The sequence below is a fragment of the Phragmites australis genome, chromosome 1 (genome assembly GCF_958298935.1).
Source record: "Phragmites australis chromosome 1, lpPhrAust1.1, whole genome shotgun sequence".
Taxonomy (NCBI): Eukaryota; Viridiplantae; Streptophyta; class Magnoliopsida; order Poales; family Poaceae; genus Phragmites; species Phragmites australis.
Genome location: NC_084921.1, coordinates 8382775 through 8452174, shown reverse-complemented (window position 1 = coordinate 8452174; position 69400 = coordinate 8382775). Strand labels below are relative to the sequence as shown.

General features: G+C 45.0%; 7 protein-coding genes, 1 long non-coding RNA gene and 1 pseudogene across 10 annotated transcripts in view; 6 read left to right on the top strand and 3 right to left on the bottom strand.

Moving 5' to 3' along the window:
* LOC133906189 (rust resistance kinase Lr10-like) overlaps positions 1–3436 on the bottom strand; it is a 3702-nt pseudogene extending 266 nt beyond the window's left edge.
* Positions 3437–8485: 5049 nt separating this feature from the next.
* LOC133906014 (rust resistance kinase Lr10-like) lies at positions 8486–11138 on the top strand. Its single transcript, XM_062347837.1, has 3 exons — positions 8486–9384; positions 9475–9677; positions 9776–11138. The coding sequence occupies exons 1-3, from the start codon at positions 8669–8671 to the stop codon at positions 10870–10872; spliced, it is 2016 nt and encodes a 671-aa protein (XP_062203821.1). The 5' UTR covers positions 8486–8668; the 3' UTR covers positions 10873–11138.
* Positions 11139–33085: 21947 nt separating this feature from the next.
* Positions 33086–35354, top strand: LOC133906105 (PR5-like receptor kinase). The gene has a single exon (XM_062347927.1). The coding sequence runs from the start codon at positions 33202–33204 to the stop codon at positions 35137–35139; it is 1938 nt and encodes a 645-aa protein (XP_062203911.1). The 5' UTR covers positions 33086–33201; the 3' UTR covers positions 35140–35354.
* A 2468-nt stretch (positions 35355–37822) lies between these two features.
* LOC133905797 (rust resistance kinase Lr10-like) lies at positions 37823–40530 on the bottom strand. The gene is made up of 3 exons (XM_062347596.1): positions 39569–40530; positions 39171–39349; positions 37823–39073 (listed from the first exon to the last, which is right to left on the bottom strand). The coding sequence occupies exons 1-3, from the start codon at positions 40276–40278 to the stop codon at positions 37980–37982; spliced, it is 1983 nt and encodes a 660-aa protein (XP_062203580.1). The 5' UTR covers positions 40279–40530; the 3' UTR covers positions 37823–37979.
* A 582-nt stretch (positions 40531–41112) lies between these two features.
* On the top strand, positions 41113–44861 carry LOC133905881 (rust resistance kinase Lr10-like). Of its 2 annotated transcripts, XM_062347707.1 has the most exons (3): positions 41129–42040; positions 43355–43378; positions 43544–44861. In XM_062347707.1, exons 1-3 carry the CDS (start codon positions 41251–41253, stop codon positions 44614–44616), a joined length of 1887 nt encoding a protein of 628 aa, XP_062203691.1. In that variant the 5' UTR covers positions 41129–41250; the 3' UTR covers positions 44617–44861. The 2 variants fall into 2 exon arrangements, with proteins under 2 accessions (XP_062203762.1, XP_062203691.1); XM_062347778.1 differs by lacking the exon at positions 43355–43378 and having other exon boundaries at positions 41113–42040.
* Positions 44862–46897: 2036 nt separating this feature from the next.
* On the bottom strand, positions 46898–50340 carry LOC133905736 (uncharacterized). Its single transcript, XR_009907689.1, has 2 exons — positions 50212–50340; positions 46898–47328 (listed from the first exon to the last, which is right to left on the bottom strand). It is a non-coding gene; the product is annotated as an uncharacterized LOC133905736 (long non-coding RNA).
* LOC133905633 (auxin-induced protein 5NG4-like) lies at positions 49028–50897 on the top strand. Its single transcript, XM_062347436.1, has 7 exons — positions 49028–49306; positions 49433–49495; positions 49588–49704; positions 49811–50048; positions 50162–50320; positions 50452–50603; positions 50720–50897. The coding sequence occupies exons 1-7, from the start codon at positions 49101–49103 to the stop codon at positions 50895–50897; spliced, it is 1113 nt and encodes a 370-aa protein (XP_062203420.1). The 5' UTR covers positions 49028–49100.
* Positions 50898–56188: 5291 nt separating this feature from the next.
* LOC133905530 (fructose-bisphosphate aldolase 3, chloroplastic-like) lies at positions 56189–59906 on the top strand. The gene is made up of 6 exons (XM_062347377.1): positions 56189–56438; positions 57802–58071; positions 58171–58280; positions 58369–58459; positions 59061–59330; positions 59433–59906. Exons 1-6 carry the CDS (start codon positions 56301–56303, stop codon positions 59709–59711), a joined length of 1158 nt encoding a protein of 385 aa, XP_062203361.1. The 5' UTR covers positions 56189–56300; the 3' UTR covers positions 59712–59906.
* A 597-nt stretch (positions 59907–60503) lies between these two features.
* The window catches only part of LOC133905406 (DExH-box ATP-dependent RNA helicase DExH3-like), a 13677-nt gene continuing 4780 nt past the window's right edge, over positions 60504–69400 (top strand). Inside the window, exons 1-9 of one of the 2 annotated variants that reach the window (XM_062347198.1) lie at positions 60504–61266; positions 65598–65752; positions 65841–65928; positions 66010–66255; positions 66972–67067; positions 67668–67856; positions 68170–68329; positions 68432–68562; positions 69389–69400. The exon at positions 69389–69400 is cut by the window's right edge and continues 156 nt beyond it. In XM_062347198.1, the coding sequence (XP_062203182.1) occupies positions 60790–61266; positions 65598–65752; positions 65841–65928; positions 66010–66255; positions 66972–67067; positions 67668–67856; positions 68170–68329; positions 68432–68562; positions 69389–69400 (1554 nt within the window). In that variant the 5' untranslated portion in view covers positions 60504–60789. Of the gene's footprint in view, positions 61267–62995; positions 65040–65597; positions 65753–65840; positions 65929–66009; positions 66256–66971; positions 67068–67667; positions 67857–68169; positions 68330–68431; positions 68563–69388 lie in introns of those variants that run through there. The other variant, XM_062347279.1, reaches the window with a different exon arrangement.

Genomic DNA, 69400 nt, shown 5'->3' with positions numbered 1-69400 from the left:
CAGATGAGACAAACGGCTTAGGTGGAATCTGTAGATTCTGCAACCTTCCTGTTAACATGTTGACCACCTTTGTCATCGATGGCCTGTTTTGGGGGTTCCACTGAATGCACCAGAGTGCCACAATGGCCAGCTGCCTCACTGTTTCTTTCTCCTCTTCTCTTATTTCCCTATTAAGTACCAGGTCCTGCCCAGTGATTACTCTCTCATAGATCCACTCTGGGAGGTAGACCTCGTTTTGGCTCTCAATACTTGGGTCTGAGTTCCTCCTTCCACTAACCATCTCTAAGACTAGCATGCCGAAACTGTAAACATCTGACTTGTAAGATATCCCCCCGAAATTCCGAGAATATAGCTCTGGTGCGATATAGCCCATCGTACCTCGTGCTGCAGTCAAGGTAACAATGCTTTGGTCCCTTGCACACAGCTTAGCAAGGCCAAAGTCTGAAATTTTCGGACTGAAGCTGTAGTCAAGCAAGATGTTGTGAGGCTTGATGTCAAAGTGGAGGATGCGCTGGTTGCATCCTTGATGTAGGTACTCCATTCCTCTAGCTATGCCTATTGCAATATCTATCATTTTGGCAGGTACTAGAAGGTCTTGAGAAATATTGAAATCATGCAAGAATATGTATCTCTCCAATGATTCATTAGGCATGAATTCATAAATAAGAGCTCGCCTTGTTCCTTCAGAGCAAAAGCCCAGGAGGCGGACAATATTTGCATGGTGGATTTGCCCAATGGTTGCCACTTCATTGATGAATTCTTGTCCCTCTCCTGTAGAGTTCTCTAGCATCTTGACCGCCACTGGCACTCCATTTGGTAGTTGTCCTTTGTAAACACTTCCAAACCCACCCTGGCCTACTTTTTCCTTAAACCGTCTTGTTATCTTCTTAACTTCGGAGAAAGTGTACCTTGTGGGTTTCGATGTGTCATATGCCTTGAGAAACATTTCAACCTTCAAATGTATTGCTTCATCATATTTTTTTCTTCAGTGAAAGATAGAGTCCAGTGGCCACGATCAATAAAAGAGCAACTAAGGTGGCTACCGATGTTGTAGCTGAATAAAAAGAAAACAAATGAGCTAGCTGCATTTGGATAAAAAAAAATCCATGGACCACGATCAAATATCTTGTTTGGAAAAAATATAGTGGTTCTTATTGGTATAAAAGTTAGGTTGGTAACTTCAATCAGAATGGGGAAAAAAATTCAATCACAGCATTACCTGCAATGAGGATGACATGTGAACCTGCAAGTATGAAGGGGTGAATTAGTTTTCTCATAGTTTCATTTTGACAAAAGACCAAAGAACTTTTATTAAGTTTCGAGGAACCACTGATTCCTAATTATTTTTACATCAGTTATGAATTTAGACATTGGGTGTTATATTGATTGATACTTTCCATTATTAGTTAAGTTGCAATATATATGTCACTAAATCTAAGTCGTCGTGAACCTTTTACAGCATCCAATGCAACATTTTGATCAAATTTTTTTATAATTATACTAGTAAAATATATAAAATATACATTATGGAAGTATTTTACAAGTTAAATGTAATGACATTAATTATGTTCATCAATATGGCTTTCACACTTGTACATTTGAGTATACATGCTACAGACCCATGAAATGAGCCTAGAAATTGGTGCAAGCTTTCAAAATTAAATTACCATCCAATTTTCTAATCATTGCATTGTCCAGATACAACCGATTTTTCATGTTCATATTTCTGTGTGTTAATCAGCATATATAGTGTACGTATATCGATGGTTGAAATCTCAAAGTTTGACCAAGGATCCCATGCCAATCTATATGTTTTTTAGAGGGAAATTAGAATCTTTTTCTAAAATCACACTACATATATAGATTTAACAACCAATATATCATGCGGCACATATTTTTCTCTTGTGATAGATGTATCTCTATATGTCATAACGATTAGCCCCAACTTGATGGTGGTTAATTTTGTCCAAGTAGCTCTGTACTCCATAGTAACCCAAACTATTGTCATGGTAAATTTTAACCAATATGACCCTGACTCTAATGATCTGCATCTAACATGGCTAGGTAAAAAAAAAAAAAAAACTAGAGAATTTAGGAGAAAAACTAGATATTGTCATATATTGACTAAGTCCAACCTGGTCTTTTTTACTGGTTTAAATAATTTTCCCTTTTTGAAACAGACCACCTGTTCAATTCACTTTATCTTACAAGTTTTTGGAACTTTGTCTTACAGGGATCTACAATAGAACAACGGGCAGCGAGCCAGCGACCCTGCAGCATGAAGTACTGTAGCAAAACCATTCGTCATAATTTTGTGGCACAGTTTAACTGTAGGTGAAAAGGTTGTGGGGACTTTGGAAACACTGGATTTTAGAAAGCAGAAGATACTAAATCTAAGAACTATTGTTTCCATTATCTAAAATAAATAAAGCTAATAAACGTTAAAAAATGCAGTTTTGGTACAACTTAGAACGGGACACCATAAAAGTATGGGATTTGAGCTAGGAAAACAGTACCATGACGCTGGCAGAATGCTTGTCCCCTGTTTGAACTGAACCCACAGCGTCGCCCTTCCTGTTCACACCGTTGACAAATGCCGGTAATGTTGTTAAGGTGCCAATTGAATACTGTTTCACCAAAGTTGATAGCGCTCTTTGCCTTTTCCTTGAAGTTTGACCTGCCGAATAGTGAATCGTAGTTTGGGCCATTTTTATCATAGGTGTAAGGTATTGGGATGCCTTTTGCAACAACCACGCAGCCCAAAGGAAGAGTAGACATATCTGTATCAGGTTGCACCACATACCAAAACTGGCTTGCGTTGTTACTGAGGCTTTGGCAAGAGCTTGGACCAACAATATCATCTTGATTTGTTGCTACAGAATCTCTTGAGCAACCTATCAGCACTGGAGCTGCAAAATCCATCAGTACAAGAGGTTTGTACACATCAGTAGATTGATTTGTGGAGATGAGCTTCTGAAGTGGGCAGTGTGATGAGGACTCCACAAGCGGGATGGCGTTCATCACCCGATGCCTGTAATATATTGCGGTCACTTTGCAGGATCCAAGGACCGGGTGATCCAGGATTGTGTCATGCCCAGAGCATGCTAACTTCATGCCAGGTGCGCCACATGATGGAGGGTGGGTTGAAAGCCGAAACGGGAACCGGATCTCTGGTCCATGTTTGCTGCATCGGTGCGACGAACAAGTCTTGAAGAAGTCTTCATCATCCCATGATGTGGTTGCATAGGATGCATAGCTGAGAAGAGAGAGCAGAAAGACTGTGAGAAGAAATCCAGCCAAGTCCATGGAATGTAATGGAGATGAAGCTGGACGAAGAGAAGTCTGCAAGTACTAAAAATGAGCCCTGTTTGCTTTAACATCTCCGGAGTATTGACGGTATGCCTGTCATGATAGCTGCATGAGCAGGAATTCCAGCTGCCAATGGAACTTCTGCCGTGTTCTATTTCTTAGAAAGCTATGTGGTTTTATGGAAAGGAGTGCCGTCACTGCTGGTACTATTCTTGTAATTTTGACCCCACAGGTGCCCTCTTTTTTCTTCAGTCTTATTCCTACTACTATTCAAACAAACTTGAATCACATGAAACTTGTATTTTTTTATAGTAAAATAAACTCGTGCAGTTGACACGGTAAAGCATCATAAATTCTGATAGGGCCTGTCGTGATAGCTGACTGATTGACGAGGAGTATTTGCAGCTGTCGTGGGAACTTCTTCCATGCTCCAGTCATTGCATTGTGAGTATATGATTATAGTCCGATCAGTAAACAGCCATACACTATGGAAATGCTTTCAGTTACTGTCTGTAATACCATTCCGTTCGCGCCCTTTCTTTTTTCATTCTTTTTCGGGCCATTCGTAATGTTTTAATGGAAATTCAAGTACTTTTTAGTAGTGGGTACGACATATGACTAATCGGCGCTGGGCCAAAATTTCCCCTCCAGCATAGCCACACCAAAATTTCTATCGCCTGGACGACGTCTAAACGCACGCGTCGCTGCCTAGACATGTCCAGAAATTGTCTAATCCTGTTGTCTCGACCGGCTTGACGCGAGGGGGATGAATCTGGATGAGAATTCCCTCTGAAAAGATGATCTAAAATGGGGTATATCATACAAAAGCAGCAACTTGTGTTATTAGATGGCCTAAAATCGGTTCACCACAAATCTCGACAATAAAGCATATGCTTTTATCTTGTGTTATTAGATAGATCTAATCTAGTCAAATGTTTTGTAATTTTCTAGCTTGTAATTTTTCTTTCTTCTGTAGGGTTCTCGAGCTCCGTATATATAAGGGGTGTATATTCTCTGGAGTCTTCTTTATTATTTTTAGAGATAAATTTATCTATTTATGATATACTCTAGATACTTACGAGTAGTTTTTTTAATCTAGAAATCCCTTTTTTAGACAGAGATATACTCAAGAATTATAAAATATTCTAAAATTCTTAAATATAATAATTATTCGGTAGTCATCATCGTTGTCCTGAGTATTGATGGCGTGCCTATAATGATAGCTACTTAAACCAGCTCCAAGGTTTCTCTTCGAGGTACAGATTCTCGTCACGAAAATATTCTCAAGGTTATTCTCTCTAGGACGAGATTCTCTCTTATTTTCCTTCACGATTCCCCTCAAAAGGAAGCTGTTGAAAATAAGATAAAATAAAGAGAATGAAAACGAAGAAGAAAATCGAGAAAGAAATGAAATAAAAAATTATGATTAGAGATAATCTAACCAGGAATTCCAGCTGCCAATGGAACGTATGCCATGTTCTATTGCTTAGAAAGCTATGTGGTTTTTTGAAAACGAGTGCCGTCACTGCTTGTACTATTCCTGTGATTTTGATCCCATCATTTTTTCTTCCGTGCTCCATGATGGTACAATAAGAAAAAATTAAAACCTACCTTAATTTATATGTGATGAGTTATTGATAAAATTATTAATTTAATTTAATAATTTTTGAAATTATATGAGCATATTTATGTATTACAATGCATGATTATGATTATGACTAACCGGATAATTGAGAGAAAATAGAGTTGACATGTTTCTATCTTTTTGTTAGGAAAAATACACACATCGGATGGTCCGGCGTGTGGAAAGTTAATCTCATCGGATAGTCCGATGTTCAAATAAATTTCACACTGGAGCATTTCAACTCATAAGTAAAAGATGAAGTCTTCACCGGATCCAGTGTTTGTGTGAAGTGCACATCGGACTATTTTTCATGAGGTGTGTCAATGTGTGTCCGGTATGGTTGTCTACATCGGATGATCCAGTGTTTAAGGATATGAACACCAAATGCTTCACCGAAGCATTTTTCAGGAGAGGGTGCAAAATGACTTGTCTGGTGTAATTGTACACACCAGATGGTCCGGTGATTGAAGGTGTGAACACTAGAGGGATCGCCAGAGCTTTTTCCAGAAGGTTTTCTGAGGAGTGAAGATGTATACACACCAAATGGTCTGGTCTTCAAAGACTGTACACATTAGAATATCCAGTGTTCACAAAATTTCTAGGATGAACTTTTTGACAGAGAATTTTGTTTTTGTCTAATCGGAGATGGGTTTGGAGGAACGTGTGTGCTTGTCTTATGATGTGCAGGTGGTGGATGCAACTTGATGGTCGACGGCGGGATTATCTGTGCTAAGCAAGGAGCTTGGTGTCCGACAATCACGGAGGCTGGATGGAGTCAAGGATGATCCTAGCTGTACACGTGGAGAGCAAGCAAAGCGTGAGAAGGCGGATAAAAACGGTGTGTTGACAAAATCAAGCGGAAGGAAGAATGTCGGTGCAAGTGACAAAGCAGCCCGAGGGATCGGGAGAGGGGAGACTTGCCGACAGTCAAGATCGCAAGATGGAGGACATGCGTCAACATCGGGTTGCTTGCTTAAGGTGTAAGTAAATGGCGGTGAGTCGCGCTTTGAGAAGCGTGTAAGACGGTTTTGCAGTTTGGTCTCAAAACCGTGGGATGATGAGAGTGCACGTGGCATCATCGCAAAGCTTGCATTGAGATGAAACTAAGTTATGAAGGTGCCACGGCTGTTTCATGGATGAAGAAAACGTTGAACGAAAATACTTTTAGTGGTAGGTAGGAATATATTGGAAGAGAATGACATTCTGGGAACAAGGTTGCTTAAGGGTTAAGCAAGCTCCCAAATGCCTATAAATAGAGGGGTGAGCTAGTTGAGATGTGAGAAACCAAGTTAAAATATCCTTTGGTTTACTTATAATGAGTGATTGACATTATCATTTATTTGGTTTGATGATCTTCGGTTTTACATGGGTTTTGATGTGATTTGAATTGATTTGAGATTTCATTTGAGCATATTGATTACAGACTAATTGGAATTAGAGTTGGAGATATGTGTTTGCTTGTCTCATGGTGTGCAGGTGATGGATGTAACTTGACGGACGACGGCGGAATGATCGGGACCAAGCGGAGTGTTTAGTGCCAGATGATCAAGGAGGCCGGGCGGAGTCAAGGATGATCCTAGTTGAACACGTGAAGGTCAAGCAAAGCATTGAAGGCGGATGGAGACGACGTGTTGACAAAGTCAAGCGAAAGGGATGCCAGTGCAAGTGACAAGATGAACCGATAGATCGGAAACGGGAGAGACTTACCGGCGGTCAGGATCGCATGACGGAGTACACGCGTTGACATCGAAGCGCTTGCTTAAGGTGTAAGCAAGGTGGTGAGTCATGCATTGAGAAGCGTGCAGGCGGTTTCGCGGTTTGGCCTCAAAATCGTGGGAGGACTAGAGGAGTACATGGCACCATCGTGAAGCTTGCGTTGAGGCGAAGCTAAGTCGTGAAGGTGTCGCGGCCATCCGATGAATGGAGAAGAAAATAGACCAAAATGCCCTCGGTGGTAGGTAGGAGTGTACTACAAGAGAGGGGTATTTTGAAAAAAGCTAGAAAACTTAGGGGTCAAATTTTCTATGCCTATAAATAGAGGGGTATGGCTATGAGAGAGTTTGAACCAGCCACTTGAGCCCCTCTTGTGCCACCCATTTGAGAGTTTAGAGCTAGCATTTTAGAGGAGAGAAGGATGAGTGCTTAGCCTATGTAATAGGTGAGAGTTTTGAGAGATAAATCTTTGTAATCCACCTAAAATAGTACTGACCTCTTTGAGTAATGAAGTTTATATTTTTGTATATGCTTGAATTCCTCTCATTCTAGTTTCCCTCTATTGGTTCCCTTGCAAGTTTGCAAGTTTTTGGGTTTTTAGTTTTGATTTTCATTTTGGTTTTTAGGCTGAAATTTCAGCATCTTGTAAAGTTCATTCTTCTTGTTGCTAGAGGCATAAAATTTACATACACACGTTTGTGTGATGGGGTCTTGAATTCCCTTGCCTTTAGACAATCAACATGGAGAGTTTCATTGTTCGGAGTTTATCTTTTCTTGTTTCTTTGCAAATTATGATTTTTCGAGTACTAAGACACATGAATTGATCTTAAATGGAACATATGGTTCATATACCATCCGTGGAGTCGTGTTGCCTCAATTTTTTCTTGTTAAAATTTCTCTCTATTTTTACATCTGCTTGAGTTTTGAGGTGCGTTGGGTGATACAAATAGGAGAAGACCATCAATTTCGTAAAAAAATTATTGAGACGCCTATTCACCCCCCTCTAGTCGCCAATCTCGTTCCTACAAGATAATTAAGCCATCCATTTGAGTGCTTGGGTTTTAGGAGAGGTGAGAGAAGTGCTTAGCTTATGTATTAGCTGAGAGCTTTGTAAGCAAAATATCTTGTAATCTATCGAAAATAGGAGATTTTGGTTTGCTATATGCTTATATTCATCTCCTTCTAGTTTTCTCTATTGACTCTCTTGCAAGTTTGTGAGTGTTTCGGTTCTCTGATGATTTTCGCTTTTGTTTGAGAGCTGCACTTTTTGATCTTGTTGAAATTGTTCTTCTTGTTGCTAGAGGGATAAAAAACTTATATGAGTTGGTCTTGAACCATTCTTTCTCTCTAAATCCATCAATTTGGAGAATTTCTTCACTCGGTGCCTAGTTTCTTTGTTTTGGAAAGTTTTTCTTCAAGGTGCAAGTTTCCGTGCACTATGACACTTGATATGGTTTTCAATAAAACCTAAAGTTCATATTCATCCAAGTGGAGCGATATCGTTCTCGAAGATCTTCAGTGTGTTAGTCTCTCAGTTTTCTTGTTTCCGCTTGTTTTGTTTTGAGATGCGTTGGATGGAAGATTTGGATAGACCATCCAAAAAATTAGCAAGACTCCTATTCATTCCTCTCTAATCGTCTTTCTCGATCCTACACAGAGTGAGTTTATGATTAGAGTGAGCAGCAATTTGTGTTCATACTTCATAGATGGCCTAGAATGGGTTCACCACAAATTTCGACATTAAAGCATATGCCTTCATCTCGAGGTTACTGTGACCAAGACTGGAATTGAATGGTACAGTTCTGTCTTCTCTTCTGTTCCATCAAAGACTTCCAGCTTCCAAGTGGCCCCACAAAACATATATAGGAAAGGGAAAAAAAAGAAAGATTGCCAAGTCAACAGCATCACAATTATGTGGAGCCAGTTATCCTCGGGTGTTTGCTTGAATTGCTTAGGCAATTAGTATTGTTAGACCTGCTCACTTATCTTTCCATTCATCCGTCTGCTGTTAACCTGCCTACCATGGCGATTTCTGCTGCATCTCATCGTTCTACTGCCCTTCAAGCCTTAGTTGTATTCTCTGTGCTTGCAGTTCTTGTTGCAGATGTAGAGGGACGACACCATGCAGACTGTCCTCCTTTCTCTTGCGGCCGTCTTAGAGGCGTGTCTTATCCTTTCCGTCGGCGAGATGATCCACCTGGGTGCGGTGTTCAATCCTACGAGCTGGCCTGCACTGATGCCAAGGCTACAATTCGCATCGGCAGTGGAACATACAACGTGGTTAGCATCAACCATACTGGTTCTACTTTCTGGGTTGTCGAGGTAAACTTGGGTATGCAGAGCAGGTGCCCTCTTCCACGGTGGGATCACCATGCTTTCGATCTCGAATACAAGTCCCTTAGCATGTCACACCGCAGCATCGAATTGGCCCCATATCCTAGACGGACAACGTGGGCGACCTTTGTGAATTGTTCAAAGCCAATAGAGAACAATGTAATGTACAAGCCAGTCGCTTGCCTGAGCACCAACTCTAATTTCATCTATGTGTTGACGAGCATTTTCTCTCCTGCTGCTATAAATTTCGAGCCCTCATGTGGTTACCTGGCCATGACTCCTTTGAGTGGTCCGGAGAATGCAATCTATGCAGATATCGTGAAATTCATGCGGAAAGGATTTGCCCTTCGATTTCCTTATACGGATTATTTGGACTTCAGACAGTGCGTGGTGGAGATCACTAGGTGAGCACCTTGTCGTTCCTTTTTCTTTTCTGATAGAAGCTTGTGGTTCCCTCTCTAATCCCATTTATGTACCATGGCATGGTCTTGCAGTCAATTCCGTGAACCAACGGATAGTACTGGCATCAAGGATCGGGTCGTGAGCATTCTTACGATTGACTTAATTTTCTGGCATTGCGTACTTGAACAACTGGCGTTTCTTGTTGGTGCTCATCGGCTTCGTGCTGCTGCGTTGGTGCTCACTGGCCTGGATATAGTGTTTCCTCTTGCGATGTGGTTTCTGAAGTTTATTGCTGGTACCTCAGAATTATACATACTACATCATTGTACTGTATTGTATCAATACATTCTCACTAAAGCGCTATTCCAAATATACATACTTGCTTTTATGCAGTTATTTGCAGGTTCTTGTTGGTGCCGCTGGCAATATTTACCTTCCTTGCCCACAAGTACTGGAAAACAAGAATAACGATCGATGCAGTCGAGAAGTTTCTGCAAATGCAACAAATGCTCGGTCCAACGAGATACGCCTACACAGACATCACTGCGATCACGAGCCATTTCAGAGAGAAGCTCGGCCAAGGAGGCTACGGCTCCGTGTACAAGGGTGTGCTACTCCCAGGCGGTGTCCATGTCGCCGTCAAGATGCTGCTGGGAACCTCCAACTGCAACGGAGAAGAGTTCATCAGCGAGGTGGCCACCATTGGCAGGATTCACCACGTCAATGTGGTGCGCCTCGTGGGGTTCTGCTCTGAGGAAATGAGGAGGGCTCTTGTCTATGAGTACATGCCCAATGGTTCTCTCGACAAGTACATTTTCTCATCAGAGAAGAGTTTCTCCTGGGACAAGCTCAATGAGATTGCTTTGGGCATTGCCAGGGGGATCAACTACTTGCATCAAGGGTGTGACATGCAGATTCTACACTTTGATATCAAGCCGCACAACATCCTTCTTGACAGCAACTTTGTTCCAAAAGTTGCAGATTTCGGGCTCGCCAAACTATTCCCAAGGGATAACAGTTTCGTGCCACTAAGCGCTATGCGGGGAACGATCGGATATATAGCTCCAGAGATGGTGTCCCGGAGCTTTGGCGCCATATCCAGCAAATCCGATGTGTACAGCTTCGGGATGCTGCTATTGGAGATGGCTGGAGGGCGCAGGAACGCCGACCCGCATGCAGCCAACTCGAGTCAGGCATACTACCCATCGTGGGTGTATAGCCGGCTGTCTCGACAAGAAGTGGATGAGATCAGTGACGCCGTCGATATGCACGAGTTGGAGAAGAAGCTGTGTATTGTTGGACTCTGGTGCATCCAGATGAAGCCTCATGATCGGCCGACGATGAGCGAGGTCATAGAGATGCTTGAAGCTGGCGTCGATGGCCTGGAAATGCCTGCGAGGCCATTCTTCTGTGATGATGAGAACATTGTTGCGGTGGCTTCTTACTATATGTCCTCCGAAATGACTGCAATATCAGAGGAGGAGGAGTGACGTACAAATGTGTGTGCGCGCCTTAAATGTATGAGGTGAAGCTCAGGTCAAGAAAAAAAAAAAACTAGAAGAGAAGGTCCTGGCTTGTGACAGGCGCAGGTAACAGTTGTACCCAGTACGTAGTTAATCTACTATATATCCTTTGAACATAATGAGAAACACATGTTGTTTTCCATGAGGAAGATAGAGGATTGCAAGAGATGTATTCCTGCAAAAAAATCCAATTGTCGTATTCATGCTAAGACTGAGTTCTGAAATTCCTTGTATCTTACTCCTATGTGATGTGCAGTGTTTTACGCAAGGGAAACTCGTGTTGATTATTATAACTTTGAATGCAATAATTGTTAGCGTGCCAGTATACATAGTATACGAAAGATGGGAGAACGATGTAATGGAAACACGTAAACTTTACTCATTCATGTCACTGGCTGACACATCAGCAAGATTGATGACGTGGCAGGTGATGTGGCATGCTGACGTGGCGAGGGAAGTTGACCGGGTTTATGAAGGGACATGTGGTGGCTTTTTATTGGCTGCTGAAGAGGTATGGATCTAATCTAATCGTGGCCACACATTTTGGATCCGACGGCTCAGAGAGAGGGGTGGCCGGAGGGGAGAGCAGGCACAGCAGAGCCGAGGGGAGAGCGGCGGTGCACGGCCGGAAGTCTCGCCAAAATCGGGTTCCAGTGAGGAAAGGACTCCGGCGAGCGGCAGAACATGGTGTGGAAGGCACGGGGAACATGTTTTAGGGCTTACCAAGGTCGGCAAGGCCCAGGAAGGCGATCGACGATGGCGGGGAAGGCAACAATGCTCAAGATCTCTTCGAGAAGGGGGCTCCAGGGGCCAGGAAACCAAGGCGATGGCGGCACGTGCTTCGAGAAGGGGGCTCAAAGGTGTTTCAGGTGAGGCTTGGCGGCTCTGGAACGGCGCAGCTGTGAACACGACCAAGGGCGGTGGCAATGGCATCGATCGCTCTAGATCTCAGCGAGTTGGCTCGGGAGGCAGAGGCTTTGGGTCGAGATGAGAACGGAAGGGGGTGGGGACCTATATAGGCAGGGAAGAGAGGGCTAGGGCGGTCCTGGACTCCAAAGTGGCGGTGGGCTCGAGTTGGACTCAGACACCGCGGTGGCGGCACGTCCGAAACAGAGACAAAGCGCGAGCACGGGGTGAAGGCGGGTTGGCGCGGGCGGCACCGTGGGCTGGTGAACGTGCTGGGCCAGGCACGGTACTAGATGGCGGCCTAGGCGGAGAGAGCAGGTGGAGGGAGAGGGCAAGCGAGCTAGGTAGGGCCATGGAGGCTGAGGGGAAGGGTGAGCGGCCAGGTGAAGAAAAAAGGTTGGGCCGGATAGGTTTAGGCTTTTCCTTTTCTAATTCTATTCCTTTTTCTATATTCTACTCTATATCCAAACTAGAGCAAAACAACTCCAAATAAAAGCCAACAAAAACTAATACGACCCTACATGCCTAATAACAGGATGAATGCACTTCAAGCAAAATATATCTTATGCCAAATTGGATTTAATTTAGAAAATAGGTTTTATCCTATTCTATCTCTTTAAACCCTAATTAAATTTTAGGATATTTTAGGAAATTGCAAAAATTGAAAACCAAGTGTTACACTTACACAACAAATAAACATAAAGGCTGGTTAGGGCACGATTTTAGGAAGATTTGGATGCAAGAACTGTCCAAATTGGAGCTATGACGTGAAAACTACAACTAATCAAATTTTAAACGGCTGAAAAAAGATGAACACTATTTTTTTTGGAATTCAACCTAATTTTTAAAAGACCAAAAACATTTATTTAAAACATTTCCATAAATATTTTGTAGCATAAAACTGATTAAAACAATTTTATAGAATTATTTGCATTTTTCTAGAATTAAAACTAATATTATATGCAACAAAACATATTAAAAGCATTTATTTAACTAAAAAACACATTTAAAACATTATTTGAAATAATCTAGATTTTCTAAAACTATTTTCTAATTAAAAACATTTATTCTTCACATTAAACTATTTTCAGAAATAAAATAGAATTGAAAACCTATTAAAACAATTATTTAAATCATAAACTAATTTCTGGAATTTTTCTATTAAAAGATAACCTATTTTAGGAATATTCTATTTTCCAAATTATTAACCTATTTTAGGAATATTCTATTTTCCAAATTATTTTTCTAAAGGAAATTCAAATTACTGCGCAAGTGCTGATGTCACTGCTAACAGGACTCGGGTCGAATGATTGGACTGCCACATCGAACAAAACTCTGACGTTGTGCACTGACGTGGCTCTCAAAGCTATCTAGGATTATGGTGACATGTTGCGTCCTATGATTATAAAACGAAGGGGTACGGGTTGGGTCTAATCTCGGTTGTTCATCAACGAACAGACGACCAAGAGTGATTGGGGAGGGATGACGGCCGACGGTGACGAAAAGATGGTGGTGCCGCTGTAGATTTCGCCAAAGAAACGCACGATCGCGTTATGTGCTACCAAAAGCGGTGGGAAACGACACAAACAGAGGGGGCAACAGGGATCTCACCGAGGGCTTCACAGTGGTCGGAGACATCTCAATGGAGGCCAGCGATGGAGAAGGGTGGGCAGCGATGGTTGGAGATGGATAGGAAGGCGGGTCCAACGTTGGAAGGAGAGAGCCGAGGGTTGAGACGGTTTGCTGGGGATCCTGCGGTGCCAAAGAGATGGTTAGTGGACCTCGGGGCGCAACAGAGATGTCCGATGATGGCGAGATAGCCGCGATGCTCACCGGAGCTTGGCGGGGATGGCCTTGTGGCGATGAAATGGTGCTTAGAAGCGACGGGAAAGACTCCTGGTGCTGTGTGAAGCCGGTGATGGCTTCAAGCGCATTGGGGAGGGCTTGGCTGCGGCGGTCGACGCATGACAGAGCTTCGGGGCGGTAATGGAGGCTCGGGAGTTGGTGAGGAGTGGGTGGAAAGGAACAGAGAGGGGGTGGCGAGGTTGGGGCGGGTTTTATAGGAGTGTAGGGAGGACGGGTCGTTGTGGAGTCGTTTGGCACGGTGTGGGGCGAGTGGCAGAGGTTTCGGTCGGCAGTTGCGAGCACGGTTGCAGCACGGCGACGGGAGAGGGATGACACGCGAGCCTGGGCTATCAGCGAGATGCGGAGAGGGAGGGAGTAGCGGGCTGGGCTGGGCCACGCGCGCGGGGAGATAGGCCGACAAAGGAAGGAACAGACGTCAAACTGTACCTGTTAATCCTTAGTTGTGGCGAGACTCGGCGCCACTTCCAAGGTGATCTTTTACTCTACTGCGACCTTCGGAGGTGCCAACACAGTCTCGTCAAAGAAGGGTTGATTAACTCTGTTGCACCCTTGGGGAGTGCCTACACAATGTTATCGAAGAAGGGTGATTGACTTCACTGCGACCTTAGGAGGTGCCTGCCAGTGAAGGTGTAGAGTGAATGATAGACTGCATTGCGACTTTGAGAGGTACCAGCCAGTGAAGGTGTAGTATAGATGTCTTGAACAACTTCACTGCGACGCTGAAAAGGGGTGCCAACTAGTGAAGGCATAGAACAAATCTTCAAACTGATATGCACTGCGACCAAAGAAGGTGACAGCTGGTATAGTCATAAGACGAACAACTCGATAGCTGCACTGTGACCATAAAGGTGCCAACTAGTGTAGCGATAAGGCAAACTTGCTTGAATTAATTCCACTACGACCATAAAAGGGACAACCAATGAAGGCCTCATATGAGAGATTTTTTCAACTCCATTACTACCATATAGCAACTATGGTGCCAGCCAATAGGGTTGAAGAGTTTCACAGCTCCACGTGAACCACACTAGCACACTTCACTGCTCCCGATAATCCTCAGTTGAGGTGAGACTCAGCGCCACTTCCGAGGTGATCCTTGACTCTACTGCGACCTTGGGAGGTACCTGCACAGTATCATCAAAGAAGGGTAATTGACTCCATTGCGACCCTGGAAGGTTCCTGCACAATGTTGTCGAAGACGACGATGGACTCCACTGCGACCTTGGGAGGTGCCAGCCAGTGAGGATGTGGTATAGAACGAGCTGCAATAGCTACGAGAAAATGGTTAAATGATAATAAAAAGGGAAATGCATTCTAACAGCTCTGTTTAATGCATTTGATGTTAAAATATAGGCTTTTCTTGTGTCAACGAGCTATGAGGTGACCCCAAGATATGGCCACAAGAGACTCTTTCCTCTGGAGATGGCAAAGAGTAGCAGCAGTTGTATTTAATTGTATGATGCTTCGGTGTTCGTGTGTGAAGAACACATATTTGAGATTACTTCTGAAAACAATGGGGGTTCCCCAAAACTACCTCCTCGGCTAGAGCACGCTGACAATCATGTACTCACTGGGGGTTGTATTTGTGAGTGGCATGGATCAAAGATGGGTAGGGAGCAAGCTGTGGTATTATTGCCTCCATTTTCTGCGAGGGTGGTGGACGATAGTCACTCTCCGGCATTTGCAGTCTTCGTGTCACCTATTGATGGTGGCTTTACTTGCACATTTATTGGCTCTTCTCCCTTAACGTTGGGAGGGCTTTGACTTGATGACACTTTCAATTGGGTGTTTTGAACATTGGTTGACCTTTGTCGGGTCTTTGAGTTTGCTTGAACTTTGAACTTGATCTTGAGGATGCGAATGCCTTTAAGATTCCACCATCCACGCTCTGTGGCACTAAACCTCGTGGGCAACTTCATTGTAACAAGGCCCTTGTTTCTATCATGCCGGAGTGGCAAGAAGCTACACACATACCCATGACTTATGTTGGGAAGGTAGCCCTCTCTTGCTCTTTTCCTATAGTTGTCCCGGAGTGAACTTATGCTAAGGTGGAAGAGTACATGATGAATGGTTGCTCGCTTCGGAGGCAGAATGAGTCAGCCTCGACGCCCAAGCGTAGACAGAGGAACATATGTCTTTCGTACAATGTGTGTTTATTATCATAGCTTAAAACTGCCAAACACCTCAGGCATCTCCAGAGATGAGTCCTGCAAGTAGCCATACCCTGAGATTGCAACTCGATAATAGGTAGAAAGGCCATGATCACTATTGGGTGGATCGACACCCTTTATTTATGCACATAGTGGAAAGATAACTTTTTGGGAATACGACCAGCTGCAAACACGTCGGCGGCCAAACTCAATAGCATGATAACCATGCCAAAAACATATCGGCGGTAAAGCTCAATAGCATAATGGCCAGCCAAAAACACATCGGCATCCAAGCTTAATAGTATAATGGCTGATCGGAAACACATCGGCGGCCAAACTCAATAACATAATGGTGAGCCGAAAACATACGGCAGCCAAGATTAATGATGATGGCTAGCCTGAACATACGGTAGAAGCCAAGCTTAATGGAACATCGGCCTGCCGAAAACACATCGGCGACAAAGCTTAATAGCATAATCGCATGCCGGAAAACACATCGGCAACAAAGATCAATAGCACATAACGCCCAACCAACAAACACATCGGCGGCCACAAGTAAGAGAATGAAGACCAGCCAAAAAACACGTTGGCGGTCAAGCTTGTTAGAACCATGGTCTGTCGGAAACACATCGGTGGCAAAGATCAATAGCACATAACGTCCAACCGGAAACACATCAGCAGCCAAAATAAATGGTGATGGCTACCCGGAACATATGTCAGTGGCCAAGCATAGAAGAAAAATGGCCAACCAAAAAACACATCAGCCGTCATGCTTAATAGCACAATGAGAGCGAGGTACTCATTGCCCCAATCATCATTATGTACGAGGGAGGCGGATTTCCTTTACACGCCGCTCAAACTAACTCTATCACTCTTCACATACGATGAGTGAAGGTGGGAATCATCGATTTCCATCTAGCTCTGTAGACTGCCCCTAAGTCTCACAAGAACACTGACCCGGAGTTGGCGAAAGAGTAATTCTTCGAGGTAAGGATTCATCATCCTCGGATTCAAGAACACATCAAGGAGGAGAATGCCATCGCCTCGGATCCGTGGGGAGCGCCTTTAAATGGTCTTGGCCACTTATCAACGCTCATAGTATTTGACTCAACTGGTGACTCTGGCTCACTCCCGGGTGGCTTACTTGAAGAGCCAAACCCTCAGGTATGATCAATGGATCCAGCATTCTTATCCATTATGTGTGGCACTTTCTCAAACTCTAGCTTGGTAGCTGCGACGGCATTGCCAAGAGAACTGAATGTCTTAGGGTCACGTCTTGATACATCGACCAGCCAATGGTAACATTCCGTGAATGCACATTTGCATGGCGCCTTCCTGATTCATCTCTCTTACGAGACGTACGTAGTTGTTTCTAAAGCGGATGATGTAGTCTTTGATCTTCTCATCCCACCTTCGCTTAATTTGGGATAACTCTAGAATTGAGATGTCCTTCCTCATGGTGATGAAATGTGATTTGAATAGCTTTTTCATGGCGATCCAACTAGGCACCGAACCCACAGGTAGCTGGCTATACCAGTGGAAGGCAACACCAGTTAACAAAGCTAAAAATTTTCGTAGAAGTGGTGATGGGTTGTTCGCGGTGTCTCCACACACTGACTCAAAGTAGACGAGGTGCTCAATGGCGTCACTGGTTCCATTAAACAAATGGCACTTCGGCGAATGCAAACCCACGGGGAATGCGACCCGGTCATGCCACGCTTCATATGGCTTGTCGAGCTCACTCTCTAATGATCTTGGGGCCTGCTCGGTCACTAGTTGATGCATTCTTTTGTTAAATACATCTTTTGTAATGCTATGATAATCTCTTAGTGTCATGATCGATGCATCATGTGCGGCTGAATTTGCCAGCGCGGCCATGACGTGTGGAGGAGGGGCGCCCATTTGATGGCTAGGCACCCCCTACCCCCATTGGAGGAGGATTGCATAACTGATACATAGCTTCGAATTTAGCATATTGTGGGTCAACTTGAGGAACCCGTAGTGCGTTAGGTGGTAGTGACAGTGCGCCTCCTGTGAACTGTAGCATCATGGCGCAAAGATGATCCATTCTTGCGGACAGCTCGCTTACTTGTCTTCTAAGGGCGCTATTATGCCCATCTTGAGCGCTCGAATGTGGTTGAGATACTTGCTAATGCTGATTGCTTGTACCCACTAGGGGCACGGTAGATGGTACTATACCTGCACCTGCAGGTAGTTCTTCATGTATGCCTTCATTTTTGTTGGTCATATTCACAGGTGCAACGTTTATGCCTTCTGGATCTCCTTCATCTCCGGACAAAGCTGAAGGTGCTAGCCGGGAGTAGTGTGGAGACTACGAGCACGCTTCAAGCAAGTCTGATGTATGAGCTCCGGGACTATATTGTCCTTCATCCTCGAACGTAACAGTACTACTCTTTATTAGATGTCAATAAGTCATCTTCTAGCATGTGTCGAGGCCAGAACATGTGGCCACCATGTGTAGCTGATTTTTATCCCGCAGTAAATGCGAAAACAAATACTCCTATAGGTGTCGAGGTGGTCATATGAAGAAGACCCACCTTCAAATGACTTGTATCCCCCGAACATGAGAAAGCAAGGCGAAACTATGACCTTGTTCTGTAGCCTTGCAGCAAATTATGAGGACCTACCGAAGCAAACCTTTGGATTTAGCAAAATTTTCTCATCGGAGGGGTATGCCAACTCATGTGTTACGGGAGTAAGTTCCGAGTCAGAATCTGATGCCTCGGGGTTCAAGACCTCAATGGTGCCGCACATCATGACATCTCCATCATTGGACTTCTTTGAACTTTTGAACATAGTGTCGTAATTCGACGAAGCATCTGATCTTGGTTCTATAGGCTGTTGAGGTGCTTCAGTAGTAGATGGCGGTGTCGTTTCCTCGGGGACAGGTAAGGGCTTGTCCTCCATTGCTGGCTTTTCACTATCTTTAGTAATGATGCTGAGGGACGGTTTATGTGGGTCGACCCTTTACTATTTCGCGGTAGACCCTATTGAGACAGGGATAGTGCCAACGTCTTGTGCTTGATGCAGCTTTGGAGCCAAACGCTATAAGAGAAAGTTATATCTCGGGTTTTGTTCAAGGTTCGGGGTTATCCAAATGCTAACTCTTCCATCCTCTAGGTGGACTTGGCCATCCGCCCGAATGCAAACTTGCACGTGATGTAGAACGAGGTCTTGCAATTCTTAGAACTAGGCTTGCCAGTTTCTCTTCCTTCGCTCACACCTCCGTTGATTCTCATTGAGAGTACACAGGGCTGAGTATCTTGTCGGTGAAGCGGGACAACACGCCAGTCGCGTAGGAGCCTCGTGCCTCGGGGCCTCACGACTGTAGGAAGCCTCCTTGTAGGGGGGCCTCCTGTCATGCCAAAAGGGCCTTCTTGGATATGCATTCCTGATGACACGGCTCTTGATCCCAACGAGTGGGTGGCCACATCTGGCGTGGCCGATATGATGTAGGTGGGGGACCTCTCTGTCGAGGAGCCTTGGCGTGACGATTTTGCTGTTCATGACGATTTGTAGGATGGGGATTGCCCCTAGTCCGCTGAGTCTCTGGCGTAGTGGTAATGCGAAGTTGTCTCTCAAGATCATTCATTTGGCCTTTAAGCTATTGTAGTTGTCTCTATAACTCTTCAGGACAAGGCGCCGGCACTTCACTTGGAAGTACGCTGAACTGATTTGTGTTGTTATTTGATGACGACGGGTCGGACATTATGCTAACATGGAAATAGGGCACCTAGTGCTGGAAGCCAGCTATACTGGGGTTGTAGAGTTTGTGCCTCCTTCCAAGGCGTTGTGATAGAATTCCTCCACTATAGCTTCCCGGGCGGGGAGCCTGGCTTGTGACGCATGGTAAGTCCATGCGCGGAGAATGGCTTCACTTGGAGCCTCTTTCTCTTTTGTAGTATCAGCTGATGTTAGATGAGAGGCAATCCATTGTCAGAGCCTTGTGGCCTTGATGATCTTTCGCCGACAGTTCCGACGTGCATTTGGTCTTCCGGCTTGACGGGTGAGGGAAGTGCTTTGACGCAAGTTCTCACAAACCGCATCTAGAGAAACAACCAACTCGGGTTCTATTTTCTTAGCTAGAGGGAACCCCTCCAACATATCGTTGGCCTTAATGATAACGTTTCACCATTCTTCTTTAATCTGTGCAAAAGCTCTCTTTTGAGACTTGTTTATTGCAGGAGCTTGAGTTAGCTCTTGTGTCATCCTTGAGTGGACTTCACCCTTGTGTTCAAAGACGACCATGGGCGGAAATGCTCTAAACTAAAGGGTCATGGGAGTTGAGTCGCAAGCAGGGATGAATCCACTTGCAACAACAGTGTCTCTTGGTTAGTACTTTCCTGACGACCTCTTTGCAATTAGCACTTGGAGACTCAGGAGACCATTGTGACGACCAGCACAACGCAGTAAAGATGGGAGGAGAACCATGTCCCACTGGACATGCCATTTTGTTTCACGGATTTGAAACTCGCGTCGAATTGTATTATAACTTTGAATAGAATAATTGCTAGCGTGCCATTATACATAGTATACGAAAGACGGGAGAACGATGTAACAGAAACACGTAAACTTTATTCATTCATGTCAAATTCATAAAGTACAATTTCTTTGAATACAACGTATTGCTCCACAACGAACACGCTAATCCGACTGTATCGATGATCTGACGATTGCTTTGTTTTGGTTCCTAGGGCTTCGTAAACCGTTACCAGTTAATTACGCATGTCTTTGGGCTACTGTGAGGAACCGTCCAAATAGTATTCTAATTAATCATCAGGAGGATCATTATTCATAATCACAACCTCGACGATTAACCAGAGTACCATTCCGGTAGTCCCGGCACGTGTTTTGTGCCCAGGATCGGAACACATGCCTTCCAACTCAAATATCACAACACAGTTTAATAGAGAGCAAGTAATTAAACTAGATTACAATTCTGCTTCCACAATTTACAACAAAAGAGGAACAACAACAACTACGCAGCGGAAGAAAAACCTATACAACAAAAGAGTATGGAGCCGTATGCCCTTAGGCTCCATACCAAAAGCGCCGGAGTTCGGAGTAGAAGGTGCTACTCCTGCCCGCCACCCTGATCGGCAGGCACAAAGTAGCCGAACACTGCCTCTTCCTCGCCAACCTGCGAACCTGAAAGCAACTTAAGGGCAGCACCCCTTAGTACGAAGTGGGGGCACACGTTGACGCCGGCAATGGCCGGAGCGCGGTGAGCGGCGGCGCACAGCGGAACGGGCACGGCGGCGGCTCGGTTTAGACCGCCGCCGGCTAGACGGCGGTGTAATAAGCCCGGCCGAGCACACCTACGCGTTCTACGCAAGCGCGTGGACCTAACGGCGTGCTTCCCGGCCGACGAGCTAGACGGCAGCACGGCTGGCGGCATGCGTGGGGAGGCGGCGGCGGTTCGACCATCGCGGACCACCGCGCCGGCGACGGGACGGAGGGAAGACAGCGCGCGCATAAGGTTTATTAGCAAGTCTTACACAGTATGAGTATATATATTCTCGACTCCAAGGATCATGCATTTAAAGCTGTAGCAAGGATTAAGACATGTTTAAGTTCATTAAGCGATAAGCAACCTAGACTCTAGATGTAAGCAACTGACTTAACCAACCACCGACTCAAACCCTGCCAACCAACTGATCAGAACAGATATATAAACAACAAGTGTATAAAAGTAAACCATTACCACCAAACCACCGACCACATACCGACCAAACCACCCAAACCAACCATGCCACAACCCACATCGAAACTCTACGACCAAACATGGTCACTCGGTGGAGATAAGCGATAGCAATGCTCATGACCGAGAGCGCGGCAGTTCGAACTGATTATACACTCTGCAGGGGGATACTCCTGGACCCACACGACACAGGGACCATACGACTTGTGCCACCCGCTAAGATGCACACAAGGGGGTACCCGTGACAACCTTTCCTAACCAGGCCCAACCATGTGGATCAACCATAGCTCGGCGCGGCGGTATTAGAACTACTCCACGAACAAACCAATACCGCTAAAAGCCCGGACTCAAACCGGACTCACACTGTCTATGACGAGGTCCACATGACCACGTCTGCGAAGGTAATCAGCTCGCCTACCATTATATCAGCATGTGGTGAGTAAGGTAAGTGCTAAAGCCGACTACACCGACGGTCGGTGCTTAACCGGTGCAAGCGGTCTACGGTGTCCGGGTTCCCTCCCCGAACTGCCTGAGGACTCCTCGTGAGCAGATGACATCCCTAACACCGCCCATACCTCGTCTCAACTCACCACTCACTAAACCGACTCATCATCAACACAACCACAAATGTGAACATGTAATAAGCCCTAGGCTCGCGATAACGGTGGACGCCGTCGTCGACTTCTACCGGAAAGCCTAAGTATCACTAAGCATAGCGAACTATAATTAGACCTCGACGACACCACTAGGCTACTAGGAATAACACATGACACGTGACCGAAATGGGATAATGCATCGGCATAGGTTCTACCCAACTCGGTACCCGACACATGCAATGTATACATAAGCGTAGATAACATATTAGATTTCGAATTGACACGGTGCAATATGATAGATGCTTGCCTTGCTGCCCTAGCTGCTGCTCACAGCTACCCGAGTCACGATCACCACTGCGGGAACCTCCGGGGACAGCCTCGTTCGCCTCGTTCGCCGGGTCGAAGTTCCCTAAAAGAACCACGCGTGCAATGTAATGAATATGAATGTTATGAAATGAAGGATGCTCCATAGAATGCGATAACAGTGCAAATCGTCAGGGCACGAGTTCTAAAGCATCGAAGATTTTTTTCTTAAGTGGGATTACTGTTAAACGTTTGAACACTTCTAGGATTAATTAAGCTTAACCCTATATAGAATTGTAACAACATCTAACATGTGGGTGATTATTTTTGATGAGCAGGGAATCAATTAACAAGATTACCAACATTTAGTTATGAATTAATGAGGCTTTAAGCACATTACATTAATTAAGGAAATTCCAGCACATATTTCATGGTCACTAATAATTTTAAAATGCAGAACATGAGCATATAAAGCTAACAAAATTTGCTTCACAAATTTTGGAGCCACATTCCATTTCTTATGCATTTTACAATGTTTAAGCCGATTTATTAGTTAAACAAACATCCAATTTCGCATTTTCCGATTTTTCCGAATACTTAAACACCCTAAAACCTTTTCCTACTCAGGTTCGGCCAGCCGCTGTGACTGACAGTGGGGTCGGCATATTTTGACCCGAGTCAAAATTGACTCGCGCCCAGAACACAGCCCGCCGGCGGCGAGCGGCGCCACGCCGGTAGCCGGGGAGGGCAGCAACACCACCAGGGGAGGCACGTGGACTCAGTGGGGGCACACGTTGACGCCGGCGATGGCCGGAGCGCAGCGAGCGGTGGCGCACAGCGGAACGAGCACGGCGGCGGCTCGGTTTAGACCGTCGGCGGTTAGACGGCGGCATAATAAGCCCGGCCGAGCACACCTATGCGTTCTACGCAAGCGCGTGGACCTAACGGCGTGCTTCCCGGCCGACGAGCTCGACGGCGGCACGGCTGGCGGCATGCGTGGGGAGGCGGCGGCGGTTCGACCATCGCGGACCACCGCGCCGGCGACGGGACGGAGGGAAGACAGCGCGCGCATAAGGTGTACAGGAGCATGGGGAAGCTCACCGTGCAGCGGGTTGGGCCGGTGAGGCTGTAGAATAGCAGGGTGAGGGAGAGGGGCGGAGAGGAGGCTGCCGGCGTTGAGGGAGAAGACTCGGCCGAGCTCAATCCGCACGGGAAACGCCGGGAAAGGAGGGGAAACGGTGGGGAAGAGCTTCGGCGACCCTCCTCTGCGCTTCTCCTGGCCCGAGCTCGGTGGAGGCCATCGGTGGGGCGGTGATTTGGCTGGCGGCCAGTGCGTGTGTGTGTGCTCTGCGCTCTGCTTTCCGGCCGCGCGAGAGGAGGAGCAGAGAGAGAGAGAGAAAGCAGAGGGCGGGGAGGGGAGGATAAGGACACGGTGCCGTGTCCTGGTTTTCCGGCAATGTGGCCTGGCCACCGTAGTCAACAAGGGCGGCGCCGCTTGCTCTGTGAGAAGAGACGGCAGAGAGAGCAAAGAAACCGGAGGGGGGGATGACAAGTGGGCCCGATGAACAGTAACCGGCCGGCAAAATATCCTCACTACTTTAGCCATCCATTTGAATGCCTTCCCAAGGTCCAAAATTGGTAAAACAAATTTTGTTTGAAACTAAAATTCATAAGGAACCCATTTGAACTTGTTTGACCCAGAATGCTTGAGCGAATTTTGAATAAAAATTGTTCAAAGATGCTATCTTTTCCAACTTGTGATAATTTTTATGCCTTCTAAATATTTCCCAAAAATTTGGGAAAATTCATTTATATTCTCCTCCTGGCATCTACTAATTTCTAAAATTGTCACCAGCCCTATGTTTCATAGAAGTTTTGAGAGATGCTTTACAACGTATCAGTTAAACCTGGTTCAACTAAATTCGGTTTAATCCACACTGCAAGTCTATACTGCTCAAAACAAAAACAAATGATGCTAATTATGCTCATTAGCACTTAATTATGTGTTTAGAAACACTGGGCCATGACAGCTACCTCCGATTAAGCTATGCTGGCGATCATCATATCAAGATCGTCTTTGAGTCTGTAAAGTTGTAGTCACATTCAACAAAGATAGAGCAAAGTAATAGCATTAGATATCAAAAGCAGTAAAGGAAAGGGATAATAGTCTAGCAGGAGCTTTTTGGACTGTTTATGTATTTCGGGTCATCATCGGTCTTGTATGGGGCTCAGAATAATGTATGTAGGAAAAGGTGAGTTACGAGTGCGGCACGACACGTAGCTCCTACCAGAAGCGGCAGCGAGGCCACAACCGGGGGCTCGGCGCCATGCTTGACTCACTAAACCCCTCTTCAGGCCTTGGACTTGTCCTCATCAATCGACCAAAAGCATCCATCACACATACAAGCCCAGAGGGAGAGAAACACACCGATGATGGGTGATAGCACAACAACACAATGGCTGGGGACAAGCATAAGCATACCAGAGAGGCAGAAGAGCGGGGGGTCACAACCAGGACTCACCAGCAAGGGCGTCGACCGCGACGATGCTCCAGCTAATCATGTTCATCCTCACGGCGGCTTGACTCAAGAACGGTAATGATAGAGGCGATGTTGATTGCAGGGGCCAACGGTGAATCTCGATGACGGCGGTGACGCGTTGGTGTGGCAGGGCTTCACCAAGGTCTCTCATCGATCTCCCCCTTCGCAAGACCTCGACACGATTGCCAATTGGGTAGCAAGGGGTGGCATGGCCGGCTCAATGGCTAGGACCTATGACTTATTCTCCCTTCGGCCTCCTCCATAGGAGACGGTAGCAGGGCGACACCTTCAACCTGTTTGTCCATTAATGGGCAGCCGGACATGGGCTCCTCCCTCCTCCGTGGGCGATGGCCAACAAGAGCGGCGGGTAGCAGGGCTTTGCCCTCCCTATGCACCTCTCTCCCCTCTCTTCTGGATCAATCCTCCTCTTATATAGGAGCCTAGAGATTGAATAGACCGAAAACACGCTTCAATCGGTTAGGATTCGAAGGGGGTTTGGATAGAGATAGGATGCAATTTTGAATGGATTATGTGCGATTTGGTTGGCGGTTTGCTCTCTTTCTTGCGGATAAGGGAGATGGCAGCTCCGTTCTGTGCTCGGCTGGAGGAGCCGAGTGCCTAGCGACGTGCATGGTGAGAGGAAGGAGGAGACTGTGGCCTAGGCAAAGGAAAAAAAAAGTAGGCAGTTGGGCCACCTTGGTGTGCAGAGAGAAAACTATGTGGGCCAAAGTTTTGATGGGCCATCTCGGGTAAAGAAGCAGGTTTTTTCCTTTTCCCTTTTTTCTCTCTTTTCTCTTTTTTTATTTATACTATTCTGTATATATGGGTATGCATTATGCACAACCCACGACAAAAATGTCGTCGTACACACAGACGAGCAATGTAGTGCCTTTTTATTCTCTTTTTTATATGTTTATGTGGTTCAGCACTTCAGCTCATGGCAGAGCTAAAAGCTTCATAAAGAAGTCGGCACTCGGCAATGCAGTCGGACTCTCTGGCTGAAGTGTTGGACTCTAAACAGGAAATTACATACTAGCAAGACCCTCTTTTCCGTGTAACCTTGTTTTGGATGTAATGCATCAGTTTCTTAAATGATCCTCCCCATTACCTGAGTGGGTACACACAGCAGCAAAGCTTTACCAGTTGTCCAAATCGACCAGAGGGTACAAATTCTCACTACAATCTACTTTCCTCGGATAGGATCGTCCGTTCAACTTCTTTCGCTCATGGATAGCACAAAGGTTCAGAGCGGCTCTATTCTTTTTTTTCTCGAATACACAGGAGAGTTGCGCAGCTTTGTATTAAGAAGATAGAAATAGTAGTGAGTTTTACATAACGACCATTCTCAGGTCCAGTTACAAGAGCATCCTAATAAGAGTTTATGCCAGAAAAGAAACAACTAAGAAGAGCTAACATCAGCCTCAGCTATACAACCGAACCGAAACTATGCAGACACTCCAGGAGGGTTGGAAGTTTCTTCGCTCCGGCGGAACACCATCGTGCGGCCTCCTCCCAGATTAGGGCTACCAATGAGTCTGACGAGATGCGGTGGCTGTTGAAAACAATGTCGTTGCGCGACAACCAAATGTGCCAGCATGTGAGGAGGATTAGGGAATCCAATCCCTCACAAAGGACATTGACGACGTGCCCGCGAAGCTTAGTCCACCAGTGCAAGAGTGTTCTACTTGCTCTTTCCATATTGTTGTGTATAACTCCCCCTGCACACCTCATATTGTTGTGTATAACTCCCCCTGCACACCTCAGCAAGAGTGTTCTACTTGCTCTTTCCATGCGTAAGGATTTGGTCGAAATGTGAGCATGTGACAAGAGTATCATCATGCAGGGTAACACAAATTCCACAATGGGAGTGGACGCATTGACACAATCTGAGTACATTTATTCTGAAATTTAGCAAGCAAAATCAAAGGGGATACCTTTGTCACAGCCGAGTAGGAGGCGGATCCGGAGCATAGGGCCGCGACGAGAAGGGGCGTGCCGACCTGGCATTTGGGAGGCGGTGGTGCGCACAAATGGGCCATGAGGGAAGGCGTGAAACTTCCTTACCGGCGGCAAAGCTTGGTACGGGGTTGGCTAGATTTGATCGGCCGGTGGCTTCGGTCAGCGGCAAGCGGCGGCGCCAACACACGTCACGGATCCAATAGCTAGCAGACGACAAGGGCACGGCGCGCCGCAGCGCGGTCGATCGGGGACTCAGGGTCCGGCCAATGGAATCACTCGGAGGTGGGGTTCGGCCGCTCCGGCGTGTGGCGACAGACGACGGTGGCGCGAGGCCACGTGGCGGCGGAGAGCGCGAGGAAGTGCCAGCCCATTAAAAGTGCTGTACAACTGGAGCTTTCTACTTTAGAGTTCAGAGTTAATGCGACATTTCTCCAACTTCACAACTGGATTAGGAAGCGCTTCACCTTCTTAATTCCGCTGAGTACATCCAGTGGCGCGCGCAGCATTTTAACCATCAGTGTACATAATTAAAAAAAATTGTACTCATGTACTCGTGCTGTTGTGGCAGCACTATGCTACGCTGGCATATTTCCTTCTGCTCATGCTTGCGCCGCTACGGTAGCACCCTGCCACGCTCGCGTGACCGCCACTGTCACCCTCCATCTTGTTTGGACGTTAGGCTACCGGGATGTTGTTGCACATTTAGGTAATTAAGGATTGGTCGATTGGGTGTTGACCATTCATTATTGGGCTTTGACGACTTGTCGCTTTGGGCTTAGGGCATTGCGTGTTGTAGTGTTGGGCTTGGCTGCTTAGGCCACCAATAACTAGGCCTGATGTAATGAGAAAAGGCAAAGACCTAGGAAACTAAAAGATTTTCATTGTTAGCGTAACTAACTCAGTACCAACTGATACTACTCAAGTCCTTTGGCACGTCCTCAACCACTACATGCCTCACAGAGTCATCTGGCATGTCCTCAACTACTGTATGTGCTTTACCGACTCATCATGTATGTCCTCAACTAACTGTGTGAACACATTCACCATTTAACCGAGTCTCTAGGCGCTCACTTCTACCGCAAGGCACGTCACAGCCGCTGCATACGATGGATCACTAACGAATTGCGCATGTCGCTGTGTTTGAGTGCAGCATATAAATATATGTGTTACTCTCATCAATAATTAATACACTCGGTGATTATTCCTCAAACAAATATAATATATACTTATTTTTTATGAAAAAATTAGGTGTATATATATACACCCATGCTGTCACTTGCGCCCGCCCCTGGAGTACAACTATCATGAAGGTTTTCGTTAGAATTTTCAGCCACAGGACTTCTGTTACAAAATCAGGGGCTGCTGCATTCTGTGTCGTTCATAGATCCCTGGAACATGAGTTGATAACCCGAGCTAGCCAACTAATCCCCAGAAGGAGTCCACATCCAAATCACTCGGTCCTGCTCACTGCTTAAGTTGATTGATTCCAGCAGTGGCCAAAGTTGCAAGTATTGGCAAATTACTGATATTGATAAAGGGCTGGTAATATCCCGAACCCAACTTCGTTTGAACAACACGTTATTGACTGTTGTACTCCTTGCTGATAAAGGAACACAACCAAAGATGTCCAGTGCAAGTGAGCGAATAGAACGACCTCCAATCCAAGCATCAGTCCAGAGGATCGTGGATTCCCCGTTACCCACCTCAAATTTGGTAGAAGCATCAAAGAGTGCGGTAACTTCCTTCTCGTGTTGTATGGGGAGATTGACCCACGGCTTGGATTGGTCACGCCATTGCCAGCACAGCCATCGAAGGCACAGAGCCAAGCTGGCCAGCCATAGGTCCTAAATTCCTAGGCCACAATAAATCACTGGACGGCACACCCAGGGCCAAGTGAGGGCGTTGTGATCCCCAGATGATTCCTTTCCTCTGGTCCAGAGGAAAGCCTTCCGAATCTTTTCCACCTCCTTTATAACCTATGGGGGGATAACGATGGAGAATAGCGTGTGCAATGGGGTCGAAGACAACACAGATTTCACCAAGGTGGCATGACCTGGCTTGGAGATCAACTTGGCCTGTCAGGTTGGGAGTTTAGCAGCAACCTTGTCAACATTTGGCTGCAAGTGGCATTTGCGAAGGCGCCCAATCGTGAGCGGTACTCCCAAGTACTGGATGGGGAAGGAAGACAAAGCACACAGGAGATTGTCATTGATATTCCTAATGTCATCGTCTGAACAAGCAATAGGAACAGCTGCACACTTGCCCAAGTTAGTTCTGAGACCGGAGGCCACCCCATAGAATTGGAGGATGGCAAGGTGTGCTCGGATATCCTATGGAGTTGGTGATAAGAAAACCATTGCATCATCTGCGTAAAGAGAGCAGTGATGCTTGATTAAGTCATGCCCCGTAGAGTCGATGATGCCTTCCTCACCTGCCTTAGTCAGAATATGTGAAGGGGAGAGTGAATCCCCTTGACGCATCCCCCGGGCGTGGTTGAGAGCTGGCTGGGAATGGAGTTGAGAAGAATCCGGGTTGATGAAGAACCGAGGATGGCCTTGATCCAACCGCACCAATAGGGAACAAAACCCAAGCCTGTATGATCTCCATGAGAAAAGACCAGTTCACAGAGTCAAAAGCCTTAGCAATGTCCAATTTGAGCAGAAACTTAGGCTTCTTCCATCTCTTGAGCGATACACTGACTAGTACAGATTTGCAGTAGAAACTGTCAATTGGTGCATAGACTGACTAGCGACCACGAATCAAGATACAACAATAGATGCAAGGCATGTTCTCCTACAACTAGCCAGATAAGTTTGCTTGTTCATCAGGATTTAGGTAATGCCTAATAGAACCGACAGGAGCCAGAAAATGTCACCTTCGTAATTATTTTGCAAAATGCTGCCGAATCGAAGCGTTGGCACATCAATAGATGAACAAACAAACTCACGCTTGATTATCATTCGGAAGAGCAGCAAGACACCCTGGCATCAGATCAAGAGGCGTCAGGCTGTTCCTCGCAGTTCCACGCTTGAAATTACAATTGTACAATTCCGACAAATAGATGGCCCGGGCCATAGTTCACAAGCATCTGGAATGACAGATAAATACGGCAAGCAGCATCGATGAATTAAAAGACAAGACAATCTCTCTGCAATTTTCAGGGCTTGTTTGGTAGAGTTCTTAGTGATTTAAATTCTCTGCGACGAGTGATTCTATAAAGTAAGTGATTCTTTAGTGATTATCTAAAATCAAATATATGAAGAAAATGATTATGTGCGATAAGTAAATCAGGAAAAGTTATTTTTTCAACTTCTAGTTTATTTTAGAGAATCACTTTCACAAATTTCACTCAAAAAGCTAAAAACTGAAAGCTGTTGTTTAACAGAACTTCCCTGATTTCAGCTGAGAAGCTCTGCCAAACATGTCCTCAAAATATAAACTATCTATCTTGATCTCCATATCAAATGGACCAACACAACTTCATGTTACAAAGTTGTCGTACATCTCTGTGCTGAAAACGTTTGGTGCTTCTAATCTAGATAGATTAAAGTAATGTTTAGTAGTTCCCAAATCCTGAAAAGATCCAGCTATAAATTATCGGCATCCTGGTCACAAAATTATTTGGTGAACGAAACTGGTTGACAGAGACTGGTTGGCCAATCAAGGCGTCTGAGGCAGGAGTTGCTTCCAGGCGGCTGCATCTGACTCTTAGCTTTCATTTCATATACGCCGTGCCGTGCGTGCAGGGCCAAAGCTTCGTTCCCTCTTCATTTCATGACATAAATGCTGCTGCATCCAGAGCTGCAGGTGGTCTGAATGCCACCAAAAAGCATAGAGCACATTAGGATAATGATTGAATAAAGTTGTACACAATCTGCCATTAAGCTACATGCTACTTCGTAAGCATTGTCATAATACCATGTGGTAACACCTATATCGACAGAAACTGCGGCGTGCTTACATACTTTTGGCTGACTAGCAAAATTTATAATAAAAAATTGTAGGTATTGTAAGATTGTGCATAGAATTGAAGACAAACAAGTAAGCAAGTTCCACATGCAAGCCTAACGCTATCAAACTCATTGTTTTCTCAGAACCAACTCTTGATGGACTGGTGGAGACGTGAGGATATGATTCTATCTACCAGAATTCAAGTCATGGTGTCTATGATTTATGCATACATAAGAGCATTCAGTGGTTTTATTTTTAGGTATGTTAAGTGTGGCGGTGTGCTTTGTGTCGTCTTGTAATTGGAAAAAAAAAATATATAGTTTTTCAAGTGTGCTGTCGTTAACTGTAGACCATAGAACAATTCAACACACCTATCTGCTATTCCCTACCTCCCTTGATTGTTATTCCCCTCTGTCACAGGAGCTACGCTACAACTTAGAATTCAATTCAAGTAGACCAATGTAAGCAAAGTACAATATGACACTGGTGAGTTCATCGCTCTCCACCTCCTGCCTCTCTTCCTACTCCTATCGGTCGCCACTGTCGGCGGCACCACATTCAGCTCACCAACGGATGCTCCTACACCGTGTGGCCGGCCGCTTTACCGGGCGGCGGCATGCAGCTCGACCCGGGGGAGTCGTGGACCCTCAACATGCCGGCCGACACTGCCCCCGGGCGTGAGCGTGTGTGGCCACGCACCGGCTGTTCATTCAATGGCGCCGGTAACGGTTCGTGTCAGGACTCAGGAGCCTGCACGGGCAACGGTCAGCCGCCTCTCACGCTTGCCGAGTTCATCCTCGGAGAAGGAATGGGTTTCTTCGACATCTCCCTCGTCGACGGCTTCAACGTGCCCATGGACTTCCTGCCAGTGCCAGCCAATGGACAGGGAGGGCCGTGTTACTTCGATCGAACGGCAGGAATAGTAGATACATGAAAGGAGGGCCCTGCTCGCTGTCAAATCCAACCGGCCGTGGGTGAACCGTAACCGGAGAAATCGTCGGCGAGCCTGGGCGGCCACCGCTCGCCGGAGAATCAGGACGTCAACGGTGCTTCATCGCGTGCATGGTTCAGACCTGGAAAATGGAAGTACGGATACGCGTCAGAAGCCGTGAATCCATGCTGCCAATACTTTCCCTACACTGGGGCACTGGCTACGAATCGAAATGCTGTCAGTACATACACGTCAGGTAGATTGGTTCGTTCATCAGGTAGTAATGCTTGGCGAAAGAATCAACATAAAGCGGAAAATGGCGTATGCGTCAGATCAAACAGCTGGCGCAGCGTCAACGTACATGTCAGGTGGATTGGTATCATGCGTCTCCCCTGGTCCTGTGCCAAACCGAAGTCAGGCTAGGCTGCTTGTGCACAGTTCGATGCTTCAGTTGAAAATGTGCAAACACGCATTCTCGAATTATAGGGGGAAAAAGGCGTGGCTGTAATGGAGCCTGGAGACGCTCACCACCAGCTCTAGACTTTATGCTGTGCTCAACTTCTGGTGACGTTGAAGTTTTGTTCCTGGCCTTTCCTCCATTGCCTATCTTCTATAACTTCAGTTCTGGAAACTTTCCGGGCGTAAATCTCCTCTGTCATGAAAGATTTCCGTGTTTGTAATCCAGCTATAAAAAGAAATCGACGTCGCAATCAAACTCGAATGATGAATGACTTGTTGGCCCATAGTTGACCGCATGGTTGGCCAGTCAAGGCGTCTGAGCCTGGTGCTGGTTCCACGCAGCTGTGTCTGAATAGTGCTCCAGCTTTCATGTATGCCGTGCATGCTGGGCCAGAGCTTGATTCCAACGCCACTTCATGACCTATATAGTAGGCTTATAGGCTGCTGCCTCCAGAGCTGCAGGCGATCTGAACTGAACACCGCTCAAAGGCATATAGCAGATCAGGATTGAACAAAGTTAGAAAATCTGCTAGTAAGTTATATGTACTATTTGCAAGCATATCATATGGCGGCACCTATATCGGCATAAGATTGCGTTGCGTTTGCATATTTTTGGCTGACCAGAAAAAATTGTAATCAAGAATCTGTAGGTATTGTAAGGTTGTGGTCCACTTAGAATTTAAGGTAACAAGTAAGCAAGTTCCACAAGCAAGCCCAGCGCTGTCAAACACACAGGAAAATTTCAGTGCGTAATCGTTGACCGTAGACCATAGAACGCAAATCTTTTGAAAACTTCCATCTGACCCAGTCTGCTATTCCCTATCTCCCTTCATTGTTCTTCCGCTCTGAGACAGGTGCCATGCTACAAACTAGAATTCAATTCATGTAAACCAATGCAAGCAAAACACAACACAAGATGACAGTGATGAGTTCATCGTGGACTCTCCACCTCCTGCCTCTCTTCCTACTACTATCAGTTGCCACCGTCGGCGCCACCACATTAAGCATCACCAACCGATGCTCCTACACGGTGTGGCCGGCGGCTGTGCCGGTGGGTGGCGGCGTGCAGCTCGATCCGGGGGAGTCATGGAACGTCAACATGCCATCTGCCACCAGAGGGCGTGTGTGGCCGCGCACAGGCTGCTCATTCGATCTCGAAGGCACCGGTAAGGGGTCATGCCAGACAGGTGACTGCGGTGGCGTGCTCACCTGCACAGGCAACGGTCAGCCGCCCCTCACGCTTGCCGAGTTCAACTTCAACCTCGGAGAAGGAATGGATTTCTTCGACATCTCCCTCGTTGACGGCTTTAACGTGCCCATGGACGTCCTGCCGGTGCCGGCCAATGGACAGGGACAGAAAGGGTGCAGCACGGGACCTCGCTGCGCAGCAAACATCACGTCGCAGTGCCCAAGCGATCTGAAGGCGCCCGGGGGCTGCAACAGCCCCTGCACGGTGTTCAAGCAGGACAAGTACTGCTGCACCGGGAATGGCAGTTGCGGACCCACCAACTACTCGGAGTTTTTCAAGCGGATGTGCCCGGATGCGTACAGCTACCCCTTGGATGCTTCGAACACTACATGGACTTGCCCATCGGGCACCAACTACCAGGTCATCTTCTGTCCCCCGAGCAACATATCAGCTTTGGCTTCGCCTCCAACCGCAAATCCGCCTTCACCTATTGTTACTGAGCCAACACACATGAATTCCTCCTCCTCTTCAAGAAGCAGAGTTTTTGGCGTGATCCTAGGTTCCGTAAGCAGTTCGATTGTACTCGTCATATTCATCACTTTCTTTGCATATAAACGAAGAAAATGGCGACAACGGGAGGTGCAGGAAGGGGATGAAGAGTTCGGAGAGCTACCAGGACTGCCTACCAGGTTCACATTTCAGCAGCTACAAGAGGCAACCAGTCAATTCAGAGTAAAGCTCGGGGAAGGAGGATTTGGGTCTGTTTTTCAGGGACAATACGGGGAGGAAAGAATTGCAGTAAAACGTTTGGATCGAGCTGGTCAGGGAAAGAGAGAATTTTTGGCTGAGGTTCAGACAATTGGCAACATTCATCATATCAATCTGGTGAGGCTGATTGGTTTTTGTGCAGAAAAATCACATAGGCTACTGGTCTATGAGTATATGCCCAATGGTTCCTTAGAGAGGTGGATCTATTGCCGACATGATAGTAACAATCCTCCTCTGGATTGGCAAACACGACACAAGATTATTACTCACATAGCTAAGGGTCTCTCTTATCTTCATGAGGAGTGCATGAAGAGGATTGCTCATTTGGATGTCAAACCACAAAATATCCTCTTAGATGAAAACTTCAATGCCAAACTTTCCGATTTTGGACTATGCAAGCTTATTGATAGGGATAAGAGCCAAGTGATTACTAGGATGAGAGGCACACCTGGATATTTAGCTCCTGAGTGGTTGACATCACAAATCACGGAAAAGGTCGATGTCTATAGCTTTGGCGTGGTGGTCATGGAAATCATCAGCGGTAGGAGGAACCTTGACACTTCAAGGTCTGAAGAGAGCATCCATCTTATTACCTTATTGGAAGAAAAGGTGAAGAGTGATGAGTTAGCATATTTGATCGACAAGCACAGTAGTGACATGCAAGTACACAAGCAAGAAGTAATTCAGATGATGAAGCTCGCGATGTGGTGTCTGCAGGTTGATTGCAAAAGAAGGCCTCAAATGTCTGAGGTGGTCAAAGTCTTGGAAGGTAACATGGATGCAGAAAGTAATATTGATCATAACTTTGTCGCAAACAGTCCAGCAATGCTTTGGGTTGCTGAAAACATAGGTTTGTCAGATCCACCTGTAGCCACAGATTTATCAGGCCCCAGGTGAAACAAGGTAATTCCGAGAAGTTAGTAGCCTAGATTATGTGCAGGAGATAAGTGTCTCCAGAAAAAGCAATGGTCTGTTGTTTTTTTCCTCCCTTCAAACTACTACAATCTGAAGGAGGACCTATAAGTTGCGTTAATTTTTGTTAAAGAATATCACAATATTGTAAAGCTACTTTGGTCTAGATCAGATGAATAATCCAGCTTTACACTTCTGTTCGGTTTCCCATTGTAACACAAATCTGCTTCAAGTTCTTACACATGAAATCAGTAGCATGTTTTGAAATGCTCATATGCTACTATAAAGCAGAAAAGTGCAAGGGTGAAAGCAAAATGGGAGTTGAGGATTTCCAATCTCCAGAAAGAAAAAGAGGTGCACTCTTACCTGGATTTACTTGTTGTGTTCCTTTGATGAACAGCCATATTCACGCTCGCAGCACGCAAACGCCATAATGCTAACAATCTCGGCACTGTGCAACACTTTTCCGGCACTGCGCTGGCCCCTGATCTATTCCAGGGATCTTACATGCCACCTCCCAATCTCGAAGACAGCGTGCTGTCGCAAGGATCTCGAACCCGCAGCGGAGGGGCATTCCGGTTTGAGGAGAGATGTGGAACTCCACAACCGGCGGCGTAGCGTCATATGCTGATTTCTGAACTCGATCGGTGGCCGCACCCAGTGGCAAGCGGCGGCGCGATTGAGGGCACAGATGTAGAAACGGACGATAGGGGCGTCGGCGACGCATGGTAGCCGCAGCGCAACGGGTCGGCGACGCTGGGAAAGTTTGCTAGGGTTGATGCCAGAGCTCTGGGGGTGCCATGGCATGCGCGAGGTCAGGCCGCCGTCGCCGCGGCCGGATAACCGCCGGAAAGCGTGGTAGGAGGAAGGGTTTCTACTGCAAAGATTTGTCTCCAACCATCCATATTGTTGTGTATAACTCCCCCTGCACACCTCAGCAAGAGTGTTCTACTTGCTCTTTCCATGCGTAAGAATTTGGTCGAAATGTGAGCATGTGACAAGAGTATCATCATGCAGGGTAACACAAATTCCACAATGGGAGTGGACGCATTGACACAATCTGAGTACATTTATTCTGAAATTTAGCAAGCAAAACCAAAGGGGTTACCTTTGTCACAGCCGAGTAGGAGGCGGATCCGGAGAGCAGCCCGTGTGGCCGCAGAAGGCCCTCGCCGGAGCATAAGGCCGCGACGAGAAGGGGCGTGCCGACCTGGCATTTGGGAGGCGGTGGTGCGCACAAATGGGCCATGAGGGAAGGCGTGAAACTTCCTAACCGGCGGCAAAGCTTGGTACAGGGTTGGCTAGATTTGATCGGCCGGTGGCTTCGGTCAGCGGCAAGCGGCGGCGCCAACACACGTCACGGATCCGATAGCTAGCAGACGACAAGGGCACGGCGCGCCGCAGCGCGGTCGGTCAGGGACTCGGGGAGCGGCCAATGGAATCACTCGGAGGTGGGGTTCGGCCGCTCCGGCGTGTGGCGACGGACGACGGTGGCGCGAGGCCGCATGGCGGCGGAGAGCGCGAGGAAGTGCCAGCCCATGGGCCCGGTTCGGCCCATTAAAAGTGCTGTACAAGTGGAGCTTTCTACTTTAGAGTTCAGAATTAATGCGACATTTCTCCAACTTCACAACTGGATTAGGAAGCGCTTCACCTTCCTAATTCCGCTGGGTACATCTAGTGGCGCGCGCAGCATTTTAACCATCAGTGTACATAATTAAAAAAAAATTGTACTCATGCACTCGCCGTTGTGGCAGCGCTCTGCTACGCTGTCACATTCCCTCCCGCTCATACTTGCGCCACTACAGTAGCACTCTGCCATGCTTGTGCTGCCAGGTTTGGCGTCGTCACCCTCCATCTCATTTGGACATTGGGCTACTGAGATGTCGTTGCACATTTGGGCAATTGAGAATTGGTCGATTAGGTGTTGGCCATCCACTGTTGGGTTTTGACGACTTGTCGCGTTGGGCTTGGGGCATTGCGTGTTGCAGTGTTGGGCTTGGCTGCCTGGGCCACCAAGAACTGCGTCTAATGTAATGAGAAAAGGCAAAGATCTAAGAAACTAAAAGACTAATGAAAATATTATTAGCATAACTGACTCAATACCAACTGGTACTACTCAAGTCCTTCGGCACATCCTCAACCACTGCATACCTCGCAGAGTCATCTAACGTGTCTATCAACTATTGCATTTGTTTCACCAACTCATCATGCATGTCCTCAACTGACTGTGTGAACACGTTCACCACTTAACCGAGTCTCTAAACGTTCAATTCTACCGCAAGGCACGTCACAGCTGCTGCATGCGATGGATCACTAACAAATTGCGCATGTCGCTGTGTTTGAGTGTAGCATGTAAATACATGTATTATTCTCATCAATAATTAATACACTCGGTGATTATTCTCAAACAAATATAATATATACTTATTTTTTTATGAAAATTTAGGTGTATATATATACACCCATGCTGTCACTTGCGCCCGCCCCTGGAGTACAACTATCATGAAGGTTTTCTTTAGAATTTTCAGCCACAGGACTTCTGTTACAAAATCAGGGGCTGCTTGTGTCGTTCATGTGCTTCAGCTCAGACACTAGCTTTTCCCATGTTATGCAGATCGGCCCATGCCAGTTCTTGCGGGAATACAACAGCTGCGATCCTCTGATCCTCTATCTCCCAAAAGAAAAACAACAGGTTCTCGCATAAAAGTTCGTAGGAAATATCGTACATTGTTACACACTAAATACAACCATTACCTGATCTTGTCACAATCTAGAACCTTAGTACTTAACCTCGTATACTTAAAGCACTGATACAAATACTTCACTCATCCCTCCTCCTCTATCGCATTGAGTTCAGAGGACAAATAGTAAGAACTCCCGGCCGGGATGTTCTCATCATCACAGAAGAATGGCCTCGCAGGCATTTCCAGGCCATCGACGCCAGCTTCAAGCATCTCTATGACCTCGCTCATCGTCGGCCGATCATGAGGCTTCATCTGGATGCACCAGAGTCCAACAATACACAGCTTCTTCTCCAACTCGTGCATATCGACGGCGTCACTGATCTCGTCCACTTCTTGTCGAGACAGCCGGCTATACACCCACGATGGGTAGTATGCCTGACTCGAGTTGACTGCATGCGGGTCGGCGTTCCTGCGCCCTCCAGCCATCTCCAATAGCAGCATCCCGAAGCTGTACACATCGCATTTGCTGGATATGGCGCCAAAGCTCCGGGACACCATCTCTGGAGCTATATATCCGATCGTTCCCCGCATAGCGCTTAGTGGCACGAAACTGTTATCCCTTGGGAATAGTTTGGCGAGCCCGAAATCTGCAACTTTTGGAACAAAGTTGCTGTCAAGAAGGATGTTGTGCGGCTTGATATCAAAGTGTAGAATCTGCATGTCACACCCTTGATGCAAGTAGTTGATCCCTCTGGCAATGCCCAAAGCAATCTCATTGAGCTTGTCCCAGGAGAAACTCTTCTCTGATGAGAAGATGTACTTGTCGAGAGAACCATTGGGCATGTACTCGTAGACAAGCGCCCTCCTCATTTCCTCAGAGCAGAACCCCACCAGACGCACCACATTGACGTGGTGAATCCTGCCAATGGTGGCCACCTCGCTGATGAACTCTTCTCCGTTGCAGTTCGAGGTTCCCAGCAGCATCTTGACGGCGACATGGACACCTCCTGGGAGTAGCACACCCTTGTACACGGAGCCGTAGCCTCCTTGGCCGAGCTTCTCTCTGAAATGGCTCGTGATCGCAGTGATGTCTGTGTATGCATATCTCGTTGGACCGAGCATTTGTTGCACTCGCAGAAACTTCTCAACTGCATCAATTGTTATTCTTGTTTTCCAGTACTTGTGGGCAAGGAAGATCAACACTGCCAAGGGCGCCAACACGAACCTGCAAAGAACTGCATAAAAGCAAGTTTGTATATTTGAATAGCGCTTTAGTGAGAATGTATCGATACAATGCAATACAATGCTGTAGTATGTATAATTCTGAGGTACCAATAATAAACTTCAGAATCCACATCGCAAGAAGAAACAGGTCACCGAACGCCAATGCAGCAGCACCATTAGGTAATCTAAGTTGTTCAAATACGCACCACCAGAAATCGAAGTCAATCGTAAGAATGCCCACGACCCGATCCTTGATGCTAGTACTATCCGTTCGTTCACGGAATTTGCTGCAAGACCATGCCATGGTACATAAATGGGATTAGAGAGGGAACTGACGCTTTTGAGAAAAGGCAGTCAAGTAAAAATCAAGACGAGACCTCGAAGAAGAGCTAGATGATTTTGTATTAATTAAGGAGAAAACAGAGGTTAGATAGTCAAGTATATACAGGCGAAAATGGAACCACAAGCTTCTATCAGAAAAGAAAAAGGAACGACAAGGTGCTCACCTAGTGAACGTCGCCAGGCACTGTCCCATGTCCAAATACGTATAAGGAAATCGAAGGGCAAATCCTTTCCTCATGAATTTCACGATATCTGCATAGCTTGCATTCTTCGGACCACTCAAAGGAGTCATGGCCAGGTAACCACATGAGGGCTCGAAATTTATAGCAGAAGGATCGAAAATGCCCACATAGATGAAATTAGAGTTGGTGCTCAGGCAAGCGACTGGCTTGTACATAACATTGTTCTCTATTGGCTGCGAACAATTCACAAAGGTCGCCCACTTTGTCCATCTAGGATCTGGGGCCAATTCGATTCTGCGGTGTGACATGATAAGGGACTCGTATTCGAGATTGAAATCATGGTGATCCCACCGTGGAAGAGAGCACCTGCTCTGCATACCCAAGTTGGCCTCGACAACCCGGAAAGTAGAACCAGGATAGTTGATACTAACCACATTGTATGTTCCACTGCCGATGCGAATTGTAGCCTTGACATCAGTGCAGACCAGCTCGTAGGATTGAACACCGCACCCAGGTGGATCATCTCGCCGACGGAAAGGAGAAGACACGTCACTAAGACGGCCGCAAGAGAACGGAGGACAGTGATGCGCATGATATCGTCCCTCTGCATTTGCAACAAGAACTGCAAGCACAGAGAATACAACTAAGGCTTGAAGGGCAGTAGAACGATGAGATGCAGCAGAAATCGCCATGGTAGGCAGGTTAACAGCAGACGGATGAATGGAAAGGTAAGTGAGCAGGTCCCAGAGTTACCAAGACTAATTGCCCAAGCAATCCAAGCAAACACCCGAGGACAACTGGCTGTACATGATTGTGATGCTGGGGCCAATAACAGTTCAATTCCGCGGCCAGACAGCTCTGCATGCCCAAGTTGGTGTCGACAACCCAGAAGGTAGAACCAGTGTAGTCAATGCTAACCGCGTAGGATGTCCCACTGCCAATGCGAATTGTAGCCTTGGCATCGGTGCAGACCAGCTCGTAGGAGCACATCATGATATATTGCTACGGAATTGGATCACATCGCCGACGGAAGGGATATGATATATTGCTAAAACCACCGCAGGAGAAAGGAGGGCAGTCATACGCATGGTGTCGTCCCTCTACATCTGCAACAAGAACTGCAAGCACAGAGAATACAGCTAAGGCTTGTAGGGCAGTAGAACGATGAGATGCAGCAGAAATCGCCATGGTAGGCAGGTTAACAGCAGACGGATGAACGGCAAGGTAAGTGAGCAGGTCTAACAATACTAATTGCCTAAGCAATTCAAGCAAACACCCGAGGATAACTGGCTCTACATGATTGTGATGCTGTTGACTGGTAGTCTTTCTTTATGTTTTTCCTTTCCTATATATGTTTTTGTTTTTTGCCGCGACTTGGAAGTTGGAAGTCTTTGAAGTATGAACACAAGTTGCTGCTCACTCTAATCATATACTCACTCTGCAATCACTGGAGCACGCAAGAAAAATGAGGGCATCTGTGGGGTCAAAATCACAAGAATAGTACAAGCAGTGACGGCACTCATTTCCATAAAACCACATACCTTTCCAAGCAATAGAACACGGCAGACACCATCAATACTCAGGAGAGGTTAAAGCAAATCGGGCTCATTTTTTTTTAGTACTTGCGGACTTCTCTTCGTCCAGCTTCATCTCCATTACATTCCATGGACTTGCCTGGATTTCTTCTCACAGTCCTTCCGCTCTCTCTTCTCAGCTATGCATCCTATGCAACCACATCATGGGATGATGAAGACTTCTTCAAGACTTGTTCGTCGCACCGATGCAGCAAACATGGACCAGAGATCCGGTTCCCGTTTCGGCTTTCAACCCACCCTCCATCATGTGGCGCACCTGGCATGAAGTTAGCATGCTCTGGGCATGACACAATCCTGGATCACCCGGTCCTTGGATCCTGCAAAGTGACCGCAATATATTACAGGCATCGGGTGATGAACGCCATCCCGCTTGTGGAGTCCTCATCACACTGCCCCCTTCAGAAGCTCATATCAACAAATCAATCTACTGATGTGTACGAACCTCTTGTACTGATGGATTCTGAAGCTCCAGTACTGATAGGTTGCTCAAGAGATTCTGTAGCAACAAATCAAGAAGGTATTGTTGGCCCAAGCTATTGCCAAAGCCTCAGTAACAACGCAAGCCAGTTCTGGTATGTGGTGCCTCCTCTTACAGATATGTCTACTCTTCCTTTGGGCTGCGTGGTTGTTGCAAAAGGCATCCCAATACCTTACACCTATCATAAAAATGGCCCAAACTTCGATCCACTATTCGACGGGTCAAACTTCAAGGAAAAGGCAAAGAGCGCTATCAACTTTGGTGAAACAGTATTCAGTTGGCACCTTAACAACATTACCGGCATTTGTCAACGGTGTGAACAGGAAGGGCGACGCTGTGGGTTCAGTTCAAACAGGGGACAAGCATTCTGCCAGCGTCATGGTACTGTTTTCCTAGCTCAAATCCCATACTTTTATGGTGTCCCGTTCTAAGTTGAAACAAAACTGTTTTTTTTATGTTTATTAGCTTTAGTATCTTCTGCATTCTAAAATCCAGTGTTTCCAAAGTTCCAACAACTTTTCACCTACAATTAAACTGTGACACCAAATTATGGCGAATGGTTTTTGTACAGTAAGTTCATGTTGCCGGGTCGCTGCCCGTTGTTCTATTGTAGATCCCTGTAAGACAAAGTTCCAATAACTTGTAAGATAAAGTGAATTGAACAGGTGGTCTGTTTCAAAAAGGGAAAATTATTTAAACCAGTAAAAAATACCAGGTTGGACTTTAGTCAATATATGGCAATATCTAATTTTTCTCCTAACTTCTCTAGTTTTTTTTTTTAAGTTAGCCATGTTAGATGCAGATCCTTAAAGTCAGGGTCATAATGGGCAAAATTTACCATGACAATAGTTTGGGTTACTATGGAGTACAGAGCTACTTGGACAAAATTAACCACCATCAAGTTGGGGCTAATCGTTATGCCATATAGAGCTACATCTATCACAAGAGAAAAAGATGTGCCGCATGATATATTGGTTGTCAAATCTATATATATATATATATATATATGTATATATATATATATATATATATATATATATATATATATATATATAGTGTGTGTGTGTGTGTGTGTGTGTGTGTGTGTGTGAAAGAGAGAGAGAGAGAGAGAGAGATTTTAGAAAGATTCTAATGTCCCTCTATTAAAATATAGATTGGCATGGGATCCTTGGTCAAACTTTGAGATTTCAACCATCGATATACGTACAATATATATACTGATTAACACACAGAAATATGAACGTGAAAAATCGGTTGTATCTGGACAGTGCAATGATTAGAAAAATGGATGGTAATTTAATTTTGAAAGTATGCACCAATTTCTAGGCTCATTTCATGGATCCATAGCACGTATACTGACATGTACAAGTGTGAAAGCCATATTGATGAACATTTAACTTGTAAAATACTTCCATAATGTATATTTTATATATTTTACTAGTATAATTATAAAAAATGATCAAAATGTCGCATTGGATGCTGTAAAAGGTTCAGGATGACTTAGATTTAGTGACATATATATTGCAACTTAACTAATAATGGAAAGTATCAATCAATATAACACACGATGTCTAAATTCATAACTGATGTAAAAATAATTAGGAATCAGTGGTTCCTCGAAACTTAATAAAAGTTCTTTGGTCTTTTGTCAAAATGAAACTATGAGAAAACTAATTCACCCCTTCATACTTGCAGGTTCACATGTCATCCTCATTGCAGGTAATGCTGTGATTGAATTTTTTTCCCCATTCTGATTGAAGTTACCAACCTAACTTTTATACCAATAAGAACAACTATATTTTTTCCAAACAAGATATTTGGTCGTGGTCCATGGATTTTTTTTTTTCCAAATGCAGCTAGCTCATTTGTTTTCTTTTTATTCAGCTACAACATCGGTAGCCACCTTAGTTGCTCTTTTATTGATCGTGGCCACTGGACTCTATCTTTCACTGAAGAAAAAATATGATGAAGCAATACATTTGAAGGTTGAAATGTTTCTCAAGGCATATGACACATCGAAACCCACAAGGTACACTTTCTCCGAAGTTAAGAAGATAACAAGACGGTTTAAGGAAAAAGTAGGCCAGGGTGGGTTTGGAAGTGTTTACAAAGGACAACTACCAAATGGAGTGCCAGTGGCGGTCAAGATGCTAGAGAACTCTACAGGAGAGGGACAAGAATTCATCAATGAAGTGGCAACCATTGGGCAAATTCACCATGCAAATATTGTCTGCCTCCTGGGCTTTTGCTCTGAAGGAACAAGGCGAGCTCTTATTTATGAATTCATGCCTAATGAATCATTGGAGAGATACATATTCTTGCATGATTTCAATATTTCTCAAGACCTTCTAGTACCTGCCAAAATGCTAGATATTGCAATAGGAATCGCTAGAGGAATGGAGTACCTACATCAAGGATGCAACCAGCGCATCCTCCACTTTGACATCAAGCCTCACAGCATCTTGCTTGACTACAGCTTCAGTCCGAAAATTTCAGACTTTGGCCTTGCTAAGCTGTGTGCAAGGGACCAAAGCATTGTTACCTTGACTGCAGCACGAGGTACGATGGGCTATATCGCACCAGAGCTATATTCTCGGAATTTCGGGGGGATATCTTACAAGTCAGATGTTTACAGTTTCGGCATGCTAGTCTTAGAGATGGTTAGTGGAAGGAGGAACTCAGACCCAAGTATTGAGAGCCAAAACGAGGTCTACCTCCCAGAGTGGATCTATGAGAGAGTAATCACTGGGCAGGACCTGGTACTTAATAGGGAAATAACAGAAGAGGAGAAAGAAACAGTGAGGCAGCTGGCCATTGTGGCACTCTGGTGCATTCAGTGGAACCCCCAAAACAGGCCATCAATGACAAAGGTGGTAAACATGTTAACAGGAAGGACGCAGAATCTACAGATTCCACCAAAGCCGTTTGTCTCATCTGAAAGTCATCCTATGCTGTAAAACATGGAGGATATACTACCATGATTTAGTAAGTATAATGGGGAGTTAAGCTTCCTCCATGTGTGGGCATAGTAGTGCCTATCATTAGCATGCAATGTATTTGGATCATTCCACTTTATCAGCCACCTGAAGTAAGACTTTTTCAGTCTTCACCATGTAATAACTTAATTAGAAACATATCACGTCGGATTTGGTTTCTAGTTCCGTGGTTCGGTTGTTGTGATTACCTAAAAAAGATGTTCCTATGATTTCTCTCCACCCTTGCATATTGTGTGATGTGTATTACTCCTCTCAGTCCCTGCACACTTCAGTAAGGTGCTCTACTTTTCCAATTCATGGGTCAGGATTTGGTCGAAAAATGTCACAAGAATATCCACTAAAAAATTAAATTGTGCTTGCTAGTTGCCTAGGTCACACAAACCTTACAATGTGTGTGGATACGTTGGCACGGATTTGAGGGCAACGATTCTCAAAATTTAGGAAAGCAAAAGCAACGGTGTTAATTACCTTCGTCAGTGCCGAGTAGGAGGCGGAACTGGAGAGCAGCACGAGCCGCCGCAAGTGGCCCTCTCAAGAGCAGAGGGCGGCGGCAAGAAGAGGCGGGCTCGTTCCGGCATTCAGGAGACGGTGGTGCGCACACGAGGGAAGACGTGAGACTTCCTGATCGGCCACCAAGCTTGGCACGGGCTTTGTAGAATTGATCGGTCAGTGGCTACAATCAGCGGCAAACTGTGGCGCAGCTCGGTGCTCGGCGAGCCGCAGGCCGCAGCGCGGCGGATGGAAGCGGCTCGTTGTCGCGGGTGCGCCGGCGACGGCGGCGTGAGAACGCGTGGTGGAGGAGAGCGCGAGGACATGCCATCCCATGGCCCATGGGCCCAGTTGGGCCCATGTAGAAATGTAACTGGATCTTCCTACTTCAGAGTTCATTAAATTCAGGGTTGGATGCTAAGAACTGAAACTTCTTTCCTATTTCCGTTCAGTTCAGAGTACAGCTCAATCGATGCTAAACAACCGGCGTGCAATCTCTTAATTGCGATCAGATCGAACACTGCCCCTACCATTACCAAATAAAGCGAGGCCCTGACTATTTACAGACATGCATGCATGCACCAGTACATTAATCATTCCAGTCATAGCTCAAACAGTGCCTAGTACTTGCAGGGGCAAGGAACATAACCGTGTTAATGCAATACAAGGATGGATCACCAAATCGATCGTACGCCATCAAATCATGTCTGCAATACTTGCACCATAAGTGCACTATGATTAATACTAATGGACCCCTATGAAATTAGCCCTGATTCTGAACCTAAAATAGTTTGGTCTGAGGACTTTGCTCAGATATCAGTTCCAGGTCCACACGCCATGTGCTGCACCAAACCTATCAAATGGGATAACTAAGAACTCTGAACAACCATGAACACTCCCTGATCAATCCACCTTGCTAAATCTGGTGAAATGTAGAAAGAGGAGAGAAGAAGAAGAAGAATAAAAGAAAGAAGAAGATGGATAAGAGAGGTTAGTGGTGGTGTGCTGGCTGCTGGCTAGCTAGGCTCCGTCGAACTGTAGGTGATCGACAGCGGATTTGTCATGTCGGCGCACACACGTGTGCCTGCTTGCCCAGCGCATGCATGGTGTCTGTCCAGCATGTAATGCTCATACACCATGCAAATTCTTATAGGAGAACTCATTGATCCGGTTTTAATGAGGAGCTAGCGTAAATCTATTATCATTTATGCATTTCATTGAAGATCATCGAAATTTGGAGCTTCATGTGCTGAGTGATGTTTTCTGATTCTTCTGAACAAGGGAAGAACCTAGGAGCATTCACTCATTCCAGTGAAGGCTGCCAAGTCAAGCATAAATTCAGAGCTAGCCACAGTGATGAGTGTGTTATAGACTTTCGGTTCCGCTCACGTTTCAAGATGGAGGATGTTAGGATGGTAATCCAGCTATGTGTGTGCGTTGCAAGTTCAGAGTAAATCTCTCATCTGCATAAAAGTCTACTGAAAGCCTGAGATTCTTACTATCTACCATCGAACATTCAACCTGAACCTTTTGACCACCTGAATCCAAAATCCAACCGGCACCATCTAGTTCCGAATCATGTGGTTCTTACCTACAGTAGTACATATACATTTACTCATCTCATCTCATAATTCTTCAAAATTTCCTAAGAAAACCAAGCAGTAAGAAGCCCTTTCTCGTGGGAATTGGTCATGAATCAAGATCAGAATAGTTAAGTTCTAAATTGAAGAATCGCAAGATGCTCAAAAGGACAAATTGGAATTATTAGTATTATTTGAAAAGTCGAAAGATGTAAAAAGCATCGCATTTAATTCGATGTTGATAGAACAGGGATACAAGGGAGCCCTCCTCACTGATTGCTGTATGCTGAAAGCCCAGGCACTCCAGCAGCCTTACCTGTCATGAACCCACTGCCCATATATGAAACCAACGGCATGTATCCAAACTTCCCCCATGCTATACTGTATAAACGAAAACTGATAGATCCAATCTGCCCATATATTATACAGTGAAAAAACCAATTAATATGGAAAAAAGATGACATGATCGTTCAGTAGGAACTACTGGGATCGATGGTCCCCTCTTGCCATGAATAGTTTGAACTTTTGATGTTTATTACCTCCTGTAGGGTAAAGTTCAGTTAAAATGCCACTCTATATCATACATATGGATTCAGAATAGTTCCTGAAAAGAATAATAGAAGCAAGGTGCATGAGTATATATCTCTGAAGAGTTATACTGCAGGGTGGCTTAGGAATACAAGACCTCAATATTCAAAATAACTAATTACTATGTAAATGGTTATATAAATTAATGACCAAAGAGGAGTGCAGAACTTCATACAAAATAAATATTTGGGATCAAAACCCCTATCATATGTCAGGTGATTCTCAATTTTGGACAGCATTAATAAAGGTAAAGCGATATTTTCTTCTTTTGGTACCTTTAACATCAATGACTCACAAACAAGATTCTGGAAAGATATCTTCCTGGGAAATTCACCTTTCAGCAGCCAGTATCCTAGCTTATATAATATAGTACGAAATAAACAATACACAATTGTCAACGTATTACAATCTTACCCACCAGATATCTCATTCCGGTGGGACCTAATTGGACCAAAATTGATAGTGTGGAACGAGTTACTCCCTTGCCTTATCAACATCACTCTAACACAAGAGCCTAATGAATTTTGATGGAGTTTAAACAAATCTAGAAAATTCTCAGTTAGTTCACTATATCAGCCACTTATACAGAGTGAGGTATCAATAAGGGACATGCAACTATGCAAATTAAAGCTACATTTAAAAATAAAAGTTTTTCTATGGTACCTACGTAAATGTGTAATTCTAATAAAGGATAATATAATCAAAAGACAATGGTAAGTAGTCAAAAGTATTGTTTTTACCATAAAAATAAGATAATTAAACACCTCTTTTTTATTGTAGTTTTACGAGATGTGCATGGTTTATTATTCAAGTGGTTTCGAATCTTTACCCATAGAGTAGTGTTTCAAATATGTTTGGTAATTGGCTTTGTGATCTTAATAAGCAATGAAAAGCCAAAGTAATGGTAGTGGCAGCAGCTTTTGTTGGTCACTATAGCTATGCAGAAATAGCATTATTTTTAATAAGAGAAAAATTAACTCTATTTTACAGGTTATCTATACATGTATGTGGTGGTTACGTACAAGAGTTGTGTTGCAGCGGAGGAGGATCAACATATGGTGGCATCGGCAAACAATCTTCTGGAGCGAACGGTGAGGGATATCTTTACCTAGTCTGAATGACAACCTAGACTTCGGATTGATGCACCTCCATAGCCTACGAGTTGAATCTTTTTATTTTTCTTAGTTTCTTGTCTCTCTCTCTCTCCCCATACTTGTGTTGGCTGTTTTTCCTTTTCTTTTTTTGGCCGTGTGCATCTGAAATATGCAGAAGCTGAAAGTGAATCCTTATGTATTTGTATCATCTTAAATTCTTAATGTAACGATAAGAGTCAATAAAGCTTTTTTTATCGAAAAAATATGCCTTGCATGCACTAACCAAATTAATGTAAATCGGTTTGTGTCGATGCTCACTGATAAAATGAGAAGCATAGACATGTAACATTCTGTTTGACTACTGCAAATGTGTCGTAAACATGACGTAAAGCAACTGCATTATGCGCAACAATTAAGCGGTTGTTCTCAAACTACTATAGCAATGTTGCGTTCATGCATTTGTCCTGTGTCTTTAGGACCATCAGACCATGCCCTCTCAATCTCTCATCCATGTCACCATGTACCAGGCTAGGACAACAGAAGATAGGAGGAGAGATGTATGCAGTGGCAACTCCCTATATATACGCGCCTTGCAAGCGTCTCAAAACGCAAGCAACATAACTAGCAGCACTGCATTTGTGAGCAACAACTGTAGTGACAGATAGACATAGTGAAAGAGAGAGGGAAGGGACAGATGGGGAGAGATCAGGCAGCTGCAGCGGTGATGCCTGAGAAGCTGAAGCTGTTCGTGGGAGTGCTGGCCCTGCAGTTCCTGCTTGCAGGGTTCCACATTGTCACCAGGGCTGCACTCAACATGGGCATCAGCAAGATTGTGTTCATCGTGTATAGGAACATCATCTCCCTCGCCTTGCTCGCCCCATTCGCCTACTTCCTTGAGAAGTGCGTAAACCGCCTTATTTTTTGACATAATAATCACTTATGTTACTCCAGATTTTCGATCTGTCAGACTAAATGGTCTCTGACATCTGTTTTACGTGTTTTATCGGTACGCTTAATTTGTTTCAGGAAAGACAGGCCACCACTCACCTTCTCTTTGCTGGTGGAGTTTTTTCTCCTAGCATTGTGTGGGTAAGTAAAACAGATGGTCCATGTCATGTTTATTTTCTTCTTCTATTTTTCCTTCTAGAGCTAAGTATCTGTGGTACTGAACTATTGTTCAGGATAACTGCAAACCAGGGCTTCTACCTCCTGGGACTATACCACCTGTCACCAACCTACGCCTCTGCCATACAGAATACAGTTCCTGCAATCACCTTCGTCATGGCTGCTGTCCTCAGGTGTTCAATCTGTCTACACACAAGTCATGTCATCTTGCCTTCTTCACCATAGCCAGACCAGTGTAGTCTGCAGTTTTCACTGAAGAAGTTTTTGCTCTTTGTGTAGGCTTGAGCAGGTCGATCTCAGCAGGAGGCATGGGCTCGCCAAGGTGGTGGGCACGGTGGTGAGCATCGGAGGGGCTACAGTCATCACCCTCTACAAGGGCCTACCACTGTTCCATCACAATCTGCACATCGAGTCTCTCGTGACACTGTCCTCCTCGAGCCCCATCCTCAACTGGACCCTGGGCTGCGTGTTCATCCTTGGACATTGCCTTTCCTGGTCCGGATGGATGGTTCTTCAGGTATCACTAGTTCAGTTAGTACACGAGCTCACACACATTGGACGGCTGGACGCATGCATGCAAAATCTATACCACTATTTGGGGCACTGATTTTTGTGAAATTTTCTCATCAGGTGCCCGTGCTGAAGAGATACCCAGCCAGGCTCTCGGTTCTGTCACTGACCTGCATCTTTGGGCTCCTCCAGTTCCTGGTCATCGCGGTCTTCACCGAGGAAGATCTGAGCAGGTGGAAGGTGCACTCCGGAGGGGAGCTGTTCACCATCCTATACGCAGTAAGCATGCATCAGCAAGTTGATTTGAAAATGGGAGAACTGGGAGAAAAGCAACAAAAAAAAAATCATCTTGTCTGAGCCCAGTTAGTGATCGAGATGCATGGAGATGAAATGTCATTTCCTTTTTGTAGGGCCTGGTGGCATCTGGCGTTGCCTTTGCTCTGCAGATATGGTGCATCGACAGGGGAGGCCCGCTCTTCACCGCCGTCTTCCAGCCGGTGCAGACCGTCGCCGTCGCCGTCATGGCTGCCGTCATTCTCGGAGACCAGCTCTACACAGGAGGGTAAGGGCACACGTGCACGACGCTCACAGAAACAAACGCGACAGGGATAACGGGATCCACATGGATCATCAGAAGCCATGCAAAGATCACTCATGCATCTCTCTGTACTTTGGCAGGATCATTGGAGCCGTGCTAATCGTCGTCGGCCTGTACTTCGTGCTGTGGGGCAAAAGCGCGGAGAAGAAGGCAGGGAACCAAGATCTGGCAGCACAGGGAGGAGGAGACATAACGAGGCACCTGCTTGGGCGAGATGCCTCGGCGAAAGATGAAGAAGAGCCCACTGACCTGGCGTGACGACGATGATCGGTCGAGGACGTGTTGCATTTGGAAATCTATGAGTGGGTTGTGCTTAATTTTAACTGTTCCAGTCAGGCAACCAAGAAGAAAGTGTGCATTGGTTGTCAGAGTGGAACAGAAGTCATGCTGCGTGCTGCTGTGGGCACTCAAGTGTTAGTGTGCAAGTATAGGTCACAAGGTGTATACTTCCAGATCGAGTTAAGTCACTTCATGATGCCAATCAATCTAAGCTTGATCATCACACTTGATCATTCAGGCCCCTCTCATTTGGCAATTTGAGTGCATGCGCACTATTGCCAAAACAGTGAATATTATAAACTCGTTAACTGCACCGTGGATAATACGTTGCCGCGAATCAGGATTCACTTTACCGGCTGAAAACCGGTGGTAAACCCAGTTTACCGGTTTTACCGGTGAGTACCGTAAAAAAACAAACCGGTCAAAAATTTTTAGATCAATTTGAATTTTAAATGTATATAATATTAGAGTCATAAAATATTACACAAATTAACATCTAACACATTAATAAAGTGCGTCACTTGTTTCTATGAGGTGTTCAAATCCCTCCCCCACCTTTTGTTTTCCTTTTTTTTTCTTAAAATCCTAAGGTTGCAAATCTAAATTTCGAATTTGAAGCCATCTCTAAAAAGGTCTCTACATTCTTAAAAAGATTGGACTACAGTAAAAACCACTTATCGGTAATATTTGAATTTTGTTTAAATTTGTTTGAAATTGTCCGGTAAAACTTCGGTAAATCCGATATCTCCGAGAAATTAGATTTACCGGTGATATCCAGTAAATTTTATTTACCGGTAAGGTTTTCCCTGGCCACGATCTCAGCCAAAACAAATCCTATTTGTTGAAGCAAACTTGATTTGCCCTATGCTTATGTCGAGGTCAGAGATTTACGACGGCAGCTGGGATTTTGAAATGGCGATGTCATTGGCCCAGTCAGGTACCACTACACACTACTCAGATTTCTGCATGCCACCAGAGAGGATAACGGTAGTGATGTCGATCGCATTTCGACCGGCTGTCTCTGTCGATATACATTGCCCGCCGGCTCTCTGTCGAGCACAAGAAGCAGGGGCAGCGCTAGCCATGGCCCCCGATCGATCATGCGATCTACATTGACGACGACACTCGAGATCTGGAGTCAGTGGCATCAACATCGGCTGAGAATGCCAGAGGAAACAGCGAGGCTTTCAATAGCTCGTCTTGTTTGGCTAGCTTGAGAATTGCCAACATATAAGCCTACGTGCTTCAATAGCTCTAACCTCGGATTAACCTATTTACACGAAGTGAAAAAGAAAGTGCAAGTGGTTTGGTGAAAATGTGCAATTTACTTGGTGTGCGGTGGGCCTAAGCCAGATTGGAGCTTAGGATGTTACATAGTTGATTTTCAGGTGTTCGATAGAACCATTTAACTTGATAAATATCTGATCAACTAGCGTTAAAAAGAAGAAAAAGAAGAAACATATCAATCAGCTTGCTTTCCTTGTTCTCACATGATAACAAGACTGCATCCATCGGTCGTATACGCATAAATCTACATTAGTAGGTTTAATAGAACTCTGCTCAGCTTTTGGAGGACAGGGTCACCAATCCGTCCTGATCGACATACTAATGACAGTGGCGATCAGCGCCGGGAGAAAAGAAGAGACGGCCAAGATGTTGCCATCTGGGTCCACCTCTGTCTCCAACACAATAGCAGTGTATTTACAGGAAATGTAACTTCGTAATGTATTATGTATATATGGTCTATCGTGATCATCCATTTCTACTATATGATATTTATCTATTCATTCTTTTATTTATTTCATAATTTTTTACCTAATTCTCCGATACAAATTTTAACATAAATAAACGATTCTAATAAATAATCCGTATGCATACTTGATGAAAAATTTCCTTCCGTGCATTCACAGACGACATGCCCAGCGGATGCTACTATCCAACACTCGTAGATGGATACTTGTGGAACGAACACATGTTGATGACATGGCAGTTTACAGGAGGCATTGTTTCTCAGTCCCCACACTGGATGCATATATATCCGACAGGCACCTACGACTTGTCATGTTCATATATCTATTTTTCTTGCTAATTTAATAATGTTTTTCTTAGACCGAAAAGGCCGAACCTTGGTCCCCGGTTTTATTGAAAGCGAAACGTAATCAACATCACTGGGCTGGGATACCAGCTTAATTACTTATAGGATTCAGCGCAAAACACACAAAGAGAGTTTCATCCCTGGGGATACCAGTAACATCCCAAAATTTCCACAAATTTCAAAATCCAAAAATATTTTTTAAAGAATTAATTCAAACCAAATTCCAAAACATTTCCCTCTCCCTCTTTTTTAGACTCAATCCAGTCCAGCATACTCTCTCTTTTTCTCTCCTTCTTTTCCCGTGGCCCAGCTCTTTTCCCTAGCCGGACCTGCTCTCTCTTTCTCTCCTCCTCCCCGTAGCCCAGCTTGCGCCAGCTGGCCCTTCGCCCCTCTCCATCATCTTCCTCTCTCTTGCCTCACACTCACGCGTGCACCCGAGCACCTCGGCAGGATCCCACCTGCCCAACCTTGTTGTGCCACCCCCGTCGCGTTGTCTCCCCTTCCCTCTATGTGAAGTCACCGCGCACAGGAGCCGACGATGAGCACATAGCGCCTACGTGGACCGAGTCACATACGGGCAACAATAGGTCACCGCTAACCCCGACCTTGCCCCCCTCCACCTCTCTCTCTCTGTGCTTGCACGCGTGTGTGAGGTTGCCTCAACCACTGGCGCAAGTTGACACCGGCCCCACCGCTTAGCCAAAGATTCACGCCACGGCCCAACACCGTCGTGTGTTGGTGTAATAGGTAAGTGGGTGCTCCACGTGGCGGGTCTTGTGCGACCAAGTGTCAGCATACAGTAGGTATTGTCAAGACCACGACCACACCGCGTGACTAGGGTGAAGCTCGCACGACCAACCCCCTGGTCGTGCAACGAGGTCCTACGACCAGCCCTCGCTGGTCGTATCGCAGAGCAAGTACTCACCTACCCGCCCAAGTCTCATTTAATCCTCCCTACTCGAGTGTTTTTCCCTTTTGCAAGCACTTGCTTTCGATGTGGCATGGTCGTGGAACGGTGTGGAGTTGCAGTGACTTGTCCCGTAGCATTTAATGCCACGAGATGGTCTGATGAGTAAGCGTGACAGCGTTTGATGATGGTACAGGACGCGCAAGATGATCAGAGCAGGACAGTCATGCCTATCCGACGTCATGATGAGATAGGGGTAGTTAGTTCCGTCATGGATAGGTCTGCTACAGAGTTTGGTACTGTCTATTTATTTGTGCATCTTTTTCCTGGTATATAAAGGGATAAGATCGTGTTTGTAAGAGGAGGACATTCTGTAACAAGTTCACCTAATTTATAAGATAATACATATGGCGTAGGGCTATTATCCTACGGGATGTGATCTACGCGTGGCCCGCGGATCACGCACCGGCACACAGCAGGTAGCTACCGGATGAGGATCTCTCCTGATTTTACTGCTCGTGACTGATATGTGAGATCAGATCTACACGTTAATGACGTTCAAGTTAGGAGATTTTTGATCTGGTAGCTACCTAGATTTCTGCTGCGTCTTTTGGTCGGAGGCTACGGGTTCAGCTCCGTGTCGTGTCCACATCGTCAGTTAGCGCGCGCTATTCAGTATTCTCAGTCACTTCCACCGGCGCCACCACCCGTTCTGCTAGCTCCACATTATTTTGCCATGGCCCATGCGCTCTATACACGAAGACGAAGCTGTGTGCGGATTGCCGGACGGATTGGAGAGCGGCTGGATCGTGCGTGTATGCATGCATGGGTGTCTCGATCCGACAGAGCGATCGAGCTAGCTCACACGCACGCACGGCATGGGCGCAGCAGACGTGAACGAAGGCCGGCCGGGAGAGGCATCAATGCGTGCGCCTTCGATGGCGACCTGTCGTGGAGCGTGTGCAGCAGCAGAAGCAGCACGGGTGCTGCGTGCAATCGATTGCACATGCATGCCGCAAATACCAGTCTCGTCCCCGGCCGGCAGAGGAGCTAGCTGAGATCTCGGCGCCAGCGATCGATGTCGGAGCTATCGGAAGGAACATGACCAACTGTCCATTGGCTCAAGCCACCGGCATACATGCATGCATGGCCCGGCCACCGCCGGGCTGCTGCCCATGGCCCCTGCACGCTTGCATGGCTAGATCGATGGCCGATGGACATAGATGATGCACACACCGATCAATCTGTCAGTATTCTAGCACTTAGGCATGCATGCATGCATGCATGGCTCATCCCTGCTGCAGCTCTAATAAGTTGCGCTGCATGAACACAAGGTGTATACGACGCATATATACCGGCATCCATACATACTGTAGTGGCCTCTTGCTAATTTTCAAGGACGGCACGGCAGGGGACACACTGCATAGTTTATGCCGTTCATCGTGGCAGGCTGCACACGTACATGGTTTCGTTGTTACGTATGGGACTTCATTGTGTGTTCGTGTCAGTCTGTGTGCAGTGTGGATATGGGCTAGTGACTTCCGCAAAGAAATGAGGCCCATCTAAACAAAAGCTTTCGAGGCCATGCTAACATTGACAAGGCTCGATTTTTCCCACGTGGACCAGCGAAACTATTGGGTTTGAAGCCTTCCAAGTTCATGTTGGGCCGTCCTCTGTACAAGGGCCACGCTGGGCTTTTGTATATGAGATTATTAAGTTTTTTAATTTATATATTTTTAAATCCGCAAAATTGCAAACATATAGAATTGGAATTTTTTGAAACGGGACGCATATTTTTGCAATTTTTGGATTAAAAGATATATAATTAAAAAGATCGATTATTAAGGACAAAAAACGAATAAAATCGGAGTCGCGACCTAGGGGTGTTTTCGTAATTCCCGATGCGCACATCTGGCCTCGGTGGATCCGCCCGGCGGCGGAGAGAACCAGGCTGCAAACCAAGCAGAGAATATATTCTAGTTTGGTCCTCGATCTACTCCGTATTTCTGGAAATATAGAACAACTTTCCATTGACTCGATGCAGCTCGATCAAAGGGCAATTAGCGAGTACCAAATGCACAGTGTTGAAATATTAAACTCATCAAAAATATATTATTTGCATTTCAAAACTTGTGTGCAACTTTTCAGTTAATTCTTTCGCTGAATGGTTATTCAACACTGCAAATATGAGTCAAGGGGTCTTTCTGAAAAACGGTTAAGACAAGGACTGCAAGGGGATATTCTTAAAAGTGCACCCTCCTAGTTTCTCTCGTCTGCCACCAACCCACTTCGGTGTCTCGGCATTTGATACTCCTAGCCGTCGCCGTCCTGACCAAATCGAGCGATCACACGCACGCACCTGACCAACCAACCAACGGCGATGGCGGCGGCGAAGCTGAGCTCCCCGGCCACCAGCATGCTCTCTGGCGGCCGCACCCGCCGATCCGCGCCCGCCCGCCGCGCCGTGGTTATCCGCGCCGCCGCTGGCTCCTACGCCGACGAGCTCGTCTCCACCGCGGTGAGCGTCCCACCAAACCCTGCATCTCCCCCTCTAGTAGGAGTGGATCACCTGCGGAGGATCTAACCTTTGGGCTGCTGCATGTGTCGTATGTAGTGATCTGTGATGTTATGATTTGTTGTTGGTATCCGGCGATCTGGGAAAAGTGATGGGGACTGTTTCGGCAGGACTAGGGTGGGGGGAACCCAATTTTTTGGTTTCCTCGATCTTAGTAAATTTTAGGTTGAAGAAACCTTTTTCTTGGTACCTATGCGTTGCGATTCTCTTCCACAACGCGTGGTATGACTGGGTATACATGTCAACATCTAGGGCGACGTATAATTCAGTCACAGAATATTTTATTTGAATGCAAGCTGCCTTGCTCATCTCATTTTTCCCCCATGCAATTAAAATTTGACTTAGAAGTGTTTAAGAAAGTAGGTGTTTTGTAGATATTCTGTGTCATTTAAAATGTCAAGCCGTGGTGTGGAAGATCTTGCTACTTGTACTTGTATCAACTCAAATATGTCATGGAAAATACGCTTTGTTGAATCGAATTGAAAAGGTTCCCACCTGCTTTACTGTTCCTGATCTCTCCTAGTTTTGATGAACTGGTTACCCTAGCAGTGCCAGTACTGCCTGTTATTGCTAGTTGTGTGATCCAGTTATGGGTTAATACGATTTAGAATCATCTTGATTGTCTGCCTCTGGTATACACTTAAGGTAAAGTATATTAAACTTAACTACTTCAGTCTATGGACGACCTTTCTATTAGCATGGACTGTAGGAGATCATGTGACATTAATGTTGATCTGAAGACAAATATCTGAACTGCAGGGGTCACCAAATTGGTTCAAGGAATTAAGGGCAACATGACCTTTTGTTTCGTTTTTGGCTAGTTAGTGTAACTAATAGATTAGCTGAGTAGTTTAATTAATAGATCTATTGGTGGAAATGCTGATGGCGGTTGCTGTGCATCTGATTTATGTCTCAATGCAAGGATCGCCAAAGTGGAAAACTTACAAGAAGTGCTAAACTATGATTTTGCCAGTTTTAATCTGATTTTTAAATTGGGATGAACACAATATGTTTTCTTTTGCACTTTCTCCTTTGCACTGTGGATACATTAGATGGTATCAGTTATAATTTCTTTTCTATTTCTGTTGATATGTCAATTAGTGCAAGCACGTCAACATACTTTTAGATATGTGTCTCAGCTACTTAAATTGACACTCATGATGTATGATTGGGTGAGGTTGGGTTAATCTGGTCTTCTAAGCCATTTCCTATTTTTTCACTACTGCTCATTTCTTCTAGCTGCAATGCATTTTTCTATTAGTTTTTGTGAATGTTAATCAAATGGCTCTAACTTTTCTCTGTACAGAAATCTGTTGCTTCCCCTGGACGTGGTATTCTGGCAATCGATGAGTCGAATGCAACATGTGGAAAGAGATTATCTTCCATTGGTTTGGACAACACAGAAGCTAACCGCCAGGCTTACAGACAGCTTTTACTAACTACTGCTGGTCTTGGTGAATATATTTCTGGTGCTATTCTTTTCGAGGAAACTCTTTATCAGTCAACTACAGATGGCAAGAAGTTTGTTGACTGCTTGAAGGATCAGAATATCATGCCCGGCATCAAGGTTGACAAGGTATGTATGCCATGATCTCTGATGATCATCATGTTAGTCAACAAAACGGTTCTAGCATTATAATTCTCATTACTTGATGGTTTTGGTTTCACAAATAAGGGTTTGGTCCCATTGCCCGGATCCAATAATGAATCGTGGTGCCAAGGTCTTGATGGTTTGGCTTCAAGGTGTGCTGAGTACTACAAGCAAGGGGCACGCTTCGCAAAGTGGTTCGTTCATACTCTCATTATGTGTGTGTCAACTAATTTTATTGGTGTGCCCTTCTTAAAGTTGCTATGATGTACTGATCTTCTCCAGGAGGACTGTTGTTAGCATCCCTTGTGGTCCATCTGCATTAGCAGTCAAGGAAGCAGCATGGGGGCTTGCTCGATATGCTGCTATTGCTCAGGTAACAATATAAACTTGCAACTATGGAACACCATGCGATAACATCTTTGGATGTCTCATGGAGCTTTTGAGCAACCTTATCTGTATATATTAAGCACTTGTGCTGTTTATGAAATCATACACCCAGTGGCGGAGCCAGGTCTGAGTGGAAGGGGGGGCTGATCTCCTTCTTCCTCCTCCAGCCCTCCTCCTTCCTCCTCCAGCCCCCCTTCTTTCTTTCTCTCCTCCTCAGGGGCAGCACAGCGTAGGGGGGGCTTGAGCCCCCATAGCCCCCCCGGTGGATCCGCCACTGCATACACCTTAGTTATGCTGCGGTGACTGCGCATAGGAAGACATGGTGTATAAACTGTAAAAAGCTTTTGTTGTTTTTCCAACCTGGTATGTTTCTAAATTTCCAATGGAGGCTGTTGTGTTCGTAATATGAACATTTTTTTAGAGCTGACACCATACAAATATTCTTGAAATGAAGCAAAAATAAATAATACATCTTATAGTTACAACAAAACTTATACAGCTCAACGTGGGTATGCTCTACTACTTTGCATCGCTTAGAAATATTTTTTCATCTTTGCTTAGCATGCTTCTACTTGAATAATCTTCAGGACAACGGCCTAGTGCCAATTGTGGAGCCAGAGATCCTTCTTGATGGAGACCATGAGATTGAGAGAACTCTTGAGGTGGCAGAGAAAGTGTGGTCTGAGGTATTCTTCTACCTGGCCCAAAACAACGTTCTGTTTGAGGGTATCCTGCTGAAGCCCAGCATGGTCACGCCTGGAGCTGAGCACAAGGAGAAGGCTTCTCCAGAAGCCATTGCGAAGTACACATTAACAATGCTTAGGAGGAGAGTGCCACCTGCTGTTCCTGGAATCATGGTATTGATTATCTTGACTATTGACCAAACCAGCTTCTTTACAATCTCCACACAGAATCAGATCAAGAAATGTCTGTAACCTCAATGATCCCTTTTTCTGCAGTTCCTTTCCGGTGGACAGTCGGAGGTTCAGGCAACTCTGAACCTGAACGCGATGAACCAGTCTCCGAACCCGTGGCACGTGTCATTCTCCTACGCCCGGGCTCTCCAGAACTCGGTGCTGAAGACATGGCAGGGGCGCCCCGAGAACGTGGAGGCGGCGCAGAAGGCACTACTGGTGCGTGCCAAGGCCAATTCCCTGGCACAGCTCGGTCACTACGCCGGTGAGGGCGAGAGCGACGAGGCCAAGAAAGGCATGTTCCAGAAGGGCTACACCTACTAATGTGGCAGCGAGAAATTTCTATGACATACGTATATCGTTTTGGTATCACAGTTTTTTTGAACGCTCGAGTGAATAATCACCAACTTGTTGGTGCCAACAACTTCTAGCATCATTGGCATTTGCAGAAACCTTAGAGCTTCTGAAGCACCAGTATCTTGATCGCAGGTTGGTAATGCATGCATACTCTGAGAAAAAGTTGATGTCGAATCTGGTAAAGTCTATTCCTATTTGCGAGATGATGGGTGTCAAGTAGACCCTTGGCATACCAAAGAGGAATTTTTTAGTTAAATATTTTTTAAACAAAATTGTAAATATATGCGTTTGTTTTGGAAAAATTGTAAATCTAGGCCTTTCTTGCTCGTCGGAAGGTGGACAGGCCTTGGTATTAGGCGCCCCCACTAAACAGGGGACATGTAGCTGTAATATTTTAAAATAGCCGTATATATTTGTAATTTTTAATTTTCAAATAAAAAATCTTTATCAAAGAGCTGGTCGAGTCATGTTTATTCAGGAGTTGCATCGCGATTTTTTCGTGGCCTAGTGGGCTACGGCTGTGGGCCAGGAGCCCGTGGAAAATCCCAACGGAAAGAAGGGAGCCCGTGGCAAAAGCGCGCAGAAATATCAAATATCGCGCACCTCCGTGGCTCCGCCTTGGGGCTCACACGGCCGAAGCAGTCGCTGACCCCGCCGGGCCCAAACAACCGTCCATCTACCCACGCACGAACCGCGGCCACGTGGCCCTCGCCTCGATACACCGGAGCTCGTGTGCGGGCCCGCCCTGCCGCAAGCTGTCGACCCCACATGTCAGAAACACAACCTCCCACTGCCTAGGACTGCTCTCGTCTCTCCTTTCCTCACCCATCATCCCTTCCTCCTCCCTGCAGCAGCCACGCCACTCTCCGCCCCACCACCCCTCCATCTCCGCCGCCGTTTGTTCGCCGGAGCCCCCCTCAAACCCCGCGGTGCAGCTGCGCGGATCAACCGTCGAGCCGGCGGCCCCCGCCGCGCGCAGAGCAGCAGGAGCGCAGGGGCGTTGCATGAGACATGTGAGCCTGCCGCCGCCGCGGCGCGCGTGGTGATGCTCCTGGCCTCCGTCCTGCGGGGTCGCGTCCGCTTCCTCCGCCAGCCCCGCCCCCTGATCATGCCCTCCCCTTTCTTCCTCTCCAGGAACCCTAATCCCAGCCCGAGCACGACTAGCCCCTACCTCTCGTCGCCCCCCGCGTCTGCCGCCATGAGCACCAGCGGGGTCTACGTGCCGCCTATGCGGCGACTACGCTCCGTAATCGCGTCCACCAACGGGAGCCTCGCGCCGCCGCCGTCCGCTGTGGCGCAGACTCAGCAGACGGCGCGGACGCCGGAATGGCGGAAGGACGGCCGCTCGCTCAGCCCCCCATCGCCGCCTCAGGCACGGCGGCGCGAGACGCCTCCCCTGCCGCGGCCGCCCCAGCCAGAGCATTTCCGGCAGCAGAGTGCTGGGTACGCCCGCTACGCCTATGATGATTTCTCAGAGGATGACTCGGATCGAGAGATGGATCGCACATCCGTTTCGAGCAAGGTGAATGCGTTGGTCGGGTTAGTTGTTGTTTAAGTCACATATTTTTTTGAAAGGAAACAATTAAAACTCATTTATACTCCACTGGACTATCAACTCAAAATCCTCCCCCCACAATTGGGTTTATGTGCGTCTTTGCTGCGCATGTTGACCCTTGTCTGTTGTGTCATCTTCTTCATGTGGCACATGAGAAGGCTAATGAAATGAAGATAATCACATGCAGCTAGGAGAAAACAAACAAACTATATGTATTTGCTTTGTAATGGAATACAAGCCTGGTAGATAATCTTAAACAACTTAGATTTGAACTGTGCACATGATTATACAGTAAACAAAATTTACAAAAACTACACCTATATATGAAAGATAAATCCAAGGGAGGCCCTGAGCTGTATAACGTGCCTGATAACCCCTGTGTATGGTAGCGCAGATGATCTTCTGAGAGTATTGTTACTGCTGCTTCAACTCAAAATGACAGGTTCCTCTTTACCTAAGAAAAAAGAAAAAAATATAAAGTGCAGGTTATCCTGCAGTAAAAAGAGGGATGTTTTTTCACTATTTCTGGTTGATAAGGATAGGGTATTTCTATGTGTGATAGATAATGTAATAGCTCGTGGGTAGGATGAGTAGGGTGATTATACACCTAAACCTTTATGAGCTAACAATTCAAGCGAACACTCTTGAAGAGTTTTGACATAAACACCACGAACAAATTGATTGGATAGCACCAGGTAATTCAGAATAGAGTGATTTATTTAAACTCTTATATTGCAATGCAACTATTTTTTTTCTTATGCGACACACCTATATATGAAAGATAAATGTCAGAAAGACTAAATACAAGCATGATGATCCTGCAAGAGAAGGAATATAATGTTAGTTAACTGAGTATCAACAAGACATTAAAAAAAGAGAATTTTATACAGTGTATACAAGCAAACTTGAATATAGTCATTAGCAGAATAGAGAGCAGAGAATAGATAGCAGTAACTGATTCCATAAACCTTCTAGGATCATAAAATCTCTATGTGAATATATGCATGCTTGGCCTTCAATACAAAACTTTTAGGAGTGCAATTTGTTGAACTGCTCAGTTATACAAGTAGTGGAATACGTGGTAGTTAAATATATCGATCTGAGAAATCTTAAACATTGTCGTGTAACCCTGGATTCAAACATATTGGTCCATGGGTTACTATCAGAATATACCAACTCATGGTCAAACCAACATAGACCTACATTCACATTTTGTATTCAGGGTCAAACCAACTTCTGCCAAGTTGGCTTTCTTCGTTTCGAAGTAACTTGAAACAAAGTTCATGTAGCTACAATCTGAAGCATCTTCCAAATAAGTTGGTGTGGTATGTGGCTAGGGTGTGCATGTCCTTTCACTATTTCAGAGCAAAAGCTCTGATCTCTCTCATTTCAGCAGACTCAGATCCATTGTAAATTAACATCCTGTTTTGAATGAAAGCTTTTAGACCAGAAAAACTTTTTTCTGATGTACTGCTTAGATAGAAAGCAACTGATGTACCAAAGTTAAGCCAACTCGACAAAAGGGTTTGGAATTCAGAGATACGGGTACTAAATATAAGCATAAAGTCTTCATAACAGCAACACAACAGTAGGTTTACCAATTGAAGGCACCAAACATAGCAGTAGATAGCATAGTGAAGGACGAAAGAATTTACCCATGCCGAGGGCCGAGAGCTCCACATCCTTGTTCTGTTGCATGTACATCTGCAATCATCACAGCAGATGAATCTCAAGTAATTGGCCAAACAAAATATCACGAGCTAAATAGATATCGGCTATATTTTCCAAGAAAAAAGGCAGTTGAAATCGGATTTCTAGGGTTCTAGACCAAAACCCATAGCAGACCTAGCACCAATCGGTCAAAAAGACGAAGCCACATCCGCGCTATTGGCTTAGTAACTCGCAAAAGCCCCATAACAAATCAAAGAGCAAAAGCAGCAGCCAGAATAATAATTATTATTATTACAAAAAGAATCCTCACCTTGGTGAGGTTCACGTAGAAGAATAGAGGCTTCTTGGTGTTGGAGACCTGGATTCGGTTCTTCTTGTGCAGCTCCGTAATCACCAGGTTGTTCACCCCCTCCATCACCTTCTCCATCTCCGCCACCGCCTCCTGCTACCCGGGGAACAGATCGGGATGACGGATTGGAGATGGAAGTACTTCCTTGACGAGGATCTAGTCCCACATCACCGTGTCCAGCACCAGCTCCTCCATCATCGCCTCCGAGAATGGGGGCGCTACCTGCGCGGCGGCCGGCTTCCCCTTCTCAAGATTTCTAGAACACGCGAGAGAGGAGAGTCCACAGGAGACGATAATCTGTTGTTGTCCGATCCCAATCCGTCGCTCCTCATCGTCTGACGACACCGGAGGCCACCGCTGCCCATTCCCACCATCCGAACATGATCCTATGGCCATCATCTTCTGAATGACGTGGATCAACCAACAAGCGCGCTTGGTACGCGCTTTAGTATTATAAGATGGTTTACATTAGGCACTTAATAAATATAGAGAAACCTTGGGTCTCCATATACATGTTCAATGCATCCAAGGATAGAGAAATAGCCAGCACATAATAGTTTCAGATTGACAGCGCTAATCAAAATTCATGAACACCAGTAAATTGCTAGAAACTAGAATCACATGAAATATATGTATCTTGTATGTTCGGTTCCACCATTCTGTGTGTGTGCCCTCTATTCATCTTGTTGGATATGTAATGATGCCGGTTCAATTGTAGAGAGCAGAATATCACTCTTGCTAAACAAAACAAAAAACTATTAGATAAGACCTCGGGATAAGTTTGGAAAATGCAGTGCTAAGTGCAATCTATATTGCGCGATAGCCTGCCGGTAGCTTGAAATGTTTTTCTCCCCTCACCCATCTGTGGCCAATATGTATTTGGAATGATTTAATTTATGAAGTTTGCTGAAGGTTAATGGCTTTTGGCCTTTTGCATTATTATTCTTGCTCGAGCAATTCCCCTAATTCTGTACCAGGATAATCAAGTAAGTGAAAGCCTCTTTTCTCTTATTTAACACGTCACTAGAACATCTGGAGGACATTTCTTATGTGTAGTTATCAAACACACAAATGGGATAAAAAAAGTGAAGCATAGAAGGAAGAAAAAAAGAAGTTGATGGTGACCTCAATGTGTTTGCTTTTTCTTATTTTTTTTGGAGAATATGGTATTTGGGGTTAATATTTGGTAGATTTCGTTCTCGTGTTGTAGCTGTGCTAAAAAAATCATAACATGTTTTTGTTGTCTAGCGGGTGTATATACTATATTGCACACCTCCATTTTCCATGGTTAACTGTTTACATTATTGATGATGTGGAGATTTAATTGTTGAACGTTTGAATTGGGTAGAATATTAAATGAAAATGATCAGATCTATTAAATTAGGAGAAGATCGCTTCTTTCTAGCCATGTTCTTCTATTGTTTTACTTTGGAAACTAGAATCTGTATCCTTTGTCGACTTCCTTAAATAGTTGGTGTTCAGTGAAGTTTTCCCTATCGTCTATAAAAAATAGCTGATCAGTAAATCTAGAGAAGATCATCACTGCAAGTCAGAGTTGATTTCTACTGGCGATGGTTTTTGGTTGCCTGGAGTAGTAACCTTCCTCTTATCATTTGTGATATCTGTTTGGTGATGCTATTTGGTTAGTGGATGAGTTAAGCTGGAACTCTGTGGAAGTGGGGTTGCGACGAGAAAATGGCTTCTCCATTGCACAATTGTTGTAAGCCATGGAAACCTGTGTGGATGTGTGTTAATAATTGTTGAATGTGATTAGTGATTAACTGCTTATATAATCCTTGCACTTAGCTTGCACTCTCATTTCCAACTTGAAAAGCCATTTTACATGTTTTAGCTTCTACTCGTATATCCAAATTGAAAAGCCATTTCTGATGTTTATGATTATTGGAGATAACCCTTAAATTAGAATGAAGCTGCAAAAATTAAAAGTTCTTCCTGATACAGGAAAAGTTTCTTTTTGTGTGTGAAAGCATTTTCTTTTTCAGAAGGTGTTGCACAAAGTAATGCGACTACAAATAGCTCACATGTTATGGATACTGTTCTGTTTTTTTTTTTTTGCATGTTATAATATCTGTTACTGAGTATTTGTGGAAGGATAAAGCTCTTTTGATTTTTCATGGCAACCCTATTTAAAAATGCTTACTAAAACAAATGAAATATTTGGTCCAATAAAAACTGTTATGATGTATCTTTCTGTCCTTTTCCTTTGATTTTGTGTCTTGTTATGTTCCTAACAGTTGTTCTCGAATAAAATTTCCAGGGTGCATCCACTTTAGATAATGTCAATGAATGGAAATGGAAACTGCACATGCTTCTCCGGAATGATGATGAGCAAGAGATTATCTCAAGGGAAAGAAAGGATAGGCGAGATTTTGAACAACTTGCCCAACTGGCTGATCGAATGGGCTTATACAGGTACTTCATTGCCCCTTTGATATCCTGATACTGCATAATATTACCCCCCCCCCCCCCCCCAATCTAATAATACTTTACGTGATGGCAGCCGTCAGTATTCTAGGATTGTTGTGTTTAGTAAGGTTCCATTGCCTAATTATAGATCAGATCTTGATGACAAAAGACCTCAGAGAGAGGTATGTTGATTGTTCTATCAGCTTAAAGGTTAACATCCGCATTCCTTTGCATTGATGTTAGCTAATGTATTTGCTTTATAGGTATCTATACCTGCTGGCTTGCAAAGAGAAGTTGATGCATTGCTTGCAGATTATCGTGCACGAAAGAGAATGAACAGTGGGAGCTTTACTAATGCAGCCTTCTCAAGGTCAAGCAGCACAGACAGTTTTGCAACTGATGAAGGCTTTTTTGAGCAGCAAGATAATCAGACTTCAACTAATGCTGTTATGGAGAGAATTCAAAGAAGGAAAAGCCTACAGTTGCGCAACCAGCAGGCTGCTTGGCAGGTTTGATTTTATGCTTTAGACCTCTGATGGTCTTTGAGATGCAACTTTGGCCATTATATATTAAACTTGTCAAAGTTGTACAAACTAAGTAAATTATATGATTGTGAAAGCTGCTTTTATACCAGATTTATTATGTTATTTTCATGCCACCAATCTAACCAATGTAGTGTTCATTGATGACTAAAAGTGTGAAATGGAGGAGTACCACATTATTACTGTACCCAGATTGCTGTTGGGATTTGCGACAGCATATGTTGGTCAAAATTTTGCAGTGTTGTTTTAATACGTTTACTTTGTTCTGTACACCACTCATAAAGATCTAATTTCTTTGGGTTTGCTTCTCAGGGTACTGTGCTTCATGTTGTATTGTGTCAGTATTAATTACGAGTTTGAAATGAGTATAACTAGATTCAAAAGCTTCGTAGGAAGAATTAATTGATCCTCATGACCATATTCTCCACTTTGAAAAGCACTTAATGACAAATTAGTCATGTTAAATTGCCAGAAATTTCAACATGTGTAAATGAGCAGAACATGATGCTTTCTGCAATTTTGAATCAGATCATCTTGCATTTTCTGGTGCAAGTTTGATTTAGCATTGCTGAATTGATATCATTTCTTCCTTCTGATGTCTGCCCTCTATAGATTGTTACCAATGGATATAATGATTGGTTGAGATTCATTCTGCCTATTGACAAAGCATCTCCCCTTTTCAGGAATCAAGTGAAGGTCAAAGCATGATGGAGTTTCGCCACAGTCTTCCTTCTTATAAAGAAAGAGAAACATTATTGGAAGCTGTATCTCAGAACCAGGTCCTGTTCTTGTTCTAGATATGTGTGTATGCTACGAACGTATCAATTACTTTATTATGAACAACCCTTATTCAGAAGGGTTGCAGTGAATTGAATAAGAGTTTAAATGAGATTTCAACATTGTTGATGATGGACTTTAGAAAACCCAAATCTTTTGTTTGTGATGATGAATAGGAGGTGGTGAAATCATAGCATTCAAATAGGCAAACAAGAATTAAGCTAAATGATCTAGCAAAACAGATCAACTGTGTTACTACTTGAAACAAAATGAACATGCCAATGTAAAAAATGACTCAGAAGCTTGAATATTTGTTGAAGTAATGGATTTGTTACCCTTTACTGATGTATTTTTTCTTTTATTTATCAGAAATGGCTATTTTTTGTCCATTCTATTTTTCCTTCCAATTTTCACTTATGTAATTTTTGGATGTCCATTCTTCCATTTGCCTTGGAAAGGTACTAAATTGCGTTACTTTGTTGTTTAAAAACATTGTCATTAAGAAAATTTATAGCAAATTATTTGTTAGTAGTTAGGCGAAAACCTCTTGAGTCACTCTGTGAAGATATTTGAATGTTAACATGTCTTGTTTGATTGAACAGGTTGTTGTAGTTTCAGGTGAAACAGGCTGCGGCAAGACAACACAGCTACCGCAATACATTTTAGAATCTGAAATAGATGCTGCTCGTGGTGCTAGTTGCAGTATTATTTGCACTCAACCAAGGCGAATATCAGCTATCTCTGTTTCCGAAAGAGTTGCTGCTGAAAGAGGCGAAAAAATCGGTGAATCGGTGATCTGCTTGTACCTGTTGGTTGAGAACATTTTTTTCCATAATGGGAGTACGATTTTGTTGTGTTCACTGGGAAATCCTTGGATATTTTATTCTGAGGATGTTGTCCAAGTCTAAAGAGACCAAGATAGTTATCACTGTCCGTCCATAGGTTGCTGATTGTTCAGTTGTCGAGTGCTGCAGCGGGCTCAATTATATCATATTTTCTTATTGTTTGCTGCAGACTTTTTGTCCACTTTTTTACTTTGGCGCTTTGATGAGATGAGTTTCACTCAGCCTTACTCTATCATGATATACGCGTCCTTTATTGTAGGTTGGGTACAAAGTTCGATTGGAAGGGATGAAAGGAAGGGATACACGCCTTCTTTTCTGCACCACTGGGGTCCTGTTGCGGAGATTGCTGGTGGATAGAAGCCTGAAAGGTGTTACCCATGTTATTGTTGATGAAATCCATGAGCGGGGCATGAATGAAGGTCTGTACCAGTGATAATAATTTTGAAGTAGTATGAAAAAAAATGTTAGAAGGCACTCGGGATGGATAGTGTTATGCTAATTGTTTTCGGTTTTTGTGCTAGATTTCCTACTTATTGTCCTCAAGGATCTTCTTCCACGCCGTCCCGAGCTAAGGCTTATATTGATGAGTGCAACTCTTAATGCTGAGCTGTTCTCTTCATACTTTGGTGGAGCACCCATGATACATATACCTGTATATTTTTTCTAAGACTTTTTTTTTGTGCTCACTCGTTTCAGTCTATTGGCATCAAATTCACTCATTTTTCATTGTCTCGGTCTATAGATTTGTTGGAATCCAGAACAGATATCATATGCCATGAAAATTGCTCACCGAACCTGCCAGTTTGACAGTAGCCAGTTTGACAGTCGGTACTGTCTTGAACAAAGATAGCATGCCATTTTCTTACTATCTAGGCATCAATTCTCTACCATCTTTTTCATTGTCTCGCTCCGTAGCTTTGTTGGAATGTTGAACAAAGATAGTACGCCATATGCTTGTAACTGATGAACAAAGTTCAGTAGGTCATATTCTAGTAACTGGAGTTCTAAGTGGAGTATTTGTTTTTATTTTGTATTTTGTACTCGTCAAGCTTATGCTATGTGCCTATGTGCCTATGTGCCAATATGGATAAGTACTATATGGTCGTGGGGTAACTGTTGAGTGTATATCAATTTTTGTAATATTCAAGTTACTCCCGCATTATTCACACAGTTACTTCAATCACTTTTCCAACATCAAAATTTTAGATTCAGTATCGAATTTAGTAAAACTGGGCCTAGTTTCTTATCCTATTCCAAATAGGATAAACTGGGAACAGGCCTATTCCTGCATGATTTTGGACTTTGATCACTTACAATTTGACTTACAGCTTTCTGTATATTGAATTGACTTTAAATCTTAATATTGCTCTCTTGTCTAAAATGTAATTTTGTTTGCATGTTTTGTGTTATGCCAATGCTCCTCCTAAAGGTTTTATTAAGACCTCTTTCCTAATACTTGTATGTATATCCCGACTTAGGGTTTTACATAT

Excerpts from the sequence above, each read along its gene's own strand:
- LOC133905633 (XM_062347436.1), top strand. The coding sequence starts at position 49,101 with ATGGGGAGAGATCAGGCAGCTGCAGCGGTGATGCCTGAGAAGCTGAAG. Across the intron at positions 49,307-49,432 it reads TTCGCCTACTTCCTTGAGAA|GAAAGACAGGCCACCACTCA; the intron begins GTGCGTAAACCG and ends AATTTGTTTCAG. Across the intron at positions 50,321-50,451 it reads TGTTCACCATCCTATACGCA|GGCCTGGTGGCATCTGGCGT; the intron begins GTAAGCATGCAT and ends TCCTTTTTGTAG.
- LOC133906014 (XM_062347837.1), top strand. The coding sequence starts at position 8,669 with ATGGCGATTTCTGCTGCATCTCATCGTTCTACTGCCCTTCAAGCCTTA. Across the intron at positions 9,385-9,474 it reads TGCGTGGTGGAGATCACTAG|TCAATTCCGTGAACCAACGG; the intron begins GTGAGCACCTTG and ends ATGGTCTTGCAG. Across the intron at positions 9,678-9,775 it reads GTTTCTGAAGTTTATTGCTG|TTATTTGCAGGTTCTTGTTG; the intron begins GTACCTCAGAAT and ends GCTTTTATGCAG.
- LOC133905797 (XM_062347596.1), bottom strand. The coding sequence starts at position 40,278 with ATGGCGATTTCTGCTGCATCTCATCGTTCTACTGCCCTTCAAGCCTTA. Across the intron at positions 39,350-39,568 it reads TGCCTGGCGACGTTCACTAG|CAAATTCCGTGAACGAACGG; the intron begins GTGAGCACCTTG and ends ATGGTCTTGCAG. Across the intron at positions 39,074-39,170 it reads GATTCTGAAGTTTATTATTG|TTCTTTGCAGGTTCGTGTTG; the intron begins GTACCTCAGAAT and ends GCTTTTATGCAG.
- LOC133905530 (XM_062347377.1), top strand. The coding sequence starts at position 56,301 with ATGGCGGCGGCGAAGCTGAGCTCCCCGGCCACCAGCATGCTCTCTGGC. Across the intron at positions 58,460-59,060 it reads GATATGCTGCTATTGCTCAG|GACAACGGCCTAGTGCCAAT; the intron begins GTAACAATATAA and ends AATAATCTTCAG. Across the intron at positions 59,331-59,432 it reads CTGCTGTTCCTGGAATCATG|TTCCTTTCCGGTGGACAGTC; the intron begins GTATTGATTATC and ends CTTTTTCTGCAG.
- LOC133906105 (XM_062347927.1), top strand. The coding sequence starts at position 33,202 with ATGACAGTGATGAGTTCATCGTGGACTCTCCACCTCCTGCCTCTCTTC.
- LOC133905881 (XM_062347707.1), top strand. The coding sequence starts at position 41,251 with ATGGACTTGCCTGGATTTCTTCTCACAGTCCTTCCGCTCTCTCTTCTC. Across the intron at positions 42,041-43,354 it reads AGCATTCTGCCAGCGTCATG|GTTCACATGTCATCCTCATT; the intron begins GTACTGTTTTCC and ends TCATACTTGCAG. Across the intron at positions 43,379-43,543 it reads ACATGTCATCCTCATTGCAG|CTACAACATCGGTAGCCACC; the intron begins GTAATGCTGTGA and ends CTTTTTATTCAG.